Raw genomic sequence first — 72,089 nt, 5'->3', positions numbered from 1 at the left:
ACTTCGAGAGTTTAAAAATCTTTAGAACAACCTTAGACTATTAAACTCTTACCTGAAGTATCACGTTGTGGTCCAACTGTTTATCTGTTTTATTACCAATTTTTATCATTTTTTTTATCTTTACTGTTTTATTCTACTTTTGTTTCCCTTCTGTTTTATTGATTAAGTAATGTAAAGCACATTAAATGATCTTTGTACTGAGCTGTGCTATATGAATAATTTTACCTTACCCTCAGTAAGGAAGTGAAGCTTCTTCACCAACAATGTACTGTATTTTCCAAAACACTGTAGCCTGCAGGAAAATCAAAATAAGCAGAAGATGACCCAAACAAATCCGAACATAAATGCTGGATGGATGGAAACAGAAAGGACTCGGGCCTTACTAACATAAGCAACCTTAAAGTATTTGTTAGATGGGGTTATTTGAAAATATGTAAATGTAAATAAGGAAATAAATGACAAAAAAAATTAATGAATGAATAATAAAAAAAAAAAAGTAAGATACTGTCCCCAACAATTTAAACTACTGGTTTTGTGTTTTTTTTTTTTTTTTTTTTTTTTTTTACTTTTAAAAAAATATATATATTAAAAAATTAATCTGATGGAGTCCAACTAGCGTTGTAATAAAAGTCTCCTTTTAAATGCATATTCACATGAAAGATTTTCGTACCTGAACACGGTTTAAAACTTTTATTAGAATATTGATGATATATTTCAATATTTTCCTTTTAGCTGTTAAACCTCCTATATTTGCAACAAAGAAACACAGAAAACTATTTCCAAAATAAAAACCTGTAAATTTTTACATGCATTTTACTACGATACGGAGGGAGTTTCCTAGAAGAAACCTAATTCAGAAAACGCATTTTAAATGAACATCTGATTCATTGAATATACAGGCTCGCATTTGTCCGATAATGGAAACATGCTGCTGAAATGGTTCTGATCTCTTGGTCTTGGAGCGTTCAGATCCAGTATTTTATTTCATGGAGGATAAAGGGCTCCTTTCGGCTCCCTTTTTTTTGCTCCATCTGTTTTCGGACCAAACATTTAGGGTGGAGGGTTGGACTTTCTGCAGGACTTGGCAGTCAGCGCCTTGGTGAGAGGAAAAATAAACGGCTGTCCGTCCAGAAACACGCTGGTTCTGCGCGTCCTTGGTCCAAACAGGTAGGCTGGCTGTTCTGTAGGATCCACTGGATCTGTACTGCAGGTCCAAACACATTTTATAGAAACTTTTAATTCAGGGAAATATTCTTTCTTTCATTCCATCAATTCTTTATTTCCCAACGCGGGGATTAAATAAATGCTATAGAGCTGAAATAAAATTCTCCGAGTCTCCTGAATAAATATGACCAAATACATTATTAAATAAATAGATAAACACTGTAGATTAGATAGGAATTATATTTAAAATAATACATTTTCCAGATTATATTGGATTCGTTGCCAGTTATTTTACTAATTTCTTTCAATTGTTTTGTTTTTTGTGAAATCCATCATTTAAGTTACCAATTTATTTTCCGAAATAATGTTATTTTATTCTCAATTTTTTTTTTCAATGTTCTATAAACACGTCCTTTTATTATGATAAAATGACCGTTTTTACAGGTCGGGCATTTAATCTGTTTTTTTTTTTTTTTTTTTTTTTTTTTTTTTTTTTTAGACATAGGCCTAGTTAAATAAAGGAATATGAAGCAGGAGAATATTGACTGGTTTTTTTTTTTATGTTTCAACGGCTTCAAAAAATCCGCTTTAATTTGCATTGCCTTTGTTTCATTTTACACCGAGAGGTTTGAATATTCGATGATTAAAACGGACCACTGCAAAAACGATCTAGAAATAAGTGAAAATGTCTTAAATTAAGTGAATTTACTCTTAATTTAAGCAGGTAAATAAGATAGTTTCCCAATTGAATGAGTATTTTTACTCTTAGAATAAGATAATTAGATAATAAGCACTTCAAATAAGACAATGCAGTTGCTTTGTCTTATTTTAAATGTAAATTGTCTCGTTTCTTTGGCAAAGTGTCTCACTTACTGTACCTCCTCAATTCGAAAAAAAGCTTATTTTAAGAAAAAAAATGACTTATATAGATTTACATGTTTTGCAGTGACCCTGGCGCTGTTAGGAAATGTCATGGTTGATGCAAAAGGTCCTGCAAAGAGCACAGCCTTCAGCTGGGACGTTTGCTAAATGAACAGGCTGCACAACTTTATCTTTTTGTGCGTTTTTCAGAAGATTAAACATATTCAATTTATCTCATTTCCTTCTCCCTTATGTGACTTGTTAATGTCTTTATCCTTTAATTTATTTAATTTTCTGATCTTTGTAATAGCCTATATTTCAAGCTGAAAAGCCAACTATGAAACTACACATGCTAATGAGGTCAAAAAAGATTAAAGTAATAAATAGAGATGACTGATGCAGTTTCGTTTTGTTTGTGTGTGTGTGTGTGTGTGTGATGGTTTGCAGATTTTCTTGGGACAATTCTTTTGATCATATAGGGCTTTTTCTAACCCCATTTGCATAATGAAAATAACTCAATGAAAAAAAAGCTACATAAGTCTGAATTCAAACACCTATCAACAAATAAAAACAAAAACCAAAGAGCAATTGGAGGGTGTGTCGAAATTTCACAATCTCTCAATGCATAGCTGCTGGATGCACTAAGGAATCAGAGAACTCATGCATATGATGGCCAATGCCAGTGCAAAAAAAACAACCTTGTATTGATAAAAAAAAGAAAAAAAAAACATTAGCTGACAGATTTATTGGTCTATCTTAAATAAAAACCATCACCCATGTTTTACCATGTGCTGCCCCACATTTTCACCATAAAGCCAATAAATAAAAAAAATATCAAAGATAAAATCATATGTAAATATTTCAGTGAATTAAAGAACCAGCCAATTGAAATATGCATCCTCATTAAAAACGAGCTCTGAGGTCAGAATAGGAAGCATGCTCTAGCATGGTGAGGTGTATTAATGTGTGGAAACTTATTCTAAAAAAGTTCTATTGGGTTAGGGGAAAGACTATGCAGACTTGTCAAGTTTTCGTCACCAGATTTGCTCATCCAAGCTTTAAATTTAAATTTTTTGGCTCTGGTGTGAATTCATTAAAAAAAGCCACTGTTAATGAAACCTCGTTGTCACATCTTGACACGTTGTCTCTCTGGTTCACTCAGGACAAAGTCTCAAAATAACGCTTCATAATGTTTAAGTTTTAAATAACCATCAGACATGACGACAGGTTTTGATTGAAATTGTAATTGTCATGATCGGTACAAACAACCCACACAAACTGGATTCCTAACAGTAATCTTACTCAGATCAGAGAAGTTGCTTAAAGTTACGTGCATCTTGTGAAGTGGCCTCGATTCACAGTTAAAGAAGCATTTTATACACTCCAATACGTCATCACATCATTACATCATACACCTTTTTAAATGAGGAGACATCCATGGCTCCAGCCTTATCAAAATATAACACTTTGTTCTTAGCTGAAGGACGCAGCTCTCATTCCATTTCCAAATATTAAGAACTGTCCTAATTAGATAAACTACTTGGGAAAACATTAGTTCTGACTCACAACAAGTAGGTAATATTAGGGGGTAATAAACTCACACATCATTACTGATAATAATCCTAACAACACAAATGGAGTTTGGAATCCAGTAGGTGATTGAATCTGCAGATCAAGGAAGGCCTCTCCAGGTCTAAGATGAAGACCTCTCCAGGTCTAAGATAAAGACCTCTCCAGGTCTAAGATGAAGACCTCTCCAGGTCTAAGATGTAGACCTCTCCAGGTCTAAGATGAAGACCTCTCCAGGTCTAAGATGAAGACCTCTCCAGGTCTGAGATGAAGACCTCTCCAGGTCTAAGATAAAGACCTCTCCAGGTCTAAGATGAAGACCTCTCCAGGTCTAAGATGTAGACCTCTCCAGGTCTAAGATGAAGACCTCTCCAGGTCTAAGATGAAGACCTCTCCAGGTCTAAGATGTAGACCTCTCCAGGTCTAAGATGAAGACCTCTCCAGGTCTAAGATGAAGACCTCTCCAGGTCTGAGATGAAGACCTCTCCAGGTCTAAGATGAAGACCTCTCCAGGTCAAAGATGAAGACCTCTCCAGGTCTAAGATGAAGACCTCTCCAGGTCTGAGATGAAGACCTCTCCAGGTCTAAGATAAAGACCTCTCCAGGTCTAAGATGAAGACCTCTCCAGGTCTAAGATGTAGACCTCTCCAGGTCTAAGATGAAGACCTCTCCAGGTCTAAGATGAAGACCTCTCCAGGTCTAAGATGTAGACCTCTCCAGGTCTAAGATGAAGACCTCTCCAGGTCTAAGATGAAGACCTCTCCAGGTCTGAGATGAAGACCTCTCCAGGTCTAAGATGAAGACCTCTCCAGGTCAAAGATGAAGACCTCTCCAGGTCTAAGATTAAGACCTCTCCAGGTCTGAGATGAAGACCTCTCCAGGTCTAAGATGAAGACATCTCCAGGTCTGAGATGAAGACCTCTCCAGGTCTAAGATGAAGACCTCTCCAGGTCTAATGTGAAGACTTCATCAGGTCTAAGATGAAGACCTCTCCAGGTCTAAGATGAAGACCTCTCCAGGTCTAAGATGAAGACCTCTCCAGGTCTGAGATGAAGACCTCTCCAGGTCTGAGATGAAGACCTCTCCAGGTCTAAGATGAAGACCTCTCCAGGTCTAAGATGAAGACCTCTCCAGGTCTAAGATGTAGACCTCTCCAGGTCTAAGATGAAGACCTCTCCAGGTCTAAGATGAAGACCTCTCCAGGTCTAAGATGTAGACCTCTCCAGGTCTGAGATGAAGACCTCTCCAGGTCTAAGATGAAGACCTCTCCAGGTCTAAGATGAAGACCTCTCCAGGTCTAAGATGAAGACCTCTCCAGGTCTAATGTGAAGACTTCATCAGGTCTAAGATGAAGACCTCTCCAGGTCTAAGATGAAGACCTCTCCAGGTCTAAGATGAAGACCTCTCCAGGTCTAAGATGAAGACCTCTCCAGGTCTGAGATGAAGACCTCTCCAGGTCTAAGATGAAGACCTCTCCAGGTCTGAGATGAAGACCTCTCCAGGTCTAAGATGAAGACCTCTCCAGGTCTAAGATGAAGACCTCTCCAGGTTTAAGATGAAGACCTCTCCAGGTCTGAGATGAAGACCTCTCAAGGTCTAAGATGAAGACCTCTCCAGGTCTAAGATGAAGACCTCTCCAGGTCTAAGATGAAGACTTCTCCAGGTCTAAGATGAAGACCTCTCCAGGTCTAATGTGAAGACTTCACCAGGTCTAAGATGAAGACCTCTCCAGGTCTAATGTAAAGATTTCATCAGGTCTAAGATAAAGACCTCTCCAGGTCTAATGTGAAGACTTCTCCAGGTCTAAGATGAAGACCTCTCCAGGTCTAACGTGAAGACCTCTCCAGGTCTAATGTAAAGACTTCATCAGGTCTAAGATAAAGACCTCTCCAGGTCTAATGTGAAGACTTCTCCAGGTCTAAGATGAAGACCTCTCCAGGTCTAAGATGAAGACCTCTCCAGGTCTAATGTGAAGACCTCTCCAGGTCTAATGTGAAGACCTCTCCAGGTCTAAGATGAAGACCTCTCCAGGTCTAAGATGAAGACCTCTCCAGGTCTAATGTGAAGACCTCTCCAGGTCTAATGTGAAGACTTTACCAGGTCTAAGATGAAGACATCTCCAGGTCTAATGTAAAGACTTCTCCAGGTCTAAGATGAAGACCTCTCCAGGTCTAATGTGAAGACTTTACCAGGTCTAAGATGAAGACATCTCCAGGTCTAATGTAAAGACTTCTCCAGGTCTAAGATGAAGACCTCTCCCTCTTCCCATGGTTATTGGTTTGTAAAAGACAGAGAAAGGACTCTTGTCAGATAGATTGTATTCATTGAAGATGCCCATCCACTTGTTTATTTCCTCCTAAACGAAAAAAGGTCAAGTCTGATGATAAATAAACTGCAACATTATAAAAGGTTTAACTTAGGCACAATTTGCTAATATTTACCCACATTTCATACCGCAGATGCAAACGTGGTTTGCGGGCTGAATGACCTTTTTAGGCCTTCTGATCTATTTCTATGTTTGAGTTACTTTGAAGCTGACTAGAAATGCTGATCCAGAATAGCAATAGAATGCCTGGCTTAAAAAAAAAAAAAAAAAAAAAAATCAGTTTATAGGCATTTAATCCGATTTCTGTCAAAGACTGGATCAGGTCGTATATTAACAACATTTGATCACATGTTTGCTTATTTACTGCTGAACTTTTTAGGTCATCATAATAACATGATAATCCCATTTCTCTTCGGCCAACAGGAACGAATACTTATAATGAGCATGAATGCTTATTTATAGGCGGTACTCTAAGATTTTCTTTGTGATCTGATGTACTTTTATATAAAGAATAACCCCCTGAAGAGAGTGATTAACATTCTCTCCAAATGGAAGCACATCCTCCAACCCGGCCTGTCTGACAGTAGACCAGCCTTCCAATGCACGTCCCTCGCCATCTGTTCGTTGTGTCCTCTGTCTCACCTTCCAGGAGTCCGAAATGTGGCTCTGCAATAAAGTCCACAGGCTAAGATGGAAGGAGAGGATAAAGCACAAGAGCGATGCTCTCTTAATTCTTGATGAGTATTTAGTTTAGTGTAAGATCCCACTACTAAGATCTCTGGTAACCTGCTTTTAATGCACCATTTGTGATGCAGTTCATGTGTTTGAAGGAAACGTCGAATTGAGTGGTGCCAAAGCAAATGAAATGTTGGTTACAGTTGGATTCAAGATTGTTTGTTCTGTGACCAGCACTGCTATGTTAGACTGAAGAGGCAAGCGTGAAACTATGCGTGAACAATAAGGTCTCCTCCAGCTTCAAAGGGACGTTGTTTTCCATTTTATGGTAATCTCAGTTCAGATCCGTCTTTTCTCTGCTCTTCTTTCAAGTAAACGGTTGTCAAACGCGTGTAAAATCGGACACATTATATGTTGTGTATCTAATTAAGACGTAAAAACGAGAACCCGGTCTCAGTGGTTTCTGTTCTAGGACAGAACACTGTGTTCCCGTGATGAATCTGTGCCAGATATTGAAATATACTTGACAATTAAATTCCCCGCCAAATTCAATGTTTTATTTTGCCAATATTTTTGGCCCAAATAAACAGCAGCTGTTTGGTCATTTGAAGGTTGGGGACTGTACCATTTTCCTTTACCACACATTAAATGATCCACAGACACTTTACAGATAGGTCAACTTGGATTTATAGTCTAAATGTAATTGAACTGATCATTACAAAAGTGAAAAACCTGTATTGAAAGGATGTGGTTTAAGAATTAAGACATATTTTTTTTTACTTTTTTGTTGCACTATAACCTTTAATTGTTGACAAACAGGAAACGAATGTAAAAAGAGGGGGAATATGTGCAGGAAAGGTCACCGGGGTAAAATTGGAACCCAGGATGGTTGCGTACAGGACTAAGGCCTGCGCTTATGGGGCTAGCTTATCCCTTCCTTATACCTAGAATATGCACAATGGGCTATCAGATGAACATGAGGGCCATCACCAGCGAGATGTGGGGCTAAATTTGATTACATACGGTAATAGAAATGAGGAAGGATGGAATTAGATTGTTATACATTTTTAATAGAGTCTTGATAAATTATTAATTAAGATTTAAATGATTTAACTCAAGCCTCTAGATTATGCAGACTACAAACTCAAAGTAAAAATCAGTGCTGTTAATATGCAAAAAACTAATAGTACTGTCTTTATGTTTCAAACAATTTTTTTGATAAATTCTTTTACTTAAATTTAAGAAAAAGAAGATAATCCTAAACACTGACAGTTAAAGCCTAAAAGAGGCTAATCAATTCTGGATTTAATTTTATTTATTCACAACAGTTAAGGAGTTAAGGATTGCACCTTCATTTTCATATTTTATTTTTCTAATTCCCACTTTCTGCTTATTTAATCAGATTTATTAAGTTTGACGAATGACTCAAATTTTCCTGAACACAGAATGAAATGGACAATAAATCGAGCCGTGCAGACGCATCCACATGAGTGTTGTTATGGGTCCAACATGGCATCTATATAAAATGATCCGATTCACAGACCCATTTCTCTCAGCCACGGGCCACTAGGCTGGACAGGGAGCCATGTTTCCATTGCCACCATACAATGAGCAGCAATGAAAGAGAGGTACTTCTTTTAGTGGACCACAGAGCCGTCTCTAAAGCAATCACTTGACTTTGCTTACAAACCAACCAAGTGTTTGGGACTGATGCCAAAAATAAACCTGCTCTGTCCTTCCATCACAGAACTGAACGTTTGAAGTTTTGGTTGTCTGGAACTTTAAATTAATCTGCGTAATTTGATCATATGGGATTCAGCTTTTAGCCACAAATGATGTCAGGCTTTTTGGCATAGAAACTAGTGTTGCACCGATACCGATATCAGTATCTGGCGGGGCCCTGATCCAGCACTAAAATGGTGGTATCTATATTCAACATATTCTCATTATCAGTTCGTATGAAATCGTACGAAAAGTTATGCACACTATTTCGTACGTTTTGGACATTTTTCCTCCAAAAAAAAAAACAGATCAGTGCGCATGCGCAGGCAGACAGACAAACAAAGCAGATCCGCGGACGGATGTAAAAATGGTAAAAAAAACAGTGCAATAATCACTTCTTCATGTCTCTAACTACGTTGCTTGCTGTTTTATATCTTAGGGTTAGGGTCAGGGTTAGGGTTAATTGTATGTTAAATCCGAAGTTATTAAATGGTGCATAAGATGCGCATACGACGAAAAAAAACGTCCAAAACGTACGAAATTACGGTGCATAACTTTTCGTACGATTTCATACGAACTCATAATGAGAATACACTGCTATATTGGCGAGTGTCCAACCATTTTGAGAGCCAAAAGTTTATTCCACTATTGTCACCCATTCCAGATACTTAATACTTTGTATACTTTGTATTAGTCTTTTTCCTGCTTCACAAAGGTAGGCAGCAGCTTGACAAAGCAATGATGGCAATTATTTTACATCCAAGCAGTATGCAGTTCTTCATATATAGACACACATCAATTTCAACCAGATGGAATCGGTATGGTATCTGTCTGGTATCTGTCTGGTATCTGTCTGGTATCTGTCTGGTATCTGTCTGGTATCTGTATGGTATCTGTATGGTATCTGTATGGTATCAGTATCGGCCAATACTGCACAGCCAGGTATCTTGTATGGGTATCGGGGCCAAAAAATGGCATCAGCGCAACACTAATAAAAACCAAGGTTATATCAATGAAAAATTTCCTTTTAGTCATTGTCAAGGTACTGGTAATTCGAAAATATGTCAGAATACATGATAATTTGAGTTCTTTAAGCACCTGGGTAACAATCTGGAGAATGGGTAAACCTTTGTATCTGTGCTTCTTTCTGTATGTCTGCTTCTGTCTCCTTGAATCTCAGTCTCACACTGAGCCTGGTCCTGTTGGAGGTTTCTTCCTGTTAAAACTGAGTTTTTCCTCTCCACTGTCGCTATAGGCATGTTTGGTGTGAGGAACTGACTTTGAATCAATGAGTCGATGCAATAAACTGGTTTTCCTTACATAGAAAACTTTGAATCAATTTGACAGTCTGATCTGGTTTAATTGTTTCTGACATTTGTAGTGAATTAGCGCTATAAAAATAAACAGAATTAAATTGAAACAAGTCAATGTTGGTCTTTCTATAGGATAATCCATCAGAACATGCTGTCAAACACAAACAATGCCAGACATAAAATAAGACTTCCTCTACAGCCATGTCAGAACCCAGACCTAAAAAATATGGGTCCTTTTTCTGTCTATATTAGCATTACATCCGATTGTTACCAAACATTAGCACACTTTCTGGCTACAAAATGAGCTTAAAACGGGGTCTTGGTGTTATTTTGGTTCTTAGACTCGACAATTTTATAATTAATACTTAAAACTCATTGCCACTGCCAGAAAAAAAAAATAGATGGCAGCTGTGGTTAAATGCAAAGAAACAAGGGGACTGGACATAAGCGATCAAAATCCTGCTGTAAGCAGCGCAATCTTTATACCATTTAAGTTTAAATAAATATGATATTGACTTTCGTTGGTATGGATGATGATTTGTTTAACTAGCATTACTCAGCCAGCTATGCAAGTGCAGTTTGCCTTCAAGTTGAAATTGTGTCCTCTGTTTAATGACCCAAGCCTACTACATGGCAGTTTTCTGGCTTAGGGTGACTTAGGTGGAACTGTTAGTTTCTCAGTCAGGGCAACATGTTGATACCCTCCCTCTGCATTAATGATGGCTGCTACCCGTACCGACAGAAACTAATTTGTATTTAATCATTTTAAGCTGTTTTTTTTATCATCTATATTACATCTAGTCACTGGTAGAAATACTACCTTTATATTTCAATGAGATGGGATGTTTCTATCTGCTTATAACACCAAATTCTATTAACCCTTTAAATTTTGGAGCATGTAATAATTGAAAGAAAATTATTTCTTTTCAAATCAGAGTTGAGATTTCTGACAAAAGAAATTAAAAATCCATGATTTTAGTATAAGTAAAATTAGATATTTTATTTGCATCAGTTTTAATACATTAGCCATCAGTTTTAATAATATGATACATTTGGCTTTAAAACAGTACTTTGTCATTTTTGTGTCTGTGAAAAGTGTCCACAGTGGCCATTTACAAACATTGGAGATTAAAAGCATCTAAAAGTCAGAAATTTGAATACGATCAATTAGAGATTAGCTCACTCTGACTTACAAGTTCAATAAAATGCAACATAACATTAAATATATTTGAAATGAAGACATTTTCTGAACTTTGGCAGCATATTAAGTAGATTAGTTTGATGATTTTTTTTTACATTTTATATTTCGTTCTCATCGCCCCTCCTTGCACGCTAATAATCCCACAGGTTTCGAACTAATTAACTTGAAATTGCAAAAAGGCTACTAATTTTAAATTAATAAGAGATTTCAGGTACAGTGTGGCCAAAACATGCGACATGCGGAAGCTACACACCATCCAGGTCTTTGGAGAGAGTTTAAACGTAGAGAGATTTTCAGTTGAAAATTACACATTTTATTTCAAATAAAAGTTTGTTGGGGTGACGCATAAAGCTGGGAAATTATGCAACAATAAAGTGAAGTTTGGGATATGCACAATCACTTTTGAAGAAGGTTAATATGACCAGGGGCAGGGTTAGATAAGCTTTCAAATAAAAGGTAAGATATTAAGCGGCTTTTTGTGCCCTGCTAACTTTTAAGCATCAAAGTGTTGAAAAATGGAAGGCGTCCAAAACTGAGGAGCAGCTTTCTTTCTGTGTTCCCTTCTCTTTTTTTGGCAGTCATTGGCGCCTGACTTTGAACAACAGGGATTCCAGACAGCAAAAAACACACAATGAGTCCAAGGCTGCTAATAAACCTTGAACCACAAACAAATCACAGCACACCCCGTCATCATAACCCCCCATTTCCTCCCGCTGATGACTTTTATTGGGGGCAATCTGCTGCTCCTCTCTTTGTCCATTCAGTCCCTCTGTGTGAGAAGCAGGAATGCAGCTGAGAGGGTGTTTATGTGTGACGTAAAGAGATGAAAGGAGAAACGCAGTGTCTGCTTGGAACTAAAGGAATTCAGTTCAATGACCGACACTAAACTCTGGCATGAAAACTCTCCTCCTCAGCAGCCACTTTTTTTTCCTTTTTTTTTGCACTTATTTTTCTGGTTTAATATCAAGCACAATTATTTGTTTATATCGTCTCACTTTGGATGTAGGGAGTAAACAGCAGCCGTTGTATTTGCAGTAACATCTGGATGAGTGGCAAGCTGTTGTTGTTCCAGCAGTATTATGTCTCATGACTGCATTTTAATGAATAATTGTAAAATACTCAACCTTAATTCCAGTATTTACTTAAAGAGCATCACAAAAGCACTTAACCCTTTATAGGGCAAGTTAGCGTTTTTGATCGCTTGGGCAAAGATACTGCTACATGGCTGTACATCTTATTCAGGCATTTGACCAATTAGATGAGCCCTTAAACGATATATTGCCTACTTTAAATTAAGCTGAAATTTTTTTAACAAGTTAAGGAAAAAGGTAAAAAGCTAATTCAAAAGTTGAAATTTAAAGTTACAAAATTTAATAAGCCAAGTAAAAAAATGTAAAAATATGTAAGTGCCAGTATCAGCATTAATGCTCGAAGGTTATCATGTAACAGAAAAAGTGTGTCTTTCACTCTGAGTATTTTTCATGAATTTCTTATAGAAGCACTTTTGTTATTTTTCTTAACATATTGTGGCCGTTTCTTGTTATTTATTACATTCACTTTAATTTATGCCATCAAAATATACGTATTTTTGCAATGTTACAAAAATAATAAGGTCCTGTCCTGGATTCCAATAAAACTATTGGCTGGAAATTTGGATTTAATTATTGAAGGAGTATTTGAAATATTTCAAAGATTATGAAGGCTATAAAGGCTTAAAACTCTCAAATCTTTTATAATATTCAACTATAAGGATGGCGAACTAGCACTTAGTACATAATTATAGAGAAAGGATGAATGTTCGTGAGTTTTCTTTACATTTAATTAACCTCACAAAATGTGTAATGCATTAAACTCAGCCTGCCCTTGGATCAGTACTTTCTAGAAGCACGGTTCGCTTCACAAGCTTCATGTCTCTAACAGCTTTTAATGTCTGTGGGCTAAAATGCTCCACCAGTAATTAGCTAATTGAGTGTGGATAAAGATTCTGTGGGGATCGGGATTCTCCTCTTAGAGTCTCATATGTATTTAGATCTGGTATTTCACCAGATTGTTTAGTCTTATAAATATACTTTGAGTCTGTCATGATGCATTGCCCTGTATTATTCCCATCAGTTTAGTCAGACTCCCACACCATGATGCCGCCACCGTTATACTTCACTTTGAGGATGATATGCTAAAGTTTTTCTATGGTGTTAGGTTTTGCCTGTAGGCCAGAAATTTCCGTTCTGCTGTCATCTGACCAGATCACTCTCTTTCACGTGTTTCCTTTGTCCTCAATGTGTCTAGTGGCAACGGGACGGCTCCCTGCCACTCTTCCTCAAAGCTCAGGTTTGTAGAGATCACACAGGGAATCTCTGCAGCTCCTCCAAGGAGACAATGGCTTCTTAAAATCTTCCCGGCATCTCTGTACATTTTGAAGGATGTCCATATCCGTGTTACGTGGAGGTGCTATACTTTTTTTGGTGATGGATTTAACAGTGCTCTGTGAGATGTTTGGAGGTTTTAATTCTCTTCTGTTTACTTTGTTTATTGTTTATTACTGGATTAATTCTGGGATTAAATACACACAGATGACTCTGCTGACTAATCTTAAGGTTATAATTTACACAAAATACTATTTAGAAGGATCTGATAATAAATACGTGTAATTTTTTCACATTTTTAATCTGTAAAAAATTCATAAAGATACACATCCCATTTCTCCTAGTTCATAATGATCGTGCTACTTCTATGCTTCTATACTTCTAACCGTGCTATATAAATAAAGTGGATTGGATTGGATTGGATTCTATATCAGATAAAATCTCTATAAAAATAAAATGCTTTTGCCTGTAAAATGAAAAAATCAAATGGTGAGATATCAGCAGCGTGTTTGTTTATAGGAGTAGACACATGCATAACAATTTAGATGCATTTATTTTAAAAAATGACCTCATCACACCGGCTTTATGTGCGTGTAATGGATTTTCCTCTGTCTTCAAACAGTCTGTGTTCGTTTTACAGTGTTGAGATGCAGATGATTGACCTTCATCTCTGTTTCCCAGGACCTTTCTGTCAACACAGCAAATAGGAGGATTGGACACTTTTATTCAGTTAGTGACGGTAGCCTGAATGTGGGAGGTTGCAGAAATACTGAAAACATTCTGTGGAGTCCTCTTTAAGCCTTAATTTCTAATATAGCAGCAGACTCCTGCAATCTGTATAAACATTTGTACCAAAAGCTGGAGCTGGTGGCTCAAATATGAAAAGATTGACACAAAACAGACTGTTCAAGACATCTCAATAAGAATGTAAAGCTACTAATTGTGTTCTCCAGAGCAAATTTGCTTTAACACAGAATCACAAGCAAGATAATAAATTATAGAAATACTTTTAGTTTAGAGCCATAAAAGAAAAAACTCCTGTTTAGTCGAGGAGTTTCACTTTAGAACTAAACAAAATATTTATTTTTTTGTTGCTAGTTTGCTTATTTGTCCTTAAAAGATGCTGTTAGTGTGGATTCAAAACTTAAGAAAACCTTTTTAATAAATTCTAAGGAATACTATTAGTTTCAGTTAGTCAGTTTTACACAGCTTCTTTCTCTGCCACTTTTTAACATCAGTGCTATTTTATAGCATCTTAAAATCAGGTTTATTTAAACCGTTAATTTTTCAGATGATACTTGACTTTAATCTATCATCATGTTCAGGACTTTTAAAGAAAAGCGCTTAGCCTCAGTGGTAGTGATTTAGTGATTGCTACTTCATTGTTAAAATCATATGTCATAAGTCTATGAAATAGGAAAAGCATGATCTTAACAGCATGCAAATATGCTGTATAAAAGCAAATGCTGTATGATAAAAGTATTAAATTATCTGATTTTTTTGACTAAAAATTATATTAGAATTTAACTTAAAATGTTTTTTTTATATGTTTTTTGTTTTCCATCTGTCCAACAGGAAAAGGTCAAACTAATGTGTTTATATGAGGTTTAATTAATTAAAATATCGGCTAAAAATTGAAAAGAACCAGCAAATTTAAGAGCTGGGATTTTTGAGGTTTGGAAGAATTTGGGTTTGAATTCAGATTTAGTTAATTTAGTAAATAAATAAAACAAAACTTGTTCACTGCAAAAACAATCTAGAAATAAGTAAAAATGTCTTAAATTAAGTGTATTTACCCTTAATTTGAGTAGGTAAATAAGATGATTTGCCAATGGAATTGGTATTTTTACTCTTAAAATAAGATAATTAGATAATATACATTTGGAATAAGATAATGCCCCCCCCCCCTATTTTAAATGTAAACTGTCTCATTGGCAAACTGTCTCACTTACCCCCTATCTAACTCTTGAATCAGTTCTTTTTTAGGAAACATTTTGAATATTTGACAACTTGCTGTGCCTTAATTAGATTAGCCTCTGTGCTAACATGTTCAAATTAAAGTTTGCTTGCAGGCGAGGGTCTAAATCCAGGTAGTGAATGGCACATCTAAGTTAATTTATGTTTTACACCCTTACTAATTAAATGACAGAAATAGTAAGAATCAAACGTGTAAGCTATCTAAACACCTGAACCCTGAACCATGTGTTTCAGCCTTTAAAAAAATTTATTTAATAGATTTATTTCACCAATATGTGATCCTTAATTAGCCAAATCTTAATGTGATTGCTAAAGTTAAACTTGCAATATGAGGTTCATTTGGTGAACCTGTGATTATTTAAACTTATATTATCCTTTTAAATTAACTAATAGATTTCATTTAAATCTAGTAATAACTAATTCTCCATACCCTCACTAATTTTATGACTCCTCTAATGCTTAAGCTAAACTTGGCAGGCAGCTGTCAGGGAAAAGGTTTCAGCATCATCTTTTTAGTCAAAAGTATCACATTTTTGCTTGTCTTTTGTATGCTTCATTAAATAAATAATTCAAATATGTAGGCTTTAATAAACTACATGACTTCCTCCCATTAAACATGGAAGTTGCAGTCCTACTGCCAAGGAGCAGCAGAGGTGAAAGCAGACTCTCTACATCCATAAAACTTGTTTTTTGTGAAGTAAAGACTGGAGCTTTAACAGCTTTGTATCATATAAACCAGATACATTCCAGGTTGACCAGAGGCAGTAGGTTTTTAATAACCATTAAGATGATTATGGGTTATTTTTATGAGATATTAAGGGACACACATCCATTAATAGTTAGAAAAGAACTTCTTTTTTTAATGGCAAAACCACATTTTCACTGGGAGTAAAGTAATTAAAATTGTTTTGTTAAGGAGTTAACATTTATACATTTATATACCAGTTAAAGTAACAAACTTTCTGCTCCAAAATGTTGTTTAAAATCTACAAAACGTTTATTTTGTTAAAAATAAACTTATTAGAAAGAGAACGATAAATTGGAAATTCACTTCTTTCCCCCCCAAAAGGGAAAGAAGTAAATTTCTTATCTTAGCATGCAACCCTCATGGGATGCATGCTAAGAAAAATAAAAAATGTAAATAAAAAATCAGACAGATGCAGTATTGCTTCAACGGGCAGTGTTACCGCCAAGTCTGACGCGCGTCATTCCCTTCTGAATTACTGAGGCCTTAAAAAAAAACTTGTGAATTTGTTACAGTCTTGAAACTTAGTTTAATAATCCTTTGTAACTTTTTTAATTTAGCTCAAAACACACAAAAATATGTAAATATATTTGCATGTCCTTTTTTTGCATTCATTTAAGGCGCATGGGCACATTTGTGTGAGCTTGTACATGTATCTCCACATTTTAAGTAAAAAAAAAAACGCTTTTTACAACAAAATGTTTTAATAATAACAAGTAGCCTACTAATTACTGATACACAGTAAATGATAGAAAAAAAAACTAATCAGCAAACATTTTTTTTTTTTAAGCATTCACAGTAGGCCTTAAATTTGATAAACCCTGCACGCAGGACGCAAACGCACACTGAAAAAACGATCTAGAACAGGGGTCTGCAACCTTTCATATCCAAAGAGCCGTTTTGCGAAGAGTACGACCGAATAAAAGTTGTTTAGAGCCGCAAAATATACCATGACTTTTTATAGAAAACCTTTTTTTTTTTTTTTATCTTGTATAGGAAATTAGTTGTTGCCATCTCTAACAATTAATTCATATATTCTTAATGTTAAAACGTATAATTCTCAAGCTAATTAATAGAAAAATGTCTCTTAAAACATATTTCTGGTTCTTTTAATCTCATTCTTTTCCATCTTATAAAAAACGCTAAAGCTATTGATACCGGTATATATTATAGTAAATTATTTAGCTCTTTATATACATTTTAGCCGCTATTAAGAGCCGCTGGAGAGGGTCCAAAGAGCCATATGTGGCTCCGGAGCCACAGGTTGCAGACCCCTGATCTAGAATTAAGTAAAAATTCCTTAAATTAATTGTATTTACCCTTAATTTATGTAGGTAAATGAGATAGTTTGCCAATGGAATGAGTGTTTTAACTCTTGAAATAAGATAATTAGATAATATGCACTCTAAATAAGACAATGCAATTTTTTTTTCTTATTTTAAGTGTAAATAGTCTTGTTCCATTGGCAAAATGTCTCTTTTACCTCCTTAATCCAAGAACAAATGCACTTACTTTAAGAAAAAAATTATTTAGGTTTCAATTTTTTTTCCACTGCAGCAACACTTTGCGTAAGGATTGCAACTTTCTCAGTGATTTATGTGATAAGAATATATAGGCTATATATAAATAAATAAACACATTTCTGCATGCAGAAACATATTATGGAAGTTTTAGAGTGTATTTTCTTTTCATAAGTAAAAAAAAGAGGTTTCTTATTTGCATTTAGCCTCATAATAACACGTTTATTTGAGCTATATAAAAGCATATTGCGAGGAAACTGACTGTAAATTTGACACATTAATTAATTTACTTCTATTTAGAACGTTTTCCTTCGCGAAACCTCATTTTAGAAGCTTCCAGACGCTCATTTTTGGGATCATGCTCAAACTTTTTTTGCTCAAATTTTTTTATTTTATTTGGATTTTAAACAACAGCTTTACCCGCATTAACTTGGATGTTATATTGGGTTCCATCTGTAGCAGCCTGCTCTAGATCACATTTCTGGACACAAAAGAATGCTTTGATTTATTCCCATCCAGGCGGAATATAATCTAATCATGTGATCCGCTGTGGAACCAATTGGCAGGCGAGAAGTAGGTGAGGGCAGGAGGAAAAAAATACTACCATTTTAGGGGAGGATGCAAGCCGCTATACCAGCCCATCTAAGGTTTTACAGGCGCACTTAAGTGTCTTTTTATTGAAATAATAAAATAAACATGTCGCTAACGAATTATTATTCCATGATGGGTGTCCAGACCGAGGAGCCGTTCGGTGCGCATTTCATCCCGGGAGGCTTGCAGGGCTCCTCGGCCGGGTGCGCGAAGCCTTCCCGGGTAGCGGAGCAGCAGGAGGAAGAGGAGGATGAGGAGGGGAGCCTCTGCTCACACATCCCGGATTTTTCCCATTTTTCCAACAAAGCGAGCCTGAATGGTTTTTCTCCCTGGACAAACACGGCTACCTCCTCCCCGACGTCCTCCCAGCTGCAGTCCGGCCTGTTCCACCCCCTCCTGACGCACCACCATCCTTACTACGGCCAGCAGCCTCCATCTCACCCCGAACACCTCGCGGCGTCCGACGGCAGGTTCGTCCGCTGCTGGGAGGGGGTGGCCCCGTCCTCTGAAGCCGCTCTGTCGCAGGTGACGCCCGCTTTCCCCTCGTGTCTCCCCACGCATCCCAGCCCCACTTATGAAGCGATCAAACCAGAGAGCTCCCCTCCAGCCAAGCACAGCGCGGAGGAGTCCAGCTTCAGCAGCCCGGCAGAAGTGGTCCTGGAGCGGCTGGGGACGGCGGAGGAGCTGGGGAAGAAAAACGAGCCGAAGATGGAGAACGAGGAGAGAAAACCCCGACAGCAGCAGCAGCAGCAGCAGCTGGACCCTGGTAAAAAAACAAAAAAATAAAACAGTTTATTAGCTGTAAGAAGCGCCAACACGCAGTGCGTCTGTCTGTAGGTGAGTTTATAGGCCTATAAACGTCTTGTAAACCCTAAAATGTAAAACTTTACAGTCCATTGAAATAATTAAGAGGCTATTGTTATTTTGCAGCTTGTCAGCAAAGGGTTCGCAGGTTTACTTGAACAAAGGCTTTTATTCATTTAGTTTTTTCCTTTGCTTCAATTGAGTGAACGCGTTTCACCCCCAAAAATATGTGAAAAAAATAATTTTTAATTAGTCTGGTTGATTATGACGGACAAGGTTACATAGAATATGATAAACATGTCTTTTTAAGCTTAGAAAAAACTGAATAAATAAAAAAAGACAACTAATTAGTGGGCTTGTTTTTTATTATAACGCAAGGTAGGAAACAAACAAATAAAAATGATCACAAATATGATTTTAGTTAAGCTGAGAATTAGTGTACATTGGATTATTTATTTAGCATTTCTAGTTATCACAAGAACATTAAGCATTTTATTTTGTATATTGCCTTTGATTCGGTTTTTCTACAGGTTACTGTGGGTAAAAAACAATAAAAAAATCATGTATGAGTTTATTTAAGTGTATATTTGTAGTTAAATAAAAATAAAGATAAGAAATAGAATATAACAGCATATAAAGACAAGAGGAAATAATGTATGGGAGGGAAAACAGATTGATATATTCAAGGAAAATATTTCAAATTTTATAATTAACTGTAGAGAAATTATTTTAAGATAAGAGCAGGCATGCATGTGATGATAAATAATTATTTACTAACCAATAAGAACAACAACTTTCTTGCTGCCCTTTTTTTCTGCTTTAATTATAAAAAAAGAAACCTAAACAGAAATGGGGGAACTTTACTTTATTTGGTTGGTTTTACTTCTTTGGATTTAGAGGAACTAAAAGCTGGAGGCTTTTAATGTTTCTCAGTTTCTTTAAGTCTCACAGCTCAGAGACTCCTGCCTAATTTAAAACACCTTCCCCCTCTGGTGCCCCTCCTCACAGAAAATCCATCCGCCAGCTGGATCCACGCCAAGTCCACTAGGAAGAAGAGGTGCCCCTACACCAAGCACCAAACCCTGGAGCTGGAGAAGGAGTTCCTCTACAACATGTACCTGACAAGGGACCGGCGTCTGGAGGTGGCAGGACTCTTAAATCTGACAGAGAGACAGGTGAAAATCTGGTTCCAGAACAGGAGGATGAAGATGAAGAAGCTGATGATCCGGGAGAGGAGGAGTATGAATGACTGATGATGATCACCAGAGGCTGAGTATCTCATGTTTATATACGTCTAGTTTTCATTAGTGTTGCACCGATGCCATTTTTTTGGCCCCTATACTGATACCCGATACCTGTATTGGCCCATACCGATACCATACCGATACCATCTGTTTCAAACTGATGTGTGTGTATATGAAGAACTGCATACTACTTGGATGCAAAATAATCACCATCATTTCTCAAGCTGCTGCCTGTGTGACATAGGTGACAATAGTTGAATAACTTTTTGGCTCTTAAAATGGTATCGGTGCCCTATTTGTTGGTACTCGCCGATACCGATACCACCATTTTAGTGCTGGATCGGGCGCTGCCCGATATCGATATCGGTGCAACATGTGTAATTCCCACCTGAAATGGGGAAAGAGGCGGCAAAGCCGTGAACAGTGATGCTCAGCATCGACTGCCCCGATCATCTGTTCACAAACTGTGGAGATCATCTAGAGAACTGCAGTGGGGAGACCAGGGTGGGCTGTAACACCTCACTGCTCTCTGCCGTAAATAATCAGAACTCCTCCATGCATGAGTGTTACAGTGAAAACAGTCTGTAACTCTGCATTGTTATAAAGAAAAACACTATGTTTACATGAACGGTTATCTAAAATAAAAACACATTCCTAAAAGTATTCACACCCCTTTGACCAAAAATTGCAGTATGTTCTTTGGGGTTTTCATGTCAAAGACTAAAACAAAGTGAAGCATTAATGTAAACTGGAAGGAAAGTTGACTTGAATAGGACCAGGTGAGCTTGTTGTTTGTTTTTTGGACCTTTTTGTTCTAAAACTCCTGAATGAAATGAATCCAGTTCAGCAAACATACTTAACTTGAACAAAAAGCACCCAGAAGATAAAGGAGAACAACAGGCAGCTCAGGGATGAAGATGTGTAGCAGTTTAAAGAAGGCACAGGTTAAGAAAACAACAACTCCTTCCCCATGGTGAGCCATAGTGGTGGAGGCATCATGCTGCGGGTATATATTTTTTTCCAGATCTAAAGTAAGTTAAGAAAAGGCTAATTTTCAGATTTTATTAATAAGTATTTCCAAAAAACATCATTTTACTTATTTATGTGCTCATTTGTTTCAGCTTTCTTTATAACAAAGCAGCAGTTTATGGTTGTGATAACATGTAATATGAATTAAGTTGAAGGAGGGAGGTCATACTACATTCTTTAGGTAAAAAATTAGGGGCTCACAATTTGCAGTTTTCTGGCCGATGTCAATAAGCGATCTTTAAAATAAGATTTTAACCAATATTTCCTTTATAAAAGTTGTAAGATCACTGTTCAGAAAAATAAGAAATTTGTTTTAGCTACAGAAGATATCACATTCAAACACAATCTAGTGCGGATGTGTAAAACTGGGGAAAAAACACAATGTGCTGCAATTCATCTGACTAAATACATCCAACTAAACCATGAACTGATGACAGAAAATGGTCAAAAATCAAAGAATAAGGAAACAGTGAAAACAGACCCCCTCCTGCTCTGAGTTATAATAACACACTTCCTTTCATTCCTTCATGTTTTCACCTCCATTACAGGGTCTCATGTTTAAAACGTGTTGATGTGTGAAAACCTCTTTTTCTGTCATTAAATGTCAGTACCAACATAGACAGCATGTGAAACATTTGTGAAAAGCTTTGAAAAGTAATCAATTAAATTTTTCAGTTTTTTATTGAGTTTGGATGGAAAAAGCAACTGCACGTCCTGAAAGGAACAAATTACAAGAGACAGATTAGGGACAGAAATTAAATTACAACAGTCTGTGGTTTAAAGATGAAAAAGAAGGCTAGAAGGATACCGTTAAATATTCTAACCAGGATCAATAAAAGATAGATCAGTAATGGAGGTAGCAGAAAAAGAAAAAATGTAAGTTTATTAGATATAACAGCTAAAATGTCTTTGGAACTAGAGGTGCACTGATACCAGTTCTCTGGCTGATTAACCGATTTAAAAAAAAGCCCTTTATATATGTTAGGTGTTATGAAGTCCTGACTCACTTTCCATCTTCCAATCTTATTTTATTGAAAAACTCTGAACAATACTGAAACTATACAAAATTGTTTGCTACTGCATCAGAGGTAGCTGTACTCAAAATATGATTTAAAGTTTTTAGAGAGTAAATAGTGGCTAATTTCACGAGCTTTGTAGAAATAAATCAGTTTATAACATCAGCTTCACATATTAGTTCATTACAGATCAGGCAAGTTTTAGGAAAATCGGCTCAATCAGCCGGCACATCAATCGGTGCACCCTTCTGGTTTCAAAACTTGTCTTTTTTTTATGAGCATGCAACAAATTTATTTTAATCTTAAACCATAGGTTTTAAAATAGCCTTTATTCATAAACCATTGATCTTATTTTATTGAAATAGCGTAACAATTAATACATTTCTTTGTCTAATTTGGTGTCTTTTGTGTCTAGATGTGTGTCTGTGTCACACTCTCTCTGTGTTACAGCTGGCACTGGTCTCCCCTAATATCATCAGAAGACAGAACTTTAATCTGTTACTTGTTTGTTTTGTTTGTTTTGTTTTTTTCTAAAGCGTGCATGTGGCCTGAAATGGGCTGATTTCTTGTTGTTACTGTCGTTGTTACTGTTGTCGTCATTGTTCCTATTGTTGTCGCCTTAGATGATGTCATCATTCCCTTTTTTCCTCCGTAAACACGCAAACACACACCAGTCATTGCTAAGCTACATGACGCGACAAATCCTGCAGCTTTTCATTTTAAATAGTTTCCAGGGATTACCATATATGGGAATACAACGCACAATTTTTCAGATTTAGAATATAAAGTACAATATTATTACATGAAGGGTTATTTTATGTTCACTTTAGGCTCTGTTAGATCTTAGAGCATGTTTGCAAATATGCTCTGCCTCGACCTTGGAGTGATATCAGTATAATATTTAGCTTAAAGGAAATTAAATGTACGTTTTGATGGGATAATTCTTCCATATAAAAGTGTTTTTTTCCTGATCTTTTTTTCAAGATGAGGAGGTGGAATCAAAACAACACGTTCTCTCTCATTGAACTGGAAGGTGCCATCATTAAGGCCTTCATCTTTGAATATGCTGCTCATTGTTATTATTTTCTAAATAAAACAACAATGATGTTATTAAATATGTCTCCCTGGTTTATTTTCTGTTCTCTTATTATATTCTAGCTATTTTATGTGAACAGTCATGATTATCACCTTTAACGGATTTATAGCTTCTGAAGGTTGTGTGAGAAAATGAAAGGCTTATAATGCTAAATGACAGATCTTATTTGCACCTTTCAGTGGAAGGTTTTGGTGTAAGGGATAAGGTTCACCACCCATGATGTCATTCAGCCTGTGGGCGGCACAAACAGTTGACAGATAAAAAAAAAAAAAAGAAAAAAAGAATGGACTGATGTCTTCAACTACTTAAAGTCTGGTTTTGTTTTTCACACGGACTCTATAAGAAATAACACAGTAAAGTTAGACTGGCTAACAAAGCTAAGGTTTATCCACTCAGTTATAGCTTGTATACAAAAAAGGGATAATTTAATTTATTTTTTATTTATCTCACTTACATTTGATTATCTCTTTCTGAAAACATAAATTACATTAATTATAATTATACCAACACTATAGTGAAGCTATACATTTATGAACCATATGATGTTTATTTGGGAATTATGTTCACATACAAGTGGGATTCTTAAGGGTATTGAATATAACCCTGTAAAAAGGATCTAGAAATAAGTAAAAATTCCTTAAATTAAATGTATTTACCCTTAATGAGATAGTTTGCCAATGGAATGAGTATTTTTACTCTTAAAATAAGATAATTAGATAATAAGACACTTGAAATAAGACAATGCAATTGTGTTTTCTTATTTTAAGTGTAAATTGTCTTGTTTAATTGGCAAAATGTCTGTTTTACCTCCTCAATCCAAGATAAAATGACTTACCTAGATTCCGAGTGAGCCTATTGAAATGAATTATGTTTTCACATCTAATATATCACATCTAATATATTTTAGATTTGTAAATGTAGTTTTCAAAAAAGTTAACATCTTTTTTTTTTTTTTTTTTTTTGCTGCATTTAGAAATAGTCCTTCAAGTGATGATTCTAGTGAGCTATTTTTCTAATTCTTCATGTTTAGGGTCAATCATAAAACATTAAGGCTGATAGGATGGGATGAAAAGGATGGGAAATTGTGCCTGGAAGAGTTTTTTTTTTTTTTTTTTTTTTTTTTTTTTTTTTTTTTTTTTTTTAGTTTCCAGCAAACTCAACAAATCATGAATTTTTTTTTTATTACAACCTAGAAAATTAAATATCCTATGAGACAGCCAGCCTTCCAAATGCTAATATTTAGCTCAGCTTTCTTTCACACAATTAGAGATTTACTCTTATTTACACCTTCTCTAACAGGTAAGTGGGGTAATTATCCACCATTTGGAAATTACACAAAAGTTTTGCAGATTTATTTATTTATTTTTTTTGTTTTAATTATTTCTACTCCCAAATGTTATAAAAATCCTGCTTACAGTCTAATCTTTGTTTTTATTGGTGGATAGTTGCAGGAGCATTATAGAGAATAAAAACAGCTTCTATTGATTTAGACCAAAGAATTGATCATAAACAGTAGCATTGGATTGCATATTGGCTTTTCGCCACATTTTCATCACGTTTATTATATGATAAATAAAAGCTGCTTGTCACTTTTCCATGCTCTGCAGAGCAAGAATCCTCTTTAATATGTTTGTGGTTATAAAGTAATCCCATTGCCAAGGTGTCCCTATGCTCTCCGGCAGGCTTTGAGAGCTGAGTTTTATCCCGCAGAGACACATTCTGTGTTTTTTTTTTCTTTTTTCAAAGTCAGCTTCCAGTTTCTCCTCGTTTATTGCGGCCATATAATCCCATCCTATAGGCTGCTGCAGGATCGTAAAGCAACAGCGAGGCTGCATTTGGAGAATAAACGTGACTTTCCGCCCTGACTCCATTCCTCTCCACACTCACAGGCACCATAAAGTCATTTAGGCCAGACGAGCAGCGCGTCTATGGCTTTATTGGAGACGACTTCCCTGCTTCTCAGCCCTGAATGTTCGCAGAAATTAGAAAATTATTGTCTGACTGCAAGATGAGCGCAAAATGAACCTCTGTCGCCAACAAACACAAAAAACAAGAAAATCCATTCCGTGTGTGACTGTGTAAATCCAGATTTTAAAAAAGTATATTTGTGCCTATATTTACATTTGGTCAGTTTTTGCTTTCTGGATGGATTTATTTAATTTTTATCAAATAACTTACTATAAAGATATGCTTCAGTGCATTTTTGGGGTTTTACAACATGAAAATATATGTTCTTGTCTTAAGGCTGCAGTATTTTATAATTCATTATTTTTTGATTGCTTGCCTTAATTTGAAGCATGTTGCCTAGTATTTCCCCTCTTTTAAATATAAAACTTATTTCATTTTCAAAGTAAGAGTTATTAAAATAATACATTTCAACGCAAATTATAAACTAATCCAGTTTAAAGGCCGTTGATTAACAGCAACACAATCAGGAGAGTTTTGTGTTGTTGCGAATTGTGACCACGGGGTGGCAGTGTTGTATTTACCTACATTTTGAGTGAGGCTGGTTTTTATTGTACTTTCTACATGTGTAAACGTATTTATTATTTTATTATCATTATTTATTCCCCTTTTATCAGGGGAACAAACAAATGAATTATATTGGGTGTGTTTTTTGAGCAGAATATAAACCCACTTTATCTAAAATATTTAACATAGCTATTAGTATAGGAGGTATAACATCATGTCCAGTCCAAATGCGTCTCTTAATTTTTTACATGTTTTTTGTTGTTTTTCTTTGTTTTTTTTTTTTAAAAAAAAGCTTATCCTTCCTGTTTTGCAGTATTTTCCCTATTCCTTTTCAAACTAAACAAAATTATGTGCTGTGATGAGGCCTCTTCGGCGTGACTGGCGGTCAGTTAAATAATTTTGGTTGATTTTAAAAGTAAACGTGGGAGGAAACATCACTTTTCATCGCGATTAACAACAAACTTTTTTTTTATATACTAGAGATAATGCTAACAAATAAGTGTAAAAGTTAGGATACATTAAAAAACCCCCATGTGCATTTAAGAAAAAGAATATGATGAAACCAGAGGAAATCTAATGAGATTCACCTCATTATTTGTCAGTAATTGAGAGAAAACAAGAGTGATTATGAAGAAATTAATAGACTGAAAAAAATAAGCACATTCTTTTTTTTATTCCTATTTATATTAAATTATTTTTTACTTGACGGTTGCTGCAGATAGTATTTATTTGCACGCGAAAAAAGGTTGAGGTTTTTTCTAATGATGGCGCGCAAAAACTAATGATCAGACTAGTAATATTTGGAAGAGGTAACGCTCTTTATTGGGCCTATCATGTCGCACCTGTTAAACTGTATCGTTAGGGGTTTAAACCTGATCAGAATGATAACTTAATGTGATTTCGTTTGTGCGTTTTAGCCCTAAAGCTATAATTGTTTTTAGACTACAGCGCAACGAAGAAGCTTTAGATAATCTCCATTTTTAAATGCCCACACAAAAAAAATTAAATATCACACTCATTTTTTATATTTCTTTCTCTTTTTTTTTTTTTTTTTTTTTTAAGTAATCTAATATAGCTTTTCTATATAGCGGGTATTTGTATTTCAGTGTGGGGAAAGTTAGAAAGAAAATCCCTCTTTTTTTTTCATTCCACACCTCCTCCCTGACACACTCACAGCTCTTAAAAAACGTTTTTATGAGCGGGTGCAGGCAGCAATTGGTCGCCAGTGATCATGTGCGCGCGCGTTCCGCGTGCCCTCGCGGTCATGTTTTCCTCACGCGCTCCCTGCAGCAAAGATAGGAGCCTCCGAGCGCATGCGCGCCTCCATGTTCGGTAAAGAGTTTTCCTTTCATTTTTCCGCTGTTTCTCTTTTTGCAGCTGCTCTGTTCGTTAAACGTTTCTTTTTCAAAACATCAAATTTGCAGAATTCGGGAATAAAGTCAAGATAACAGCGCATCAAACTGATTATATAAACACTGTTGGATGTTTTAGACCCATTGTTGCCCACTAGCTGTACTTCTCTTATAATTAATCCAAATATCTGATACTTCTCAGGTTTTCCGTGGATCCCAGACTGGTGCAGAGGAAAATGGAGTCCACGCATCGCGGCAAATAAACCAGGTACCGATGCTCTGGCTGAAAGTTATGGTTTAATCAATTTAGCTGCAACTGCCAACAGATCATTTCATGCATCATTCGCTGCATGCAGAATGTTATTTCGATAATGCATCACATATATCATGAGATAAACTGGTTTGCATCTAAAAAAACTGCTGTCTATGCATTCCGAGGGATTTTGCAAAGCGCCACAGTGGAAGGTTCACAAAAATTGAATTGATAATAGATCTACTTAATATTATTATAATATAGATAATAAATGCGCATCAATAATTTGAAGGCTTTTAATACCAATTGTAACATTTATTGTTTTTTTTATTTATTATTAAAATGACTCATAAGGATGTGAGACGCTGATTGAAGATTACCTGATTTTCTGCAGGTTATCTTGTTTATCCTCTTTTATACTGACCTGTTTTTAATCTATGGTTGAAGAAAAAAAGGAAAGTAAACGAATCTAGTCTTCCCTCAGAGCATGCACTTGGACAGATGGACAGGGACAGATTGGGGACACTTTCCCTACCCTGCTTTTTTTTTTTCATTGACTTTCTGTTTTACGAGGCAGCCTGACTGTTGAAGAAACAAAGACGCAGTATTTCCCCTCTCTTTTCTGTTTTTATTTCTTTTTTTTAGTGGGGGAGTTTTGCATGAGCTTTTTTTTTTCCTCTTCGACAAGGACAGCAGAGGGAGGAAGGGATGCAGAGAAACAAAGACAGTATTTCACTGCTCTTGCTCAGTGGAGCTCGACTGCCACTCAGTATTTACAACCTACTGCAATGCGGCACAGGATCGGTGTGTTTATGTGTGTGTGGAGACTCAAAAAGGGGTGGCACACCCACCCATCATCAGGGGACCCAGCTGTGCTCTAACTGCTATTTTTGAGTGACAAGTGTTGATTTCATCTGAAATTAAACTTGAAATAGGTTGAAGTAAATTGTATCAGCTGGAGAAAGCAGTCTTTATTTGAAATGTCCTTATAGATATAGGGAAATAGATATGTGTCTATGTAGAAGAAAGAAACAAAGACACAAAGGAAAGCTGGGGAGACAGTGATGCAACCAAAGAGTCAGGCTATAAATTCAAACCCTAGAGAGGTGGGAAAAGCACAGAAGAAGGAAAAATCCCAGCAATATATGTTGAAAGGTTTTTTGTTTTATGTTTGTATCGGTTGTATAAATCATAGCTGTCAATATGAGCCCATATTGAGCTTCACCGCAATAAAGTCAAATACAGATGAAGTAGCTATGTATTAAAATGGAACCCAAAACAGGTTGTTCTGATTGAACTATTAAAAAACGTCAGATGTGTCAACACTGATTATATTTTAAATTAATTTTCCTTTTTTTTCTGTGTGTGTTTTTCTGCAAACGAAATTTCAGGGTCTACATAACTAAAGCAACAGATTTCCTCCACTGGATGCAGGTAAGACTTTGAAATAAAATCAGAAAACAACCAATAAGGCTTTTTATCTATCAGAGTATATCTTTTCCCTTTTTGTTTGCAGACATCCAGATGTTACATTGTATAGTAAAGATGGAGGCCATACAGTGTAGAACTGTTTTTACAAAGGCTTTTTTTGGCTCTTTATGAATGAACCACTTTATTAAGGCTGGTTAGTGACTCAACACTGCCACCTACTGGTTAGAACACCGACCTAGCCGCATTGCACTTAATTATCTGTGCATGGAGGGGCCATCATGCATTTGTCCAAATTCAACATACAAATATATTTCCAAAATGTAAATATATGAGTCAGCATATGGGCCACTACTTAAAAAGGGAATGTTTAAATTATGACTTATATTGTTGTTGTTTTTTTTGCTTGCTGATAAAAACCTCAGAGATGTTTTAGAAGACTGGAGGAAAATAGATGAATCAAACAGCAGGAATTGGTTTTGTACTGTTTACATGTTTACAAAAACCCTAAAGGTGTCATCGCTGTTTGCATATCACCGGGGAAAACTAGGAGCTTTGCATTCTGGTAGCAGTAAATGTGATATACTCGCTACCCCGGACACACTTCTGTCAGAGAGTGGCACTGCACTGCCTATACAGAAAGCAATACCCAGTGACTGCAACATCAGGAAAAAAGAACATGAGAAACTAGAGAAACACCAGGGCCTCAGAGAAGAGCTTGAGAAAACCTGTAAGGTCAAGGCATCAGTGGTAACCGTGGTCATTGGGGCCTTCGGGGCAGTGACCTCCAAACTGGAGGAGTGGTTACAGCAGATCCCTGGAAATACATCAGAATATGGATGAAAATATCCCTGTGTTTTCACACACAGGGATATTTTCTATCAGAAAACTTTGCAAACATATAAAGACCTCTTACTTGGTCAGTGCACCTTTTGCACGAATTAGCCAGTAAATACTGCGAGGTCCAGCGTTATTTAATAGGGGTGTTCAGCTCTTGCATCTTCCTCTTGACAGTTAAACTTACTTTAATCTGAAAACAGGACCAATTGCTACCTATGCTTTCGGGATAATAGTTTCCAATGTCCAAGTTACCAATGTCACCTTAGACTTTCAAAACGACCTGCATATTAAAAACCTCTCAAATTGTATATTCCCAGTGCACCACCTTGTTTAGTGCTTCCTTCCACCAAACTTTCCATATATATATACTATAAAGCACTCTTGCACTGCTCTTTTAAGGCCTGTGGAGGTTGTGAAGGGGTGGTTAACTGTCAAATCAACTCTGATCCCCATGATAATCCAGGGATTAACATGCGTTTCTGTATCAAAAGCTTAGTTAGAGTATATTAAGTAGAGTAGATTAAAGCCATTAGATACTGCAATTAGTTGAACACCCATCTTCTCAAAGATAAACAGAACTCTAGGGTTTTGTTTTTATTAAAATGGGATTAACTTGTTGATTGAATTGAAACAATGACTTTTTGATTATATTAGAACTTGTAGACATGTCCATCTTTATAAGAGAACAACTGCGCACAAACCACCATAAGAAAGTAAACGGTGCAGATTTGATGAATAAAAAGCAGCTTGCCTGCAGTGCAGCAATGTGGTGCATTATATAAACACCAGAGGGCGCCCTAGACTTAAGGATGGTTTTCTACGCTGCAGATTCGGTTCAGCCTCAAAAGGGAGGCTCCATCTTTACCTTCAGCTGCACCAGCTCCGAGGTCGTGGTTTGTTTCACCCATTTTACCTTGTATGCCCCCCGAACAGAGCTGCATCCCTCCAGCTGCTGTAGCAGATCAGTTCATCATATCAGCACTGAAAGGTGCGTCATTACGCACAATATTTGCGTTACAATCTTATTGGTTGTTCTGCGCTCGCATTTCTGGATATTTTTTAATGAAAATGTTTTTTCATTATTATTATTTAACATTATATTGTTGAGTGATTACTGATGATATTAGGGTGTTTATACATTCCGATCAGACATATATACATCTGCAACCTAAACAGGTGCATATTTGGGTTTGCAGTAAAAAGTGTTTGCAACTTCTCCCTGTCCTGTTTTTACAGTCCAACCCCCCCCAAAAAGCATGTTGGCAAAGCAGCTAAAGCAAGCAAAGCTGTGTCCAGTTTGACACACAGAGCCGCAGTGTGTTTTCACAGAGCTTGTTTATGGCTTTATTGCTCCCCATTTACGGAAATCAAAGCAGGAAACAAATGTTCCCGACAGCATTCCAGACACATCCGGAAAAATGCAAACAGTGTCCAGTTTCTGCTTGTTTTTGGAGCAAAACGACAAAGGGATGCGTCTCTTTAACGCGCAGGATTCAGATTAGATGTTTTTAATCCATCAGTTTAAGAAGAAGATAATCATTGAAAGGCAGAAGATTGGTTCTACTAGAGCAAAACAAAGAAAAGAAAGAGCCCAGATCAGTAATTATCCAAAGCACAGCCCCCCCGTAGACCAGATTAAAGGTCTGTTCCCACTTTTCTTCTTTGGCGCCATTATCGAATAAAGTGGCTTTCGGTGCAGGGCCCTAATAATTTATGAACCCATGTGGGAGCAGAGGAAAAAAGGCGGAACACGTGACGGTAATAAAGTGTGTTTTATTGCTGCCGTTTGACAAGCCCCAAAATATAACAGAGAGAGAAAAACCGAGAGACGGCCAGATGGGACTGTGGCAGATATTTGTCCGAAATCAACAGATTGCGGCTCTCTGGACCTCTGCGGGGACGGATCTAATAATCAGCCTGCACCCGCTTCCTAAACAGGACTTTCTCCTACATTTTTTCCCTGCAGAAACCAACGTGTTCTAACGCGAGATCGACACACAGCGAGTAAGTACGAGCGTTGTTTTCATATTTGGCGCAAATATCAAGTTATAAATATGGCAAAAAAGGAGGGACGGCGGATGTTTGAAGTGTGAGGGGTGTTTCCCCAGAAGTGAAGCGAGGGCCGGGGAACCTCCCCAGGGGGGCCCCACTGTAGATGTGAGCGAGGGCCTCAGAAATCCACCTGTAGTCCAGAATCAACTCATCTAAATAAATCAGAAAGTCCAGTTAAGACTGTAAAACACAACAGAGTGTGATGGAGAGGGAGATTATATGTTCGTTTGTGGTTTAGTGAAATGCCAGGATTGAGGCTTTGTGTAATTACTCAGTAATTACTAAAATAATCCATGGGAAAGATTTTTTTGTAATAATAAAAGGAAATCTTTAAAAATAACACATTTCTACTAACAAAAAAACAGATATTCAGAAGTTTATCTTCCGAATTTACAGACATTATTTGTGCAAAATAATTGACATGGATCAGCAAAACTATTTTGGATTTGTTTTCAGGATATCTTAAAACGCAGGAAAGCACTGAATTTTAAAATGTAGTGGAAATATATTAAAACAAGGCAAAAAAAAATAATTCCCAAATGAAATAATGTATTCCAAAGAATATATATCACCACCATACATTAAAATAACGTATGTTGGTATTAAAGTAATTTAAAATGGAAATTTAATATTTTAAAGTGTTTTCATGGTGCCTTAATATTGTGTAAAATACATTTTTAGTTTTTAATAAACTAAATGCGATCAAAATACGTATAGGATAAACAAAAAGGATGAAAAAAAAATTTATTTAAGCTTTCATTTTCTTTAGTTAGTCGAAATATGTTCGAGTTAAAGCAGCTCCAGTCTGCGGATGAAAGCTTTGATCAGATTCGTGCAGATTACATCTGACGAACCTAATCACACAAAATAAGAGTTTTTTTAAACTATAAAGTTTTTTTTTTTAATTATTAGTATTCTTACAATTTGAATTTTAAACAAGCAATCGGCGTTAAGTTTTAGTATCGAGTTATTTCGAGTGTATTTGTGTAGTTTCAATAAAAATATAAATAATAATTCTATCCTAAAAAAATAATAAATAAATAAATATATATATATATATATATATATATATATATATATATATATATATATATATATATATATATATATATATATATATATATATATATATATATTTGCAAAAGACTATTTATATTTACTACTTCTATTTACTGAAATAAGTGCATTAAAGCCGAATGAATTTGAAGCCAGTAGTCCGCATGCATGCCAGATAAATCATGCTCCTCTCCATCACCGCGCGCTTCTATTAACTATCAGATCTATTTATAAAATGAGCGCCTGGAGCAAATCTCCAGCAACGCTGTTTTATTTCCTAATTAAAAGCTTCCTTTAATGATCGAGGAGGGTGAAGAGTTAGATCATGCGAGCTGGAAATAGATTTCACTGATTTCCCAATGATTGTGATGCCTCGTTTATTTATTTATTTATTTATTTTTTTCATCGAAATTCGTGAGTCAGCATTATTTACTGTGAGGTTTTTATTTATTTATTTTTTTTGTACTTGCATTTATTTTTGCTGTCTTCGTGGGTAATATTCCAGTCCATTTCATTTTTGGTGAATTGACACCCCCTCTCTTTTAGCGTTTCATCTGCCTCATTTACAGTCGCACTGTGCGCCCATGCGCGCCGCTCAGCCTGCAGACCAGGGCGCATGCGGCTCCCAGGGCTTGGAGGTCGCAGTTAATGTCTAAACCGGGTTAAAGCAGCACCCAGCTCGGCTTTGACCCGGTAGCAGGCCGGGGGTGGAGGGGTGAGCCGGCGGTCAGCCTGTCTAAGATGAAAAAGTGAAACGACCCCAGAAAGAAAAGCCACAACTGAATGGCGCTTTTCTCTCCCTCTATACCTACTGAACTGAGAGGAGAGGTGAGATCCAGACCCTTTACTGCCACGCAGAACCCGCCGTTTGCGTTTATCTCAGCTCACATCTGCGGATGTTTTATTTGCAACATGCGCAGAGATTAATTTCAAAGTGGGAGCGAAGTTATAAGCATGAACAGAATCAATATTTAGAGTCTAAATGATGCCAGGAGATGATATTGGCAACAAAGGCTTGGTGTTAATCAATACCCTGTGAGTAATTCACTCCCCTGCAGGAGCGCATTGGACTGTTTTCTAAAGAAAATGGAAAATAACGAACATTTAAAGCAGCAGAATATAATATGAAGTTTGAACACTGCTGCCGCCCCCCCTCCCTTTTTTTGTTATCTTAAGGGCCGAGCTCGATTTTTGCACAACAATCATCCAAAACCCGCGCCAAACAATGGCCCTGGCAACTCCCGCAGGCCGCGTGAACTCTGCGTGGCTTTCCCCCCGCAGCCAGCTCGCGCCCCCGCGCTGTCCTGTCCAGCGGTCTGAGGACTAATGAAACAAACGGTGAAGCAGCGGTCAACGCTTCTGCCTGACCCTCTGGATGACCTGACGGCAGCTAGGCTACATTCTTAGAGAAGAATGCTCTTTGAAACAACCAAGCATCGCTCCCATTCCCTCGTGTTGTTGTTGTCCCGCTAGAAAAAAAGGTTTGGTAGCCTCACACAAGGTTCAAAACTCCATTCAGAGGTGCGATCAGCTAATGACTCCACGCTCTCCATTTAACCGGGGGAACCTAAGCTGGAATAATCCTGAAAAATGAACCTTCTTTGGACACTAATAGTTAAAGCTGAATGTTTTTTTTTTCTTTCTATGTGCATCTGCAGAAAAGGGAAGCTTCATTTCTCATCTGGACCATCACCTCCTCCCAGTAAAAAGGCAAAGAAAAGACAATATTGCCTTCTGGATGAACAATTAGGTTAAAAAAAAGATCCAATTTGGGTTCATTTGCTGACCTTCTGGGTCCAGCTTCAGTTCTTCCATTAAATCACCCAGGATGAGCTTCTGAGTGCCCACGCTAAAAATAAAGTAAAATAAACGATTTAAAGTGAAACACAAAAGGATTTTCAGCAATATCACACTGGATTCAAATTAAAATAACCTCTGGCCTATTTTTCGTTGACCAGTATTGAGATGATCAAATCAGGTCCTATATATTCTTCTTAAACACAAATAACAGTATATCTGGACTTATTGAATCGCAGCTTTCAACACAAAAGCTACAGTTTTCCCATATAATTTCAATCTATATCCATTTATAAGAAGAAGAAAACACTAAAAAGAAATAAAAATGTAATTTTTGACCAGGATATGGATGCTGCATATTGTTACTATTCGATAAAGTGCCTAAATATGGAAAACACCAGAAATTACTTTTTAAAGCAGGAGCATTTATGCTTCTCTTCTTAACCTGCCCTTCTGGTGAAACCGAACCTCTTAATTGAATGTGTTTGATGGCATCAGTTGAGAGTCCTGACCGACCCTGGAAGGCAGTGAACATTTCGCTTTCTTTGAGCCCACTCCACATTAGTAGGATATAAAATAAGCACAAATCTGGATTTGATACAAATGAAAGCTAATTATAATAATAATAGAAAAAATAAATAAGTAAATTATCAGGCTGCCCCCCAACAGTTGCCTCTCTGGATGTAGAGCCATGTTACCCTAAACTAAAACTGCTTGGGTCAAAAATCTACTGGTCCACCTTTGCTGATTTAACATATCAGAGTTTTGATTCAAGAGATTTATTTTGACAGCTTTATTTTAAATACCAAAACAGCTTAGTTAGTTCATGAATGTTGAACATAGCTAGCATTAGCTTGGGCGAATGTTTTCTTAACTTATTGTTAAACTGTGAGCCGAAGTCTTCACACTCCGCCATCATGTACACCTCCTTTAATTGTTTTGTATGTCATCCTGTGGAAGAGGTTCAGTTCTCAAATTCAAAATGGCGGTCTGAAAAGAAGAATGACGCTTCTAGATTCTTCTCTAGCCCAACGACATTTGTCCCAGTTGTAACACAGAATTTGAGTATTTAACTAATAAATTACTTCCGTCGTACAGAAGAAACAGATAACAGCAATTTTTATGTGTTTGTGAACTAATGTTTCAAAAGCAATGAAATATATTTTAATATTTTAATTGTAGGGCAACGGTGGTTGGATGGTATTGATCCGAACGGTAAACCGAGCTAATATTTTAGCATATGTAAATTGGACAACTGGTAAAAAACAGGTGGTTTGCAGTTAATAAAAAATTTGATTACTGTCCAACCTTAGCTGGGATATAAAAAAGATGTCTTTGGATGTCCCGTGTTTGGACCAATTGGATTTTTTTTAGGATAAGTGTAGCTATTGTTTTCAACTTTCCTTCTGCGTAATATAAAAGTAATCAAGCTTCACTCAAAGTTTCGCTCAGAGCAACACCACCCCCTTTTTTTCTTCTCTGGCCCAACAAATGGTTCTGATAAAGTTTTCACCAACTGCTTATTCAAGCAGACATGGGAACTTAGTTTGACATGTAAACAGCTACAGAATAAATGTCTACGAGAGAACAGAACATTGCTCAAGGCAAGAAATGGAAACATAAACCTCCAAAGGCATCCTGACCAAAACCTGTCATACACATGGACAATTATGCAACTGTCCATAAGATTCATAATAACCCTGATCTGCATGTGAGTAATGATAGCACACTGTGTGAATGGAGCAATAAATTGATTCAAATTCAACACATTGCTGATTATTTACATGTGTTTTACTTTTGCCTTGTAATTGATTGTTTTATGGATAGGCTTTTTAAGCTAAAACAGTCTGCCCGACAACACCAATAGTAAGCCTGCTCTTGTAGAGTTCGATTTAAACAGCCCTGATTAAAACTTTTGCAGAACTTTAAGCTGATGGCAGATGTGGAGCCGTAAACATTTATGGAAGCTGGGAACCATCATGAATGCCAAGTTGGGTTCCGCCCCTAAGGGCTGAAATCCTTTCGGGGAACTGAGATCCCCCTTCATGTCCAAGCTTAGAAAAGACCACCAGCAGCCTGTTCACTTGTTTACCAGCAACTCTGGCGATGACCAGCCTCCCCTCTGGGTCTGACTGCGTTACTTTAACTAAGAGAGTCTCCGTTCCATAAAGTAAAGCGTCTTTCTTTTCTGGCACACTTTATTTGTTATGATCATCGAAAAAGAATATTAGACAATTATAACCTGATTACAAATGTAGGTTTTTTTTGTAATAATGCATGTATAAAGGGGAAAAAAGTCTGTATATATAGACCTTGGCCTGTATTAAAATATAGCTACCCTCTGAAATAGATTTAACCCTTTATAGGGCACTCAGTGAAATCACAATTTCAAGCCAGTAATGTTATTTGAATCCAGGACAAGACCTTATGTTACAAGACCTTTGTAACATTCAAAAAATATGGATATTTTGATGGCAAAAATTAATTTCAATGTCAATGTAACAACATTACTTTTTTTTTTTCGTGTCAGAAAAAAAATGGATGGATGTAATATCAAGAAATGCCAACTTGCCTGAATATATTAAGAAAAATAACAAAAGTGCATCTATAAGAAATTCAAAAAACACTGAAAGTGAAAGAAACACATTTTATTTGGTACAGCATAACCTTAGAGGCATTAATGCTGATACTGCCACTTACATTTTGTAGTTTATAAACCTAAATATAATTGTTAACATGGCTTATTAACTTTTTAACTTTACTTTTTAACTTTTCATTTAGCTTTTTACCCCATTTTTCTTGACTTGTTAACCTTTTTATTTCAACTTAATTTACAGTAGGTAATATATCATTCAAGCGCTCATCTAATTGGTCAAATAAAATTGACCAAAAACAGTAACTTGTCCTATAAAGGGATAAACTGTAACGACCCACAATAATTTGGTCTACCACCTTGATTGAGTAGAATCGGGACATCACTCAACAGAACCTGTCTGCCAACATAAAGTAGGCTAAGATATCTGCATAACAAAATATATCCATACCATAAAGTATCTCTAGAACCTTCTCTGGAGAGGCAGCCCTACAAAAATTACTCCAAGAGAGCAACAACAACTCAAGAAGGTCACAAAGTAACCAAGAACTACAGCCTAAGCAATGCAGGCCCCAATCACCTCATATTATGTTGGTGATCTTGGATCAGCATTGAAGAGGAAACTGGTCAAGAACAGCATGGGCAGGGGAGTACCAAGGTGAATACCCCAAGAAATAACCCAAAATAATACATCTCATTTGAGTTGAAAGCCTCTTGAGGATGCCCAACAATTTTTAGGAGGTAGGAAAGAAATTGTTGATTTATGAAACAAAAGTGGCATTGCTCTGGAGGATGTTGGAACAACAGGACATTGAACAAACATCAACACATGGTGGTGGTGTGATGGGGGATCTAGGGATGTTTTTCTATAAGGAACTGTATGAATTTTGCTCTCACATAGAAAGTTCTGGAGAAAACTGTACAGTTATTAGATTGTGACAATAAGCTCAAGCACAATTGCGTTGCGTAACCTACCAAGAGTCGAAGCTTAGACTGAAATCGTATCAAGATGCTTTACTCCGACCGTAAAACCGTTTGTTTACTCTTTACCATCCTCCAGTGGCCTCAACTTGAAGCCATGTTGTTGGGAAGCTTTTTCCCTTTGCAGTTAAACTCAAAATTAAAAACATTTTTTTATTTACTTAGGTCACAATCGACTCATTTTAGGAACAGCTGTGAAACAAAACAATGGAGAATTATGTAAGGACCAAATGCCTTTGCATGGCAAGGTACTCAACGTCTACAAAGCAGAACTTCTCAATAGATCAAAATCTAAGTATGAGTAACACGGATCATGAACAACCAAAATGTAACTTTCATTGTTTTAAGCCTATAAAAAACATCAACGATATGGTGTCTCCTAAAGAGGCAAGTGACGTTGAGTCTTGAATGCTTTAACATCTGGTTGGCCAAAGTCCACTCCTATAGGCATATTAGTGAACAGTAGACAACTTCTTCTGTCTTTCTTTTTTTTCCCCTCTGTAAATGCCTATTCAACTGAGCTGCTGACATCTTTAATGTTCTATCTGGTTTTCAGTTATTACACACATCTATCATAATTTATTCTGTATGTCCTATTAATGAGGTATTGACGTCAAAGAATTCCAATGTTGGTTTCTATTAAAACACCCAAAGCTATTGAACTGCAGGATTGTATGAAAGGATAGGTTGGTAGTTTTAATGTTTTCAGGGCCACATCCTGCCGATATGTCTTCCTCCAGGTCAATAAAACCGCTGAATCAGATCAAATGGGTCTAAATCTCTTGACGAGGAACAATCCAAGGAGCCATTAGCAGCCAACCATGAAGAGATCCTTCGCCTATATATACCCTGTAGAACCGAATGTGTGTGGAGCTGCCTTGGTCACAGATTGGGTTCTAGGGGAGTCTATGGGCGATGACTTGCCATCAATCAAAATCCCTGACAGGGGAGGAAAAAGGGTCGACCGTTTGCCGTTCTGCTGCTGCCGAAGGAGCTCATCCTTCCTCAGATTTCTTTCATCTGCTGAAACTCGGTAATCTTCGAGGTGACATAAATCTGCTTTGGTGTTGGGTTAGGCTTCAGTAAGGTGACACGGACATTAAGCTGTCATGTCTCTTTACACAAGTTGAGCTACATGATTTGTTCAGTGAGAAAAATGGGATTATGCCACTAGATCGAATTTTCCTGGCATTTTGGCCCACTTAGTTAGGTCTTCATTAAAAACACATGAGTCGGGTTGTGCAAACCCAATGATTTATTTGTGTGCTCACTAAAACATACAGTGTTTTGGCGTGATGCACTCACACCGCTTTAACTTTTGATTATGTTGTCACATTCTGTCAGTATAATTTGATAGGTAATGTTTAAGAAATATAGGTATAACTGGGCTTTTTTGGCAAAAAAATATCTATTGCATTGTCACATATTCGCTTTTTGTTCAGTTTGTATGCTGTAACTCTAACTTGCCTCTAGTCTTTTGGAGCCTCTAATAGTTTTTTCTTCCAGGATTGTTTTCATTTATCTCCATCTATCTCCCCATCAACCGATGAGCTTCCCTGGGTGAAGGGGTGTGCTCAGGAATGATGTAGACGTTGTTCTTTTTATGGGGGTTTGCAACGGAAAATGATTTTTTTCATGTGGGTCTCCGTGGACCACCTTATTGAGTTGCTATATTCCCTACATAGCCTGTGGCAGCATTTTAAATGCAGAATTCGTTCATTGTCTACAGCCAATTAGTATCTCTTGCTCCATAGGAGACATGTTTCTAGCTCTATTTAACATTTTTTGTTCTGAAAACTGCAGAAAAGAAAAATGCACCAAAGAAATAGCATAGTTTTCAAGAATCACCAAAAGTTTTTAGAATGTATGAACTATTTTATATCGAGGGTTTAGATGGCTTTTTAATGTCAAACCAAATATGAAACAGATTTGTTCAAGCAGACAAAAATGTGCCAAAGCAGATTTTTATCTGATCAGGGGCTCATTATAACCCCATTTAGGCTAATGACTCATTAGATGAGATAACCTTCATATAGGTATTAGTTCAACCTTCACATCTGTTTCATCCTCATCAGGGTCCTTCCTCCAACCAAGTTCTCCCCCTTCCCTTTATTAACAGATAGAAGTAAAAATGTTATTAGCTGCAACTTCAGACCTGCTATCCGACAAGACCTCCCTGTTACTACAGGGAATAAAAACTTTATTTATACACCATTCTTAAATGTGAAAACTGCTTTTTACAGGATTTATCGGATCTTGATCATGCTTTCATCCTTATTGTTCTTCTCTTCGTGTGAGGGCTCAGATTTAACATATATTTTCCATTAGTTTTCATCAAGCATAATTAACGTTTGTCTTTTTCTTTTCTTTCTTTAAAAAAAAAAAAAAGGTTTCATTTTTCTCTGCCTCTGCATCATTTTTTTTAAGGCACACCAATGCATCCTTCCCCTCCTTCCCTCCCCCTAAAACACCTCGGCCTGACCCCGGCCCTAACAAAAAGCCAACTACTAGTCACTGTCTGGGAACCTTTTATCCCCTTTATTTCTTTTATTTTTTGGGACCTTTCTGACCGGCCAGGTTTTTTTGTTGTCCGCCCTTTTGACTCTCCACAAGGCCAAATATGGCCCCCGCCGCCCCTCAATATGGGCGAGATAAATTTTTTTTTCAGCCCAGGCCATCTGTGGGGTGAAGAAGTCATAAATCTACAGTCCGAAAGGTGGGAGGAGCACATAGATAGATAGATAGATAGATAGATAGATAGATAGATAGATAGATAGATAGATAGATAGATAGATAGATAGATAGATAGATAGATAGATAGATAGATAGATAGATAGATAGATAGATAGATAGATAGATAGATAGATAGATAGATAGATAGATAGATAGATAGATAGATAGATAGATTGTTGTTGTTGTTTACTATAGGTATGTCCTGAGATTTTTCAGGGTCCACTGCCGTCAAATCGTGGTAATTTTCCTAAGCTGCAAATCTTCATTAGCTCCCTGATGAACATTTTTTTCTCCCCAAATTATCCCATTACGTCTGACATAAACATCCCAGCGTGCCGCCTCTCATTGGCTGGCTGATTGACCACGTGACCCGCGCGGCCGTCTGTCTATTTGACAGCCGCAGGATGGCTCGATGCCAGAGGGGGAAAAAGAGACAGAGAGAGGGGATAGAAAGAAAAATTAGTATTCTCCTACTAGCTTCGCTATAAATCAATCATGGAGTCCTTCGTGGTGAGCTGTAAATACGCGGAGCCGCAGTTCCCGCCTTGTGAAGAAGATTACAGTAATTTTAGTGACCAAGGGGGGTATTACAACAACCCCCAGGACAGTGGCAGTTATGCGGGGGGCTATCAGCCAATGCAGCCCCCTCCGCCTGCATACGCATCACAACAAACCGGCTACCAACTGTCTGTGCAGGGCCATCACCGGGAGGATGCAGAGGAGCGGCCGCAGCACCACACTACCACCTATCCGGTGTACAGAGAGGCAGATGGGCCCGAGAAGGAGAGGTTCCCTGCAGGCGAGCTGCAGTGCCACCAGGCCTGGATGACCTGCGCCAAGCCCGCTCAGGTGCAGAGGAAAGCGGCCTGTCTGGGTAAAGACAAGCCGCCCATTGTGGTCTACCCCTGGATGAAGAAAGTACACGTCGCGCATGGTGAGATCCATCATCAAATCTTTCTTTCTTTCTTTCTTTCTTTCTTTCTTTCTTTCTTTCTTTCTTTCTTTCTTTCTTTCTTTCTTTCTTTCTTTCTTTCTTTCTTTCTTTCCATTTGTGAGCATCTTCTTTTTCTCTGTCGAATAATTTACGACCTCAGCGAGAGGAGGCGAGAATTACAGCCCCTATAAAGTTTTACGACCCTGCTGCAGCGAGTATAGGCGAACCGTGTGTGTGTGTGTGTGTGTGTGTGTGTGTGTTGTTAGGCGGTGTGCATGGAAATTAATGTGCAGCGATGCGGACAAACAAAAAACCTGCGAGTTAAAAGTACACAGACAACAACAACAACAGAAAATCCTTCTTGGATCTGTTCCCGGTCGACCACAAATGAGCACTAAGCACATAGAGTAAAAAGATAACTGCTGTGATGTTTATATAAGGCTTAGATACGCTGATTTACTTTGATTTAGAGTAATGGTGATGAATGAGGCCGTGCTGGCATATTTATTTAGGTATTTTATTCATATTCGGATTTGATATAGGCCTATATTAATATAAAAATAGCAATAGTAATGTCGGTAATAATCGCGTGGAATTAAGTATATTTAGCCTATTGATTTAAAAAAATTTTATTGAACATTTATTTTGATTATTTATATAGTGTTAACAGCATTTTAAGTTATAATTGATTTGTTTATGTGTTTCTGTATTTTTAGTTAAATTCAAAACGTGCTGTAACAATTGTTTAACACCAACCACATTGGCTTTTACTACAACTTTTTATAATAACAGAAATTGTTGTTATAATAATATTAGCCAGTTTATAATTATTATACATTTGTTTTATTTTTTAAATTATATTTAAACAAATTTGTGTAATTTAATATGTGTTTTAAGAATATTCTTTAAAATATTTATTTATATTGACGACGAAATATTTATTCTCAGCAAAATAAAATATAAATATATTTATTGAACTTTTATATTGATATTTTATATTTTGATATATTTCTCGCAGTCAATCCAAATCACGTCGGCCCGGAACCAAAGCGGCTGCGCACGGCCTACACGCGCCAGCAGGTCCTGGAGCTCGAGAAGGAGTTCCACTTCAGTCGCTACCTCACGCGCCGCCGCCGGGTCGAGGTGGCCCACGCGCTCTGTCTGTCGGAGCGGCAGGTGAAGGTGTGGTTCCAAAACCGACGCATGCGCTGGAAGAAAGACAACAAGCTGCCGAACACCAAAGGAAGGAGCAAAAGCAAGAAAGCGATGGACAGCAACAAAAACAGCGACAGCAGCACCGTGAAGACGGCGATAACAGTCTGAAAAGAGGCTGTTCAGTCCGAAAACATTTGAGCCGCTAAAAAACATCCATTAACACCAAGAAATCTTGATCTTTCTTATTATTCATAATATTATTATTTTAAAGAAGCTGCACCATATGAATAATCAATGAATGTATGATGGCAACCTGAGCGGTTTCAGACGGCCTGTCAACAATTACTCCCCACCCCAGATACAAGAGATGTTGAGTCCTTTGGAGAAAACAGGGTTTTTATTTTTTACAGGGTAAAAAACCAAATTATACAGGGTTTTTTTTAATAGCTACCTAGAAATCTAAAACTGTCTATAATTTATGTGCGCGTTACCAAAATGGTCAGCAAGCCGCCGCTTATATAAACAAGACCAAACTGTTCAGCGGCTGCAGGACAATTGTTGGATAAATGTTTTAGCAGTTTGTAGGAAAGTAGCCATATGTATTATTTGTTTGTTTGTTTTTTTTAATCATAATAAAGAAAGGGATAATGCGTTTTAAGGAACAAGTTAAAGACCAGCTAAATTTTGATGCACATTGGTGTCAATTAAGCTGATTCTCTCAGGGTTACATGCTCTCACAAAAAAAAAAAGATAAAATAAAATAAAAAATCTTCCCAAAATATTTTATTTGTCAATTTCCATTCATTTCCCCCCAAAGAGAAATACTTGTTTTTCCCATTCCAGTTTAATACAGCTTAAAAGCCTGTATCTATTTTTTAAATGTTATTTTTAAGCGCATTTTACTCCTTGATTGACTATTTCCCTTTGCTAATTGTACGTCCATCGTTTGAAAACAGAATCTCATGTTGTGCAAAATTTTTATATGTGTAAATGTTTTTTGATAAAATAGATGACAAAAAATAAAGCAGAAAATTTGTCTTTTTTGTGCATTGTTTTTTTTTTTTTTTTTTTTTTTTTTTTTTTTTTTTACCTTGTAGAGGGCCAAAGAGAAAAAATCGTCAATACATCACACTTACCTAATTAAAAAAAAACATTGTGTCTGCAAAATTGAAACCCATATAAGTATTCCAATTTATTAAACAAAGTGATGCTCTGTAGAATGCACGATCTTTGTTTGAACAGTAATCTAAGCCTGTGGAGAGGAGCCAGTATTCTTCCAATTTTGAGTTCAGTTATTAATATTCCAGCTCTTATAAACTCCTCGCCCTGGTTGAGACTTCTTGTAGGTGGTAACTTGGTGGTCTGTAAGAAAACAAGGGTCTATGCAAACCCATGTGGTCCTCTGATGGAGTGTTGATAAGTGGGCTCAGAGAACTGAGAGCAGACAATAATTGGCACTTTCCGGTGCAGAAGCGGTCTGAGAGCGTAGTGGAGGCAGGAAGGGGCTGACAGAAACACATAAACTCAACACCGGCAACAACTGCATCTTTCCATTGCTTTGTCGTGTCCTATAATATGTGGTGATCCCTTTAATCTGACGCAAACAAATGAAACATATAAACAAAAACTCTCAGGGTGGAACCAATCTGAACCTGCTGTAATCACCAAGACTTTTATGATGCATAAATTAGTTGGTCAAGCATTCAGCAACATATATCAAAGCATCCATCCATTGTTTACCTCTGCTTATCCGTGCAGGGTCGCAGGGGGGGCTGGCGCCTATCTCCAGAGGTGGGGTACACCCTGGACAGCTAGTTTATCAAACCCTCACTGCTTTCCCCATCCGACTGGGATGACCCAGGAGCGCCCCTGTATGGTAGCATTGGGTACTGCATGCAGGCAGGTAGAGGAAAATAAATAGCATTTAATCGACATTTTAAACCACACAGAAATCAAATTAGTATATGACTGTTGAAAAAACTAATAATGTTTTTTCCTATAAAAATATAAAATGCGTGGCATGCTTTACTCCAACTTCGAAATAGAAACCAATGCTATCAAATGTTGATATTCAGCAGTTTAGTTAATAAAATTCACTTTTTAATATAAGATTTAATACTACAAATCTATTCTAAGGGTTACATTATAAAGCAATATCAGAAATTTGGAACATTTCACAGAGTACTGTTCAGTCAGTAATCTAAGACTAAGAGACTGAAGCACAACACCAGGACACCAAGGTGGGCACTTCGGTTGGAGAATCTGTTGACATTGGCTTTTTGTAGCGTTAGCAGTTTGCTGCAAAAGTGGCAAGAACGACAAAGCAAAACATGTAGGTGCACTGGTTAAAGGAACCAGAACTGAAGTTTTAAAGAAAAATGGTGTAGCCAGAGAAGGGTTTTAGTGGTGGCCAGGCAGGGACTAGTCTGTACTGAGGGGTGAGCGATCCACTGCCTTAACCAGTTTAGGGTTAATTTACACGTTACAAATTGGAAAATGAAGGATAATTTTTTTTTTATAAAGGTAAGGCAGATCTTCCTGAAGTCCTGATAAATATATAAATATACACATCTATGCTTTCTAAATTAAAGCTCCAAGCAGGAGCAGTCTTAGAGATTCCATGAGAAGAAAAAGGCCTCAGCATTTACTTAATCATATTTAGTTACTTTTTACACAATTGTTTCATGTTAGCAGGGTAGGACATAGCACAACCGTGTTAAAGTAACTGATTAAGTAAATGCCAAAGGCAAATGCATGATTTCTTTTAGTGAAAGAAATGTAGACCAAAGTGTATGATTATTGTGCAATAAGGGGAAGAGCAGGTAACGTGGTCCTGCACCACAAAATGATATGGACTTATATTCCTGAAGAAGAAAAAAATCCACAATACTTTTATAATTCATTCTGCTTCATTCTCTCTCTGTTCTCCTATTCTGCAGAATCTGTTAGTTCAATCTCTAACCTTCTGCTCTCTCTGCTTTTCCTCAGAGTAGCTTTGCCTCGTCTGTTCCTGTTTGGCTGTGACTCCATCCTGGAAAGAAACATCAGCTGTGCTGCTTCCATCAACACCCTTGTTTATAGATGTTGGAGATCGGCCTGTTTTCCAGTGTGGTCCTGTTTCTCTGGCCGTGACTGAGTGGATGTGCTCTCTTCATCCTCTGGCATGGGAGCTGCCTTGGAGCTTGTCTGCCTGGCTGTGTGTTTCCTGGACTGGGCCGCCTTTTACAGCTGCTTTTTGTATCTCTGCTTCTGTCTCCTTGAACCCCAGTCGGCCTCGGCAGATACACTGAGCCTAGTTCTGCTGGAGGTTTCTTCCTGTTAAAAGGGAGTTTTTCCTCTCCACTGTCGCTACAAGCATGCTTAGTGTGAGGGATTGTATTTGAGTCAATGAGTCGATGCAATCAACTGGTTTTCCTTAGATAGAAAACTTTGTATCAATTTGACTGTATGATCTGGTTGAACTGTAAAGTGCCTTGAGATGACATGTGTTGTGAATTTGGCGCTATATAAATTAACTGAATTGAATTGAATTGAATTTATTGTTCTGTATAGTGTTTATATTCACATGCCAATATAAACATAAAATGTATTAGTAAAATAAATGTATCTGTTGTTTTTTAATCTTTAATTGTATAGACAACTCCAAGATGACTTGCAGAGACAGTCAACTGAAAACAAAATACAAAAACTGGTCTTGAAAAGAGCATGAATACTGCCTTTATTATTATCTTTAATGTTAGTATATTGATGTTAATATAGGAACAGTTAAAATTTTAAATTACTTAGAATAGTCCACTTGTGATTATCACTCCTACCACCATCCTGTGGTTCAGAGCTGTGCTGTCCATAAAGTACATACAGATGGGTTCACCCGGTAGGGGCTTCCGGTGATTGGCTAAGGCCCCCCAGTTAGCATCACCCCTGTTTGAACATACCTGCAAAACACAGTGGTTGGTAAAAAAAAAAAAAAAAAAAAAAAAACACTGTTAAACTTGTTTGTGGCCACATCACGATGTGTGGATGCAAAGGAAAAACAGAAAATCTTATCAGTTGGAGCTGCAGGATGGCAGTTTGTGTCATTAATGAGTTAGCATGGGCCAGTATCAGTTCAGGCTTAGAGTTAAGTGGGAGCTTGATAATTTAGGAAAACTGCTGATCCCCTCCATTCTGACTAAACATGGGCTTATTTTATGACAAGAATGGGAAAAATAGAATTACCCCATGTGGCAAGCAGGTAGTCCCTTATGGTTAAACCTCCCATATGCTGGGGAGGATTCTCAGTCATCCAGGTCATAGTCATTCCAAAAAAGTTAAAAAACGATCCACTGGACTCTGTTTCAGAGATTGAAGATGTTTCACTTCCCATCCAAACCAAAAAGAACTCAACTCAAAAAATGTTTTCTCTACTGCAGTTTTGCACCATAACCATTTCTCTTTGCACTGCTCTGAACTTGCACCAAGTTTTTTTTTCTCTCCATGTTGTTTACATTTGATCATTGCTGCACTTTATGAAATGGAAATTTTCATTTAACTGCAAAGCTGCTGCTCACTTACTTTCTGAAATCTGTACAAAGCGAAATTTTGTTTTGTATGCACTATGAGTATACAAAATGACAATAAAAGTGGTTAAGTCTAAGTAAGTAGGGACATACCTCCATGGTGGGCTCTAGAGGGGGCCAAAAGGGACCATTTGCTTTTGTCAAACAGTACTGAAGACATAAGACGTATACGGAAGCATGGAGCTGTTTTAAAAATATTATAAATATATTATCAAAAGATCTGTGTCCATGTTCAAAATGCATCCACACATGAAGGAAACCTCATGACTAAATTTCTGGAAGTTGTTGGACTCGTTGATTGGATTTATGCATCAAAAGTCAAGGGATGGTCCTCAACTTTGTCATGATTGGTTCTGAGAGGCCCAATATGCAGAACACCACGGGAAACAGAGAAAAGGTTTAAATGAGTTTATTGATAAAGCTCATGGAAATGAGTCTGGTACTGGTTCACATCTGGAGGACAGGTTCACAGGAGACTGTAGGGATTACAGTTCAGTTAGCCACGTAGCTGATAAATGTGGAATTGTTATCTTCTGAGATCTACCTTGAGGAGTCCGGGTTTGGCTTTGAGAGAGGCTCTGTTGGGTCCAGAGACTGATTGATTCAGCAGAGTTCAATGGCAGCTTCAGCGTCTTGCATCTAGCGTATGGACAGACCTTGGTTTTCCAGGTCTTAGTCCAGAGCAGCATGGGAATCCAGAGGAAGGTCTTCAGGTTTGGCTCAGAGGGCAGGCTCGGCAGGTTAAGCTCATCCAGAGCTTACAAGGTAAAAACAGGTTTCCTGTAAGCAAAGACAAAAAGGGAATTAGAATCCAACTAGGAGATTCAAAGCAACAAAGATTTCACAGAGGAAGTGAGGCTCAGGTGCTAACCAAACTGGATAAACACTGCGGCGTTGAGGCAAGGTCTGAAGGCTGCTTATATACAGGAGGATCCTCCTGATGATGAGATGGGCTTCAGGTGTGTCGAAGGCTCAGCTCAGGAGGATCCACAGCGAACTCTGCTGGAGACAGGTGGAACTTCTCCAGATCCCAACAGTACCCCCCCCTCAACGACCGCCTCTTGGCGGTCCAGAAGACGTCGATGGGAGGGATCGCTCGTACTCCACGATGAGGGATGGGTCGAGGATGTAGGAACCAGGAACCCACTGGCGATCCTCCGGACCGTAGCCCTCCCAGTCGACGAGGTACTGCCAGCCACGACCTCGCCGACGGGAGTCCACGATCCGGCGGACGGTGAAGGCCGGGTGTCCATCGACTTCCAGGGCAGGTGTAGGGGAGTTGGACGGAGGGCACAAAGGGCTGGAGATCACAGGCTTGATCTGAGAGACGTGGAAGGTGGGATGAATGCGAAGAGTCGGAGGAAGTTGCAGTCGTATGGCTGATGGGTTTATGACCTTGGAAATCCTGTAGGGGCCAATGAATCTTGGAGAGAGTTTACGGGACATCCCCTTGAGGGGAATGTCCTGAGTGGAGAGCCATACCTCCTGACCGACGGAGTAATCTGGAGCAGGACGTCTTTTTGAGTCGGCGAAACGTTTGGTGGTTTCCAAGGAACGGTTGAGGGTGGCTATGGTGTTTCTCCAGATACGATGACAGCGGCGGATGTGGTGGTTGACTGATTTGACCCAAATCTCTCTCTCGTCTGCGGGGAAAAGTGGAGGTTGGTAACCAAGACTGACCTGGAATGGAGACTGGCCGGTGGAAGCTGACTTTAGAGAGTTGTGGGCATATTCAATCCATGGGAGATGTTGGCTCCAGTCGGTGGGGTTACTAGAGGTCAGACAACGAAGGGAGGATTCGAGCTGCTGATTCATTCTTTCCGTTTGGCCATTGGACTGTGGGTGATAACCTGAGGTGAGAGATGATTTACAATTAAGAGCTGAGCAAAAGGCCTTCCAAACCTGAGAGATGAATTGTGGTCCACGGTCGGAAAGAATCTCCTGAGGGATGCCATGTAGACGGAAGACGTGTTTAATGAGGAGCTGGGCAGTTTGAAAAGCCGTGGGAAGCTTCCTGAGGGGTACAAGATGGCAGGACTTGGAAAATCGGTCAACAATGGTGAGGATTGTGGACATACCTCGAGAGATGGGAAGACCAGTAACGAAGTCAATTGCGATGTGAGACCAGGGGCGAGAAGGAACAGGAAGTGGATGTAACAGGCCGGAAGGAGGTTGATGTGTGGACTCGTTTCTGGCGCAGGTAGAACAGGCCAGCACATATTCCTTAACATCCCTGTGCAGGGTAGGCCACCAGAAGCGTCTCGAAATTAGGTGGATGGTTCTACTCACCCCCAGATGGGCGGAAAATTTGGCAGTGTGCATCCACTGAATTAGGCGTGATCTGACCGAAGAGGGAACATAAGATTTGTTTGGGGGACCGTTACCTGGGTCAGGTTCTGAAGCCAGGGCTGAGTTAATGAGGTCGGTGATCTCCCAGGTAACCACCCCAACAGTGCAGGAAGCGGGTAGAACAGGTTCAAGCGTCTCGGATTGATCAGTGGAATAAAGACGAGAGAGAGAGTTGGGTTTGATGTTCTTGGATCCGGGTCTGTAAGAGATAATGAGATTGAATCGAGAGAAGAATAGTGACCACCTTGACTGCCGAGGATTGGCCTGTTTGGCGGATTGGATATAGGCAAGGTTCTTGTGATCTGTCCAAACAAGAACCGGGTGTTCTGCCCCCTCAAGCCAGTGTCTCCACTCCTCTAATGCCAATTTGATGGCCAATAGTTCGCGGTCACCAACGTCGTAGTTTTGCTCAGCAGAGGAAAGTCTACGGGAGAAAAAAGCACAGGGGTGAACTCTTTGGTCTGTATCGAGTCTTTGAGATAAGACAGCACCAACTCCTGAGTCGGAAGCGTCGACTTCGAGGATGAATTGTTTTGATGAATCAGGCTGGATTAACACTGGAGCTCTGGAAAACAACATCTTAAGTTTGTCAAATGCAGTTTGTGCCTCGGGGGTCCATTGGAAGGTTCTTTTGACTGAAGTTAGAGAGGTTAGAGGTAGAGCTGTCTGACTATAATTCCTGATGAATCGTCGATAAAAGTTTGCAAAACCCAGGAATCTCTGCAGCTGTTTGCGGTTCTCGGGAACCGGCCACTCCAAAACTGCCTTTATCTTATCTTTAGATGGCTTAACCTGTCCGCCCTCGAGCACAAACCCCAAAAAGGTGACTGAAGACTGGTGAAACTCGCATTTCTCGGCTTTGACAAAAAGTTTATTTTCTAGAAGTCTTTGTAAGACCAGGCGGACATGTCTCTTGTGTTCTGAGAGGTCCTTGGAGTAAATGAGAATGTCATCAATGTAGACAAAAACAAACACGTTCAAAAAATCCCTGAGAACGTCGTTGACTAAGGCTTGAAAACACGCAGGAGCGTTTGTTAGACCAAAGGGCATGACTAAATACTCGAATTGACCCAGAGGAGTCTTAAAGGCTGTCTTCCATTCATCGCCATCTCTGATTCTGAGAAGGTGATAGGCGTTCCTTAAGTCGAGCTTAGTAAAGACAGTAGCACCTTGAACTGGTTCGAATGCAGAAGCGAGTAGAGGAAGTGGGTACTTATTCTTAACAGTGATTTGGTTCAACCCTCTGTAGTCGATACACGGTCTAAGTGAACCATCCTTTTTGCCCACAAAAAAGAAGCCTGCTCCCAATGGAGACAAAGAGGGGCGGATTATTCCAGCAGCTAATGACTCATTTATATATTTTTCCATCGTCTCCCGTTCGGGTTTGGAGATATTATAAAGTCTACTGCTAGGTAGAGGGGCTCCTGGTAATAGCTCGATAGCACAGTGGTATGGTCTGTGAGGTGGAAGGGACGTAGCACTGACCTTACTGAAGACAGGAGCTAGATCATGGTACTCAGGAGGAACAGAAGTAAGGTCAGTAGAGTCCATCTCCCCCCCACCTCTAGGAGATCTTACAGCGGGAGCTGCTGAACGAAGACACGTCTCATGGCAAGAGGTCGACCAAGACTCAATATGACGATCAGTCCAGTTTATATGGGGGTTATGTCGTTCCAGCCACTCAAACCCCAAGACCAATGGAGAACATGCAGAAGGAAAAACAAAGAATGATAAGGTTTCACGATGGTTACCTGAGACCAACAGCTCGAGGGGTTGTGTTTGGTGGGTAACTTGGTGAAGCTTCTTTCCATCGATCGCGGAGACACAGAGAGGCTGGATTAGGGGAACAGTTTCAATCTGTAGCTGCTCAACCAGGTTAGAGTCAATTAGGTTCCTTTCACAGCCTGAATCGATGAAGGCAGATAAAGTGAGGTTTTGATCAGCAAAAAACAATGTGGCTGGAAGTAATAGGCGAGGAGATTTCTCAGAAATAACATGGCCCGTCAGACTCCTCAGATCCTCTGACGGGCCCCGGCTTTTGATTTAGCTGGGCATGAGGCAATGAAATGGCCACTCTCACCACAGTAGATGCACAGCTTGCTCCTGACACGCCTTAACCTTTCCTCAGGAGTTAGCCTCGTATGTCCAACCTGCATGGGTTCGGCCTCCACTTCAACCGCATGAGAGGCCTGAACTGGCAAAGGGAGAGATTGGATCTTAGACCTTGGCTTAGAAAAAGGTTCTGTGGAAGAGGAGAAGGCAGGCACATTGTTAGAGGCAGGAACAGAGTTGAAAGGACCATAATTCCTTGGTTTAGAGCTATTTCTGGCTCGAATCCTATTATCCAGCCTAATTGTCAGGCGGATTAATTCCTCGAGAGTAGCAGGTTCGTCGAGGGTTGCAAGCTCATCTTTTATATTTTCGTTGAGAGCCTCAAAAAATGCAGTCTTTAAAGCACATTGATTCCAACCGGAAGCTGCGGCTTTAACCCGGAAGTTAATAGAGAATTCAGCAACAGAAGAATTTCCTTGTTTTAGTTTCAAAAGAGCTCGAGAATCTACAGTTTGATCTGTTTCCTGGTTAAAAACTTGTGAAAACTCAGAAATAAAGTCGGAGTATTGGCAACTAAGGCTTTCTTCGGAGGAAAACCTAGCCTGCGCCCACTCAAGAGCTCTTCCAGTCAATTGAGACAAAATAAATTATATTTTCTTGTAATCCGTTGGAAAACTGCCAGGAGAATTTTGAAAGATTAATCGACATTGAAATAAAAATCCTTTGCAGTCACTTATGTTACCTGAAAACTTTTCAGGAAGACTAGGTCGGAACTCAGATGATGACGTCACCGCTGGTGACCTCGGAGGAGGAACTGGACCCGGAAATGGTTGTGAAAGCGGCGTGGCGTTAGCGCTGCTCAAATTGTTAGCGAAGCCTTGAATCACTTGATTTTGCATTCTGTGCAACTCACGTAGGGTTTGGGTTTGTCCCTGAATCTGAGCATCTTGTTCCTCCAACCGACGATGAAGTTGGTCTGCTGGGCCTTGTGTTTGGCCGCAGTGTTCTGTCATGATTGGTTCAGAGAGGCCCAATATGCAGAACACCACGGGAAACAGAGAAAAGGTTTAAATGAGTTTATTGATAAAGCTCATGGAAATGAGTCAGGTACTGGTTCACATCTGGAGGACAGGTTCACAGGAGACTGTAGGGATTACAGTTCAGTTAGCCACGTAGCTGATAAATGTGGAATTGTTATCTTCTGAGATCTACCTTGAGGAGTCCGGGTTTAGCTTTGAGAGAGGCTCTGTTGGGTCCAGAGACTGATTGATTCAGCAGAGTTCAATGGCAGCTTCAGCGTCTTGCATCTAACATTTGGACAGACCTTGGTTTTCCAGCTCTTAGTCCAGAGCAGCATGGGAATCCAGAGGAAGGTCTTCAGGTTTGGCTCAGAGGGCAGGCTTGACAGTAGTGATGGGTCGGGCAACACTGATGCGTCGGCGCATGTGTCGGTCTCATAGAGCGAAACCTGTGTCAACGTGTGTATCGCTACGGAAAAGTCACGTGACCGAAACAGTTCCTGTATCGGTCATGTGACCGATGTTTCGAACTGATTGACAAGCCTTTATAAAGAAGCGCATCTGCCAACGAGATGCATCTGCCAAAACAATCTTCCGTGTTTTGTGAATATAACATTTATCAAAAATTATGGAGCTTCCTCAAGAAAAAAGAAAGGTTTCTGCCGTGTGGGACCACTTTGATCTCATTTCGGAAAATAAGGTATTTGTTTTAATTTCCTTGTTTCATCCTGTTCCTCTCAGAGTTTCCACTTGATTTTCTGAGTAGAAATTCATTTCAAAGTGACCTTTAGTTTACTGTCCGTGTTTTTTTCTGCAGGTTAAATGTCGCAATTGCTCAACAGAGCTTGCATATTTAAATAACAGCACCTCCTCAATGCTGAGGCATTATAGGGCCAAGCATGAGCGTGAAATCCATGATACACCCATGATGAACTCAGGTATACAGGTATTTTACAACTTACTGACTTTGTTTTATTGATAATTCTGAATAATTTACACTTTCTCATTTTTAACCATCAAGCTTCCAGGAAGCAGATGCTTGATGAGGCTGTGCTTAATTTCATTCTAAAGGACTGCCAGCCCCTCACTGTTGTGGAGAATGAAGGGTTCAGGGAGCTGGTTCAGCTCCTTGAGCCCTCATATGTTTTGCCAACCAGAAAGGTTTGTGTGGAAATTATCTAAAGTGGTAGTTTATTCATCAAATTTATTTTAAATATATTGATTTTCTTCTGGTTTGACTTGGTGTGGTTTTCAGACCATCAAACAACTGTTGGCCAAAAAGTACGAGGAGGAACGGGAACGAGTGAAAATGGAAGTACAGCAGGCTGTGGCAGTGAGTATAACCGCTGACATGTGGACATCTGTGAACATGGAGGCTTACTTGGCTCTAACCTGTCACTACATTAATGAAAATTTGCAGCTGTGTACATCTGTGTTAGGTGTGCAATACTTTCCACAAAGTCACACTGCTGACAATTTGGCCCAAGTAAAAAGGGCCATGATGGAGGACTGGGCTATAACAAATAAAGTAAAGTGTCTTGTGACTGACGCAGCACCAAACATGATTGCATGCGCTAGACAACTCCAAATTCGGCACTCAATTTGCATTGTACATAGTCTCAATTTAATTGTTAGAAAATCATGTGATCAGATCCCCACTCTTACATCCATCAGACACAAAGCCAGGCACATTGTCACATACTTCAGATCAAGCACCACAGCCAAGGAGAAGCTTGCTCAAGTGCAGCAACAGATGGGGCGACCAACCCTGAAACTTATCAATGAGGTGCCAACACGCTGGAACAGCACGTATGAAATGCTGTCAAGGCTGCATGATAAGAAGGAAGCAGTGTGGGTATCTCTGGCCTCTCTAAAAACAGATTTGACTCCACTTACAGCTGATGAGTTTACCATCATAGGAGAAACACTACTTGTGCTTGCTCCTTTCCATCAAGCTACAGTGGAGTTGTTTGCAGAGAGGCGAGTGTCAGGATCAAAGGTCATCCCAATGATGAAAATGCTCTATATGGCACTTGAGCGTAATGCTTCAACCTTGCACAATGCACACTGACACAGCACGACACCTACATGAACACCTGAAGCGTCGAGTTACAGACACTGCTTCCAACCTGGAGTCATTAAGTGTGTTGACCCTGGCAACACTTCTAGACCCCAGATTTAAATCACTTGGGTTCCACAGTTCCTCTAAGTGCAATGAGGCCCTCAGCAGACTGCGGACAGAATGTGCCTCAATAGTTGGCAGCTCAAATGAGCCCCAGCCGGGAACATCTTCACAACAGCTGTCTGCCCCCACTTCAGGCATGATATTGAGCATCATTTCTTTGTTGTTTGTAAATCATGTACTAAAATACCTTTTTATTTTTATTTTTATTTATTTTTTTTTTTTAGATGACCTTTGGGAACATTTTGATCTCGAAGTGGGGAGACAGACCAAAAGTGCCACAGCTGATGCCATCCTTGAGGTGCAGAGATACATGGCAGAGGGCAATATTGCGAGGTCACAGGATCCTCTTTTATATTGGAAAAACCAAAGGACGGTTTATCCAAACCTCTTCCGCCTGGCCTTAAAATTCTTGTGCACTCCAGCTTCATCTGTGCCGTGTGAGCGGGTGTTTTCCACAGCTGGAGAACTAGTATCAAAAAAGCGCAACAGACTGAATTTTAAAACGTTGCAACAACTTATTTTTTTGAATAAAAATTTGTAAAAAAATACCAGTGAACAAGCATCTTCATTTACTACATGTTTACTTGGAGATTATTACATTATGATGCAGGTTCTCATTATTCATTGACTGTGTCTAAAATATCAAATATGTTTTAATAATAATACAATGCATCATACAATGAATTGCATCATATTATTGTATATAATAGGTCATCAAATCAGTGTCAGTTAACTCTGTCAACTAGGTTGCCTGTAGGGATTTTTAATGTCCAGCAGGTGTCAGTATTCAGTGACACAGTATCGACACTGTATCAATACAGTTTGGTAATGTGTCGAAACGTTTCATGACGCCTCATCAACCCATCACTACTTGACAGGTTAAGCTCATCCAGAGCTTACAGGGCAAAAACAGGTTTCCTGTAAGCAGAGACAAAAAGGGAATTAGAATCCAACTAGGAGACCAGAAGCAACAAAGATTTCACAGAGGTAGTGAGGCTCAGGTGCTAACCAAACTGGATAAACACTGCGGCGTTGATGCGAGGTCTGAGCGCTGCTCATATAGTGGAGGATCCTCCTGATGATGAGATGGGCTTCAGGTGTGTCGAAGGCTCAGCTGAGGAGGATCCACAGCGAACTCTGCTGGAGACAGGTGGAACTTCTCCAGATCCCAACAAACTTGCCGAGATCATGACCTGGACTGACTCATAGAGAAACATCACTTGGCTGCAGAGCTGTGTTTAAGAGGATATTCATGATCCAACTTATAGTAAGGAGAGCCTAGGAGGTTATTTGGTATTTTGTTACCTTCAGAGCCACTGAGGAGATCTCTCCAGCCAACTAGAGTATAAGTATGGCCTTCTATCCCTTAAGCAATTAAAGAATCAAAGGCAAAAGCACCAGCATTCAACACAACTTTCTGTCATAGATAGAATAATTACATATAAAGACACTCTATCTGTTTCTATTCAATAAGATTTCATTTAACTTTTTCCATCCATTTTGTGTCACGCTTTATCCAAGCTGGGGTCGCGAGGGGTGCTAGTGCCTAACCTGGACAGGTCACCAGTCCAACGCAGGGCAACACACAGACAAACACAAAAAAACAACCACTTATAAACACACTAACAACTAAACTCAACTTTATTCATTGGAGTAATGACTACCACACTATTTTTTATTTGCTAAATCCCAGAAGAATGAACAAGATAAAGTTGTTCCATGTTTTGGTAAACTTGCTGTTTAAAGACGCTTGTGTCCTCCTAATATGTTAGAACAAATTTAGGTAATACAGTCAGAAACCACAGCTTTGAAATCTGGGTACAGTGATGAACCTTCAGAGGCTCATAAAGACGGTAAAATAGTCGACCTTCTGTCTCCTAGAGCAGAGGTCTTCAACGTTTTCCAGGCCAAGGACCCCAAACTGTTGCCGAGATGGAGCGGGGACCCCCTAATTATATATATTGTATGAAATTGTGATATATTAAACTGGTCCTATAGTCACTCTATATATGGATTAATGTAACAAAAGTAATTTCACCTCGGGATTATTAAAGTATTACTGATTCTGATTCATGTTTTATGGGACAGGTGTTGCGAATGAAATGGTGCCCAGCTTGAAACAGCTCCTGTGTGTCGCTGAATGCGTGCATTGATGACTGAAAGACATCTTCTGCCTCCATTTATCTGAATTCATGTTAATGTGTATTTAAAGACATTTCAATTAGTGGAAAAAATGCAGGGGGCAATATAAAAAAAAAAAGTAATCAACCAAAACTTTCCTGACCCCCATGTAGTACCTATGTGGACCCCCTAGGGGTCACGGACCCCTGTTGAAGACCACCGTCCTAGAGAACATCTCCATGATTGGATTATTCAGCAGGTCCTTGAAATACTAATTCATTCTTTCACCTTGATAACTGCAGCAGTGTCTTCATAGGTCTGCCTAAAAAGCTGCAGTTGAGAATCATGCTAATCCTCTCCAAAAGTAAGATAGTGGAGAACATCGGCGCAGTTCTAAGACATGCCACTATGGTCTCTATCAATCTGCAGGCCTCACTCTGGGTTTTTTATGTTAGATTTTGTAAAAAACCTTTAAAAAAAATCCTATTTCTGCACCCTGCTATAATGCTTTCAATGTTTACATGACATACTTTAATGTTTCAATTACACACTTTGACTAGTCTTACATGTGAAATGTGATATACGTATTCCTGAGCTTTCTATGAATTTAATATATGCAGTACATCGCCAAAACGTAAATTTATGTAAGCAATATTTAAAAAAAAAGGATTGAAATGCTCCTCACTTTCACAAATCCGTTTCACAATGACCAGCAACAGAATCAGATATTCGTTGTTATTGTCTTTTTGTAAAGAGGAACAACATATTCAAATTATCTAGCCAATTTAAATAAATATGGTTGGTATGGTTGGTGCAAAATGCAGCTGCTCTCCTTTTCACTGGAATACGTAAGAGGGAGCACAGAACTCCCATCCAGGCCTGCCTGCCTGTGCATTTTTGAGTTCATTTTAAGATTTTTTATTTCTTCTTAGGTCTTTAAATGGATTGGCTCCTCCCTAACTCTCTGAGTTTCTCCACCCCTATGTTCCCACTTGGTTCCTCAGGTCATCTGACCTGCAGCTCTGGGGGTACTGAGGGCCAAACAGAAACTCAGAGGGGACGCAGCTTTTCCAGTTGCTACTCCAAAACTGCGGAATGAGCTCCTCCTAATTAGACAATCCTCTTCAATTTAAAACGCATCTTAAAAACTATTTTTATTCTTTGGAGTTTAACACAGCATGAGACTCTCTCTGTTTTTGTGTTCTATTGTTTTGTTTTTTGTTTTTTTTTTTGTTTTAATTAATTTATGTAATTATATTTGTTCTGTTCCTTTAAACTTCTATGTTGTTTTTTTATAAAATTTTAAATTTACCTGATATTTACAGCACTTGTGGCAACTGTGGTTGTTTTAAATGGCTTTATAAATAAAACACCTAGGGGAGTTGAGTTAATTTAAGGAATGCACCACTCATTTCATATAAGCAAAATAAATCATGAACCTGCATCAATTAACTAACAAAACAAATTAGTTTAGAGTTGGCAGAAAGAAAGAAAAAAGGAATAGGGGAATTTCAATGCATTCTCTGTGTTTGCTTTTAATGAGATGGTTGGTATTGTCGACTTTAGGAGAATGGGCCAAGAGATATGTAGAGGCACAGTTATTATTTCATTATATCACTGTTGGTCACTGGCAACCTAGCTCATTCTTTTCTCTATTTGTTTTAAATAAGATTACTCTTCTTGTACTGGTATTACATCAGAGTAAGAGACAACTGAGAGATAATTGTTTGGGTTCATTGTTTGGGGGGAAGCAGGTTGCTTTTAAAACATTAGAAATCCACAAGTAGTCCACTTTCAGGTTTTATTTACTTTCCTTGAGCTACTTGCTGTTTTTTTTTTATTAAAAGAATCTCACTAAGTTTTCAGCGTTGAATTTTTTAATGATTTATTACATATGGAGCAGGTGATCGGTCTCTTTCAGCACCCTGGACAGCACCATTGTTTGTTGTGTACCGCAAGCCATGTTGATCGCCTGTTTTTTTTAATCATCATTATATTTATCTATTTGTTTATGTATTTTTTAAACAAACTCTCCATCTGTCTGTGAAATGTTTTTGATATGAGCTGCATACAATAGCTGAATGTTAGCCACAGCTACCTGACTGCAAAGAGCTCTAGTTGCGGTGCAAGGCTGAAAATAAGGCTCCCTCTAATGCTGCTGTGAATTTCTAATTCTGGTGGGTTTGTTATTTGTATCTTAGACCAACTCCATGATTGGTCTAATAATAAACATGACATTATATTGAGGTATCTTTTGGAAGTGACCAGAATTTGATCAGTCTTACCTCAGGACTTCCAGGGCAAGTCCTGAGTCCAGGATGTCGGTTGGAAGTACTGGTCACAGCGATGAGATGCTTACTGCAAGATTTGTTGTCAGCATGTTGGCAGAGGGAGGTTTGGATGGCTCTAATAACAACATCCTTGGCTCCTAAATATGTCCTGAAGACCTGAGGACATCCACCTGCCTTCTCCACAGAACCAATAACATCGCTTCCTATGCTGCTTTTAACCAAATGAAACCCCTCAAATCCAGGTTTTACTTGGTTTTGGTCCCAGAGCATAATATTGCCTTCAGTTTAGCCTCTGGGCTTGACATTGAGCGGAAACAAGTGGATCCTCAGATGAAGGTTTACAGTAAATTTTCTTTTTTGACAGTTTTTGTGCATCTGCCTATAACCATGCAGTCTCCAGGAGCCTTCCAGCACCTTCTGGATTTTTCTAGTTTTTCTTCTTAAGCAGAGTTAGAGCTATATGAACATCAGGCAACAGGAGTAGATGGATTGGAATAATTAACTTTCTTAATTTAAAAAAAAGTCCTATAAATGTATCTGCTGTCTGGCCAAAAGAACTTTTCCATCTTCCAAGTTTTAGTTTTTAAATCTCTTGACATGGATGGATTTTATTAGAACTCCTTAACATAAACCAGTATGTAGAATGAATTCAAATTTGTTCTACTAAAGTTTCATTTCTGCATTTCTGCTTATAATGCAGATGTAGGTGTTATTCTTGTGACAACTGTAAAGAATATTAATCATTGAAAAATAAAAGAGTGGAATGGCCTGTATGCACAACTCCACGACCTCCTAAACTTAAATGAGCTTTTTTTCATTCATCATTCATTTGTTTCCTGTCTTTCATTACTGGATGAACTGATTATTCCAGATGCATCTGGCCATGGTTACTGAGGTCAGACACACCTTGATTAATTAGTTAATCCATGAAAAATTTGCTTTCATCTGAAAAAAGTACTTTGGACCACTGAGCAGCAGTCCAGTGCTGCTTCTCTGTAGCCCAGGTCAGGCGAATGTGGCACCTGTAGCCCATTTCCTGCACACGCCTGTGCACGGTGGCTCTGGATCTTTCTACTCCAGACTCAGTCCACTGCTTCTGCTGGTCCCCAAAGGTCTGGAATCTGCCCTCCTTCACAATCTTCCTCAGGGTTCGGTCATCCCTTCTCGTTTTGCAGCGTTTTCTACCACACTTTTTAATTCCCACAGACCTCCCACTGAGGTGCCTTGATGCAGCTCTCTGGGAACAGCCTATTCGTTCAGAAATATCTTTCTGTGTCATACCCTCTTGCTTGAGGGTGTCAATGATGGCCTTCTGGACAGCAGTCAGGTCGGCAGTCTTACCCATGATTTGGGTTTATAGATTAATTTGAGTGATTCCTGCTCAGCTGTCCAAAAGCAAATAAAAAATCTCATACCATAATCTTTTTTTTTCTGAATGAGGTATGCCTTTCATGCAACAATTTGAGCGCTGGGGGGAAAGTGGAACTAAACATCAGCGCACTTCTGTTTCTAGGGGACATTAAACGAAGGCGGAGGATTGAATGACTGCTGAAGATGGATGTTGAGGAGCCCACGAAGAAGAAACGTCGGAGGTGGAAGGCCGGAAAGATTGCATGTGGATGGTCGTTTGGTGCATGGCGCGTGTTTTGAAGCTGCTTATGGAGAAATGTCTTGGGCCGTGAGTAGTGAGGAAACAGGAAGCGATTCTTGTGGGATGGAAGAGGGAAATAGTGACAATGAAGGTTGGAAGATAGCAACATCAAAAAATGAGAAAAAGCGGAAAAAACAGAGATCAGTTCAAGGGGAATCTAGTTCAGAACAATCCAGTGATGATCATTCCATACATTCCACAGCACAACAAAATGAATTCAAAGTCATATTCAAAGTCGTTAATCAGGCAGACTCTTTTACAAATTGGAATCCGGTTCACTTAACAAAAACCATCAATAAACTTGTCGGAGAAGTCAGAGGTGCCAGAATTCTGTACAGTGGAGACCTGCTAATTATCTGCAGAGACAGCGCCCAGCAAGGCAAAGCAATACGGATCAACAAAATTGACGGGATAAGAGTTCAGTGCAGCTTAATGGAGAACAAAAAGTTCAGCAGGGGAGTCATTGGAGGAGTTCCTCTAAAAATTTCTGAAAAAGAGATTCTGGAAAACATAAGAGGTGCAAAAGTAAAAGAAGTAAAACGGTTAAAAACAACAAGAAACGGAGAAAGATCTGACAGTTTATCTGTGCTAATTAAATTCGAAGAAGAGCAATTACCAAGCAAAGTATTCATCGGTTACATAAGCTATAATGTCAAAATCTACAATCCTCCACCATTGAGATGTTTCAAATGCCAAAAATTCGGTCACATTGCAGCAGTTTGTAAAGGGAAACAGAGGTGTGGAAGGTGTGCAGGAGAACATGAGTACGGAAAATGTGGAAAAGAAGCTAAAATAAAATGCTGTAATTGTGGTGGAGAACATACTGCTGCCTATCGCGGCTGTGAAGCAAGCAAAAGGTCTGAGGAAATTAAAAAAATGAAATTTGAGCTCGGAATAACCTACGCTGAAGCTGCAAAAAGGATCCCATCTCAGTCAGAAAAACCCAAACCTACAGTTCAACACACAGCAAATTCCAAACCTCTAGAGAAATCTCTAAAAATTGATGAAGACTCACTTATTGTTAAAAAGACAAATTTTGTTCTTTTCATGGTAGAAGTTATTAATTGTACTGCACAGACAACAAAAAAAACGGAAAAAATCAAAATAATAGTGAAGGCTGCAGAAAAATATCTGGACATTAAAGATTTGAACTGGGAGATGGTTGGAAGTATGATGGGAGGACCGATGGGACCATCAGAAACTGGCAGAGTTAAGATGACCTAGAGTAAATTAAAATTATATGGGCAAATGTGATTTAGTATTATGTTGGTTTAAGTTACACAGGTTTTTTTTTTTTTTTTTTTTTTTTTTTTTTTGGGGGGGGTGAATCGTTTCCTGTTTTCTTGCTTTACTCCATATCAGTTGGTGGCGGTAATGCACAATTCACAAGTCTGCCAACCGCCATAAAATCCCATAAGAAGAAGAAGAATGACTGCTGAATACTTGTCCTTAGCCTGACATGAAGCATCACTGCGGTCATCTCAGATTCTAATTAAAACCTAACAGAGAGAATATTACAACATGTCTCTGGCGGCGGAGGCTTTCGTGTCGCAGATGGCAGGTAATGCGGTTAGTTAGTTCCTCATTAACGAACTGTTACCTCGAGCTAACTTTAGCCGGCTAGCTCCCCAAGGCTAACTGTAAGGTGTCCTCTAAATGCAAACACAGCGAGGAAATAAGTGGAAATCATAATGAAAATAAATATAGTGTGAACAATTGGTGAATAGACTGCTTCAGTTTGAAATCTGGAGCTTAAATAACAGCTGCCATTCAAAAAATAAAAATAATAATCAATTAAAAATTAACAAGTGTTAACGCCTTTAAAACAAGAGGTTGGTCTGTTTAATGATCTCCAACATTCAGGTAAACAAGGCATCAGCGGTGAGCCTATTAACAACCAGACAGTTTAATCCCAGGTTGAAAACAGGATGGATGTCAGGAAGAAAAATATAAAACAAGAGCTTTTTCTTTGCCTTTACAGGCACATAAAAAAACCCTGACTTCTATTTAATCAGCAATCGCTCATGTGTTTTTCCAGACTTTCAGCTTAGGATACAGTAAACATTTAATATTGTAGATCATTTTATTCTCACAGATAACAGACTTTAATATATGATCAGAAAAACTTTACCTGCAAAATTATTGAATTATCATTCTGCATGTAAAATATTCAAATAAAATCTAGTATTTGCTCTCTTATCAAGTTCATCTGTATTTTTAGCTTCACGTCAAACTTTAATGTTTCAGATGTTAAGACTCATTTTAGAATCAGAAAAAGGTAATCTGAGTGAATGCATTGATTACATTTTAAGGGGAAAGGAAGTTTAAATCAGGATTTATCCCACCATGACAGGGTTTTCACAATCACTGTGATGTGATACCTGAAGTTTATAGAGGGCTAAAATATATCATTAAGGACAAAAATGTGAATGAAATATATAAATGTATCATAATGACTCATTAAATAATTTATAATACAATTAAAACAATTAATAAATAATTGTTATGAATATAAATTTTCCATGCATAAAAAAGTATAGAAAAAGTAGAATATTTTTAGGGGGCTTCCAATCTATTGCATTATTTTTGGGGTTTCAGGCTGAAATGTTTGGGAACATGTTTGAACCAATCTTGTCCTATGTGAGAAGCAAATCTAACTTTTCACAGCTTCAGTTGCATCAAGCCGTTATTATAACTAGAAATCAATGTCTTATGTCTCTGTGAAGGAATTTTGATTAATCTTTTTTGTCACAATTTACGTAAATCCTTCTTATTAGACCTTTATGTTGTAGATCTTTGTAATTAGAAGTTGATCTGTTCTACCTCCTGTGTTTTTAACTCCAACAGCTGCAGAGCCGTGGCCTGAGAATGCCACCTTGTACCAACCTTTAAAGGGTAAGTTAGTAGGTTTGCAGAAAGGGAAAAAAAAAAGAAAGCAGTTCTCAGATGATTCTAAATGACGTATTTTCTCTGAAACAGATGACCAAATCCTACTCTCAGACCACGCCTCGTCTCTTGCCGTTCAGGTAAATTTGGATTTGGGGTTTTCTCCCCAGAACTTTTTAATAATAATTCCATCATACTGAATCCCACCTGTCCTCTAAGAGCTTGAATCACACTTAAGTTTAATCTCAATCAGAAAGTGGCAAACAGGGTTGCACCTATCAAATGATCAGCCTCGATCCTTATTCCTTATTTTGGGAGCTCACTGATTGGGTGATACTCCACTTCTATACCTCAAAATCGAGCATGCTTTCATAGAGTCATAGATGCTAGATAAATGCTAAATAAATAATGTCAGCAAAAGTAGCTTTCATTTAATGTGCTGATTATCCAGAAATCTAAAATAAAAAGTTTCAAAACATATGCAAACATCATTTTTAAATTACTACTGTATCCAGATATGGTATACTTCTCAGTACCACTATTTATGACAATTCTAGTATTGGCTCTATCTCTATATTTTCTAAGGTTTACAACCAGATTTTCGACAAATTCTAACCACATTTAAAAGTTAAAGCAGAAATATTCTGCCATGCTTTTACAAATACTTTTTCCAAATAAATTTTGTAGTTGTTACTTCGGCCTAGTTTTATTTTTTAATTTGTTTTTTAGTGCTTTATACACCTCTGTCCTGAATTGTTGGTTAATGCAAAAATGAGTATTTGTCAAAATCAGAATCGGCACCTCAGGCTTTTTTCAAGTCTGTTGATCAGTCAAAAACCAGGGTTCCTGCAGGTCCTTAAAAAGTCTTAAAAGGCATTGAATTCTTCAAAATAAAACTAAGGCCTTAATTGGTATTAAAATGTCTTAAATTAGTCTTTCGTAGGTCTTAATTTTTAAAACATAATAAATAGGATTATTTTTATTATGATTTATTTTTGTAATCTAAATAAAACATTAGAATTGACTTTTTTTTTTTTATTTAAAAAAATAATGGCTCGCTATTATTGGTTCCGTCCCAATAGCGGAACCAATAAAGCGTTGTTGCGGCCGGGACATTTGGGAGATGCGCCATTTACTTTTTGTCTGGAAAACATGAGCAAGTGTAAATGTAATGAAAATTGGCTCCAGCCAAGAGTTTTCTCCATGGCTAAAACCAGGGAACATACATGAGGCTCAGTGTATTTTGTGCAAGAAGTCATTCAAGCTCAGAATGATGGGAATTAAGGCAGTGGAGTCGCACATGCGAAGCACGAAACACAAAGCGTCAAAATGGAGTTACAGAGAAACAGCCGGTATTTCTCAGTTTAGTTCCACCCTTGTCTCTGCAACGCCTCCACTTATCACCAAATCAAACATACTAAGAAAACGATACACAGAAAAATAGCTGCAAAACAGACTTAGCACTGGTTATGTTGTGGCTTTAAAACTGATTTGTTTTGTTCCCTGCTAAAACAAAGTTTGTAAATTCAGTTAAATAATTGTTAAGTTATATCTGTCATTTGTTTGTTTTTAGCTTTCTTCCTGTTTGGAAACATTAGTGCAGTGGTTTATGTTATAATAAACCTTTGGGTTAAATTGTCGCAAGCTGGTTTTTCTTGTGTTTCTTGTGAATTTAGTCTTAAATTTTTATTTCAAGTGGCATTAAAAAGTCTTGAATTTAACTTGCCTTATGCTGTAAGAACCCTGAAAACACTTCAGTCCATGTGTCCGTAGTGGTAGATGATTTAGATATTTTATTTAGAAGGAAAATAGTGATTGAAGTTAGTCTTTTCTTTGGTAAATGGTAAATTCTTTAGGTCTATACCATCCAGTTGTTATGCTCCTTTAGCTTTATTTTGCTAAAATAATTCAACTCCACTTTCAACATTATGTCAGCAGAAACTTGTTGTAAGCCGGTTAAAGAAAATCAGCTTGTTTCAGTAGCGAACTGTTTCTCTGTCTCCCCCTGCAGGCCTACCTCAGGATGTGCGGTCTGCCGGTGCAGGTGGTCTGCAGACCAAACGCCGAATACATGTCGCCATCCGGTCAGTTGCAGGTTAAGCTAACCTTCTACACCAGCCACAGCATGCATTTCTGATGTTTGCTCTTTTCTCAGGAAAGATCCCCTTCATCCACGTGGGGAACCAGGTGGTATCGGAGCTGGGGCCCATTGTGCAGTTTACCAAAGCGAAGGTGGGAGGAACTCAGCTCCCAGTTATTTTACTGGTGGAAGGACATCGAGCCCCCCTGAGATGATGAAAACTGACATGTTTTCTCTCCAGGGTCACTCTTTGAGCGATGCGTTGGACGACGTCCAGCGCGCTGAGATGAAGGCGTACATGGAGCTGGTTTATAACATGCTGCTAAGTGCTGAGGTACAGAAACACCGACACGGTCAGAATCAGCCCACATGCAGACACTAACACAGCTTCTCCGTCTCTTCTTCACAGCTCTACATTCAGTGGTGCGACGACGCCACCGCGGCGGAGGTTGGTGTGTTCATGTCCTCAGATATCAAACAAGCAGCAGGCGTCTCTCTAAGACCGTCTCTACTTTATGCAGATCTCCCGGCCTCGATACAGCAGCCCGTACTCGTGGCCTCTGGGTAAAATTCTGGCTTATCAGAAGCAGTGGGAGGTGCGCAGGAAGATGAACGCCATCGGCTGGGGAGGAAAAACACTCGAACAGGTTGGTGTCGACCCAGCAACCTTAAGCTAACATCAGTCCCCTAAAAAAATTTAATTCGGATTGGAAGGTGAGCTCGTACACCGTCCAATCACCAGATTCACTTTGACTGGGCCGCTCTAAAGCATGAACTTGCCACTTTCTGATTATTTCAGTTGTTATGACTCCATATTTAGAGTCACTGTCCTGTTGGGGGGGGTTGAACATAAGCCTCTAACAGGCTCTCTCTAATCATTCTTAAGCTCCAGGGTTCCATTGGGCCTTAAAAATCCTTCAAAATGTTTGAATACATCTAAAAAATATGCAAAGGTTATACATTTTTCTTTAACTTCTAATCTGAATGAAAGTCATTGTGAACTTTCACTAACGTGAAAGGGTTAAAAAGGTATCAATACTCTTAATTAAAATCTGGATCAGGAGAGTTCCAGCTTTAATATTGAACGTGTTTGTTTCAGGTTTATGAAGATGTGAATCAGTGCTGCCAGGCTCTGTCTCAGAGGCTGGGAACTCAGCCGTACTTCTTCAACAAACAGTACGTATTCCATGGATTAGCTTCTTCTGCTTAAAGCTTCAATCATCAGATTACTGCCTGAAAAACACAGCAGTTGTCATTTGAGCACCATCTGGTGGATACATCTTGCCATTGCATCTTAGCCAATCCAGAAAAAAGCTTGTTCCAGCTGGTCTCTAAAACATACATTTATCAAAATCTGAGGAAACATTTATTTTCTTTTTTTTAAATTGATAAAACTGCTATTCTTAAATTAAATTCAGATGTATTACAAAAACAACAATAAAAACAAAACAAAAACCTAGTTAATATGAAAGGAGAACCAGGCAAAAAAAGATTCGTTTGAGATGTGTTCAAGGGACATAATGTCATCCATTAATTATCAAAGTGTTTCTGCTGAGAGGAGCACGTCACAGTGATGATGTCATGGCATTGTCTCAGCCTGTAGATAAAACATCTTCTGCCGCTCGTTTACTTGCTGCATTTTATGTCCGTCTCTGCTGAAGAGGAAGCATCCTCACTCCGCATGATACTGGATTTCTTTATTTTTGTGTTGCAGGGCTACCGAGTTGGACGCTCTGGTGTTCGGCCATCTTTTCACCATTCTCACCACCCGACTGACCAGCACTGAGCTGGCAGAGAGGGTGAAGAGCTACAACAACCTGCTGATGTTCTGCAGGCGCATCGAACAGACCTATTTTGAAGACAAAAAAGACTAAAAGACTAAAAAAAAAAAAAGCTGCTCTCTGTGTCATCTTGTACTTTCTGCATTTCCTTCTTTCATTCCCCACATTGTAGGACTGAAAAAGTATAAACTGATGTCTGTGCTGTTCGGTTCTCCTTTTTTTTTTTAGCTCCATGCTTTGTACATTTTTGCTCTTTTTTTGTTTGCGGTCAGCCACACACTTTGAAGAGCGGGTTTGGTTTTACAGCTGTGCAACATGAGCGACTTTCAGAGGGAAGAACTCCACTTGACCCCAGCTGCAGAAGGTCAAATGAGACGAGTTTGTTTTTCTTTCAAGGAGCGAATCACTCAGACCAGGAGCTGCTGTTGTATAAAATCCCAGGAACATATTGATGATGGAGATTTTTCCAGTTTATTTTTGCTTCTGTTGATTTGAAGTGCCTACATGAGACGTTCCACCCAGTGGTTTCATTTCCCCTCCAATAAAAAAAGCGCAGTTTGAACCTTGAAGCTTATTGATTTAATTACAGATTTAGTGCTGAAGTAAATAAACTGATGATTGATCAAACATTGAAAAACTAGTCAGCTAATTACGGTAGGTTGTTTCAATCGTTACTTAGATCAATGCTTCACTGGTTGTGAAACGGGTTCCTAAAGTGGGGGTGGGGAACCATGAGGGGTCGCCAGATGCTTTATGACAGACATTGTGATATTACCCCTGTATGTGGAGCCAAAATATATAATAAAATACATTGATGTAAATATCACATAAAATAATGTATCATGTAATAAATAGAGCTAACATTTATTCATTGAATATGTATTTAAATGAGTATATCATTAAAATGCAAAATTAAATAAAATTCCTAAAAATATAAATCATATTATGAAATGTCATTTATGAACATTGTTATTGGTAAATTGTCATTTGAAAACAAATACGGAAGTTTTAAATAAAACAGTGAAGTAATTCAATGTATTTTGAAGGGGGTCACATTGTTAACTTTGGGGCCAAAAAAACTATTGAAATATAAACAAAAATTACATTACTAAGTTTTTTAAATATATATTATATGTATATATATATATAATTATTATGTGTATCTGTATTTTTTTTTCAAACATGCCATTAATTTAGAATGTGCACATTTTTTTCTTTATTCCAAATGTTGAAAAATAATCTAAATCTAATAAAAAAAAAAAAAAATCAATAGATTAACCAAGTACTAAATGAATCAATGGTTGCAGCCCTACTCCTATGTTAGCAGCAGGGTGGGTCATTTGGGGGGGAGGATGTCTTCTGTAGAGGTCTGTCTTGCACCGGATCTGGAGAGGCCTCTGACTGAAGACAATTTGTTATTATTTAACAGTCTGATGAAGAAGATAATCACTGTTAACCATAATTCCGTAAAAATTCAAAACATATCCACTGGACTTGGTTTCCAAGATTTGAAGACATTTCGCCACCTCTCCAGGAAGCTTTCTCAATTCATGATGATGGCAAAACGTCTTCAAATCTTGGAAACCAAGTCCAGTGGATATTTTCTGAATTTTTACGGAATGACTATGACCTGGATGACTGAGAACCTTCATCAGCATGTTAACCACAATGTTCTTCACTTTATTAAGAATTCTTCTTTGAGAAATCACCTCTAGAGGAGTTCCTAGAACAAAGCTGGCCTTCTTTATTAGCTTGCTGAGCTTTTTTAAGCCATTTGCTCTGATGCTGTTACCCCAGCAGATGATGGAGGAAGAGATCCCACTCTCCATGACAGGATATATGAAGCATTTTACTGCAAACATCCAAGGACCTTAGCTTCCTTATGAAGTACACATGTATACAGTCAGCTCTGTCCCTTCTTGTAGTAGTTTCACAGTTTCGTCTCTAGTCTAATTTTCTGAAATCTACAATAATCTTGTTTTGTTGACATTCAGGATCAGATTATTGTTTCCACACCATGCCACAAAGGGATTCACTAGCTCTCTGCACTCAGTTTCTGGTCCATCTTTGATGCACCCAATGACTGCAGAGCCATCCCAGTATTCCTGCAGATAACAGGTCTTAGCCTGGTAATGGAAGGCAGAGGTGTGCAGAGTAACACTAACTTTTACCAATAACTTTAACTTAATTTAAAACATATTTATTTTTAATATATCTAAGAGATACTGCAATGGACTGGCGACCCGTCCAGGGTGTACCCCGCCTCTCGCCTGTAGACAGCTGGACATAGGCACAGCACCCCTCGTGACCCCACTTGGGATTAAGTGTGTAAAGAAAATAGATGGATGGATGGATCTATGAGATATTTAAAATCAGTGAGCCATGCAATCAATAGCACTGATTCAGCACAGCCTCAGATCCCTATAAATGCCACAGCTAACTAAACTTGCACTAATTTCTAGCCTATAGCAGATGTGAGATACCTTTGGTTTTATGCTGCCTTGCAGGAAGAAGGTTACAGGTTCAATTCCCAACCCGCTGGCTTTCTGCATGGAGTTTGCATGTTCTTCCTGTGCATGTTTGTGAATGGCTTCCTCCCACAGTCCAAAAACATTACTCAACTACAAGTAAAAGTTATCCGGTCAAACATCTACTCAAGTTGAAGTATTAATGTACTCACTTTTGAAAATACTTAAGTATTCAAAAACCCATGCATCTAAAAGTACATGGGTATTAAAAAATGCAAATAAAATTTTCTATCTGTAACTTTCAGTCTTATTTTCCAGTCTTCTTACAGAACCTTGTAACTTTCAGAAACCACTTGATTTATTGATGGATAGAACCACCCACTACAAATTCTACACTACATGTAAAGAACTTCAGCATAAAAATAAGATATTTTGATTAATTATTTATTATTTAAAAAGAAACCAAAAAGAAAACAGGAGATTCTTGATTCTCCTCACACTTTAACTATGGAATATACAGTAGGTTTAAGGTTGAATCTTAACCACAAAGAAAGAACAACTCTGCTTTGAGAACTCATCCTGCTGAACAACTTACAGTAGCCACATGACAATAAATTATGCCTTAATAAAATGTATAAGCTGCAAATAATACTTGCCCTGAGTGTCTCACGTTTGTGGAATGTCTTGCATAAGACATTGGTGTCCAAATTCAGTCCTAGGGGCTGCATTTTAAGAAAGTAAAACAGTAACAGTAGATGACAAAGTTACACTGAGCCAAAAGTAACAAATAACTAAAAAAACAGTACTAAAAAGTACAGTACTAAAAAACAGTATCTAAGTAGTTATCAAGTGAATGTACTTTATTACTTTCCCCCACTGTGTGAGTGTGCTTGTGTCTTGATGTCGCAGACTGGCAGCCTGACCAGGGTCCACTAACCTTTTGCCCATAGAGGATGGGTGGTGTTGGATCTAGAGTGGTAAAAATGGATTCCAAAACACAGAATTTAAGGCAGTGCAGAGTCTAAAAGTAATTTTTATAAGGATTGTATTCTTTTGTTTCCTGTGGGCAGCTAATGTTTACCTAACAGGACATGTGCGTGGATTCTTCCTGTGGTTGAATTGCAAATCATGCTGAATTAGGTCTTTTAGGCATAATGGCATGCCTAGAAATACTAATTTCAGGATGCATGGCTGGCTAACACTATTTTTGTCAGTGGGTGCAGACCATTTTGGAATCTACATGAAGCTTTAAGAATTGTATCGTTTTGATAAAGATCTTTAAAGCTAGAACAGAGCCCATCCTCTCCATCACTGATTGTCCACTATGGACATTATCAACAAGAACATAGGCTGTATATATAGTAAATTTCTGTTTTTTTATTGATTCTAATCCAGTTACCTCTGTGGTGTTCAGTCTGGAGTATTCTGACATAGTGTCTAGTTGATCAAAGCAGAAATACGTAATTTTGATGCTGGAGAAGTCAGCTAATATTATTCAGTATATCTTCATTTTCATGCCTGGTCTTTGAGTTTGAGAAACTCGGTGCTGGAAAGTTCTTTAAAGTTCCTGAATGTGGTGTGGTGTGGGAACCCTGTTTCTAGGCTTGAATAGACTCCTGCCTCCAGGGTCTCATACAAGCTCATTGGTAAGGGATGGGTCACCTCTGATCGACCCGGGGTCCACCAGGTTCACTGTCTGTTCTCGGCTGTCGTGCGGGTTTCCTGTGAGGTCGCGGTTTGACCCGTGAACTTCCAGGAGCCGTGACACGATGAGTGATGATCCAA

At 38.3% G+C, this 72,089-nt stretch overlaps 3 protein-coding genes and 1 long non-coding RNA gene across 4 annotated transcripts; all 4 read left to right on the top strand.

Annotated features, from left to right (window-relative positions):
* Positions 1–18,009: 18,009 nt before the first annotated feature.
* On the top strand, positions 18,010–20,258 carry LOC119792655 (homeobox protein Hox-D9b-like). The gene is made up of 2 exons (XM_038299387.1): positions 18,010–18,793; positions 19,840–20,258. The coding sequence occupies exons 1-2, from the start codon at positions 18,133–18,135 to the stop codon at positions 20,082–20,084; spliced, it is 906 nt and encodes a 301-aa protein (XP_038155315.1). The 5' UTR covers positions 18,010–18,132; the 3' UTR covers positions 20,085–20,258.
* Positions 20,259–26,823: 6,565 nt separating this feature from the next.
* On the top strand, positions 26,824–29,471 carry LOC119792657. The gene is made up of 4 exons (XR_005282019.1): positions 26,824–27,020; positions 27,243–27,308; positions 28,685–28,727; positions 28,810–29,471. It is a non-coding gene; the product is annotated as an uncharacterized LOC119792657 (long non-coding RNA).
* Positions 29,472–40,442: 10,971 nt separating this feature from the next.
* Positions 40,443–43,066, top strand: LOC119792656 (homeobox protein Hox-D4b-like). The gene is made up of 2 exons (XM_038299389.1): positions 40,443–41,707; positions 42,726–43,066. The coding sequence occupies exons 1-2, from the start codon at positions 41,269–41,271 to the stop codon at positions 43,028–43,030; spliced, it is 744 nt and encodes a 247-aa protein (XP_038155317.1). The 5' UTR covers positions 40,443–41,268; the 3' UTR covers positions 43,031–43,066.
* A 19,449-nt stretch (positions 43,067–62,515) lies between these two features.
* Positions 62,516–68,398, top strand: mtx2 (metaxin 2). The gene is made up of 10 exons (XM_038299415.1): positions 62,516–62,650; positions 63,937–63,984; positions 64,069–64,115; positions 65,987–66,059; positions 66,131–66,207; positions 66,297–66,389; positions 66,465–66,503; positions 66,577–66,702; positions 67,155–67,231; positions 67,770–68,398. Exons 1-10 carry the CDS (start codon positions 62,611–62,613, stop codon positions 67,927–67,929), a joined length of 780 nt encoding a protein of 259 aa, XP_038155343.1. The 5' UTR covers positions 62,516–62,610; the 3' UTR covers positions 67,930–68,398.
* Positions 68,399–72,089: the final 3,691 nt, after the last annotated feature.

This window comes from Cyprinodon tularosa, unplaced genomic scaffold (assembly GCF_016077235.1).
Source record: "Cyprinodon tularosa strain WSP-4 unplaced genomic scaffold, ASM1607723v1 ctg428, whole genome shotgun sequence".
Lineage (NCBI taxonomy): Eukaryota > Metazoa > Chordata > Actinopteri > Cyprinodontiformes > Cyprinodontidae > Cyprinodon > Cyprinodon tularosa.
The sequence above is the reverse complement of the archived record's forward strand: the minus strand, read 5'-3'. Positions and strand labels throughout refer to the sequence as shown.

What these genes read in the sequence shown, in the direction of transcription:
- LOC119792655 (XM_038299387.1), top strand. Translation starts at nt 18,133, where the DNA reads ATGTCGCTAACGAATTATTATTCCATGATGGGTGTCCAGACCGAGGAG. An exon ending in GCAGCAGCAGCTGGACCCTG is followed by an intron (nt 18,794 to 19,839) that starts GTAAAAAAACAA and finishes CCCTCCTCACAG; the next exon opens with AAAATCCATCCGCCAGCTGG.
- LOC119792656 (XM_038299389.1), top strand. Translation starts at nt 41,269, where the DNA reads ATGGAGTCCTTCGTGGTGAGCTGTAAATACGCGGAGCCGCAGTTCCCG. An exon ending in GAAAGTACACGTCGCGCATG is followed by an intron (nt 41,708 to 42,725) that starts GTGAGATCCATC and finishes TATTTCTCGCAG; the next exon opens with TCAATCCAAATCACGTCGGC.
- mtx2 (XM_038299415.1), top strand. Translation starts at nt 62,611, where the DNA reads ATGTCTCTGGCGGCGGAGGCTTTCGTGTCGCAGATGGCAG. An exon ending in CGAATACATGTCGCCATCCG is followed by an intron (nt 66,060 to 66,130) that starts GTCAGTTGCAGG and finishes CTCTTTTCTCAG; the next exon opens with GAAAGATCCCCTTCATCCAC. An exon ending in TGCAGTTTACCAAAGCGAAG is followed by an intron (nt 66,208 to 66,296) that starts GTGGGAGGAACT and finishes TTTTCTCTCCAG; the next exon opens with GGTCACTCTTTGAGCGATGC.